Source organism: Osmerus eperlanus, chromosome 8 (assembly GCF_963692335.1).
Source record: "Osmerus eperlanus chromosome 8, fOsmEpe2.1, whole genome shotgun sequence".
NCBI lineage: Eukaryota > Metazoa > Chordata > Actinopteri > Osmeriformes > Osmeridae > Osmerus > Osmerus eperlanus.
Genome location: NC_085025.1, coordinates 6746260 through 6816326, shown reverse-complemented (window position 1 = coordinate 6816326; position 70067 = coordinate 6746260). Strand labels below are relative to the sequence as shown.

Sequence of the window (70067 nt, the reverse complement as noted above, 5' to 3'; positions counted from 1 at the left end):
TTTAACTCCATTAAAAGTCTTGTCTGCTGTATGTGTGTGTTTGCGTTGTGTTGTTTGTTCGTGTGTGTGTGTGTGTGTGAGACTATGGGAGGTTGGTAATGGGCACTGGAGATGTGTCCTCACTTCTGGCTGTCTATCTCTCCACATTAAAACAGGGGCTCTAATCGATCGGCAGGACTTTATGGGGGATTAGAGATTGTTTCTGCCCATTCATTACTGGGAGATGTAACAGGGCTGGGTCTGCCCTTCCTGCATTCATTACTGCTCTCCCCTCAGAGCTAGAAGCGGATATCAACTGGAAGGTTGGAAAAGGATAGATCAAGAGCTGATCGATTGCAGGGCAGAAGCCACTGTGTACAATTACAGCACTCACCAGGCCTGCTGGAAACTATTCCCTGTGCATCCAACTTATGGGAAACTTTGCTGGCGGTTCGGTATTCTTTACTAGCCTTAACGATAAGCAGAATTCCCCAGGTGGATATATTCTGAATAGTGAGCTAGATTCGCAATTACTATGAGATCGATCCCCCTGCCAAATGGCCTAGTTCAGCTATTTAGTCAAAATCTGGTGAGGATTGGCGCAGTTCGAGACAAAAATGAACGGATGGACAACTGCATTGATTTATTGGCTTCTTCATCAAATGGGCATGCCCTTATAGAAGGATGGACTTGGTAAACAAGAAGCACAAGGCCACCAAGTGGCTGTTCAGCTGTCATCATCCAAACGAACAAATCCAGGGAAAGGCGCCTGTTTCAGGGCCTCACTGGGTCTGGGTCTGTCTATCTGTCTGTCTGTCTGTCTGCCCACCTGCCTGTCTGCCCACCTGCCTGTCTGCCTGCCTGCCTTGTGGTTGGCTGACGCGCTGGCTGCTCTGCCTGCCTGGCGGTGGGCAGGATGGCTTGCCGGCTGAATGCATGCTGGTTGGGTCTGGCTGCTCAGGGGGAGAGCAGGGGCTCTGAGGATTCCACCCTCATTAGGCAGCAGATGTTGTCCAGCGAGGCTGAGACCGTCACTCCTCTGACCCGGCCCCACAGGACCACGCTTGTTTACATGGCTGCCTCTCTCTCCTTCTCTCCCCACCTGCCACCTCTCCCCCCCTCTTTCTCTCCCTCCGTCCCCACCTGCTGCCTCACACCATCTCCTCTGTCTCTCGCTCTCTCTCTCTCTCTCTTTCTCCTAACCTCACCCCTCTCTCTCTTCTCGCCTGCTGCCTCACTGCTCGCCCCCCCCCTCTCCTCACCTGCCACCCCTCCCCCTCCCTCCACCATTTACCCCCCTTTTATCTCTGTTCATGACATCCTGTCTTTCTATGGGGTCGCAGCGAGGAAAATTGTTTCAATTCAGCATCTAGTAAGTAATTAACACAGGGAATATTAAAGTCCTGGCAGAATTTTCTCAGCTGATCTTGTCAAGCTGAGAGTAACTAGAGAGGGTACAATTTCTGGGGAAATTGTAGGGTGTGCTTGCTTGCATCGGTTGCACAGGGGTCCGTATTTCTGTATATTTTATATAAAAATGCATACTTATTATTTATAAAGATTACATAGATTTAAAAGCATATATTTGTTGCTGCTCATTTACAACTCAAAATACGAGTGAAGTGTAGAATGAAATAGATGTCTTCTCATTTCCCCTGCAAGAGGCAGCCTCATAGCTGAATCAAAACGAAGAAATTTGGCAGAGCGGTGTAAAAATTGACCTAATCTCTATGATTTAAACGTCCTTTTAAGTTTTACCTTCTCGTGATATTTTCAGGCATTTAGCCTACTCATTGCATTCATTCATTAATAAAGAACCCCCTTTGAAGATTATTCTACGACGTTACCGGCAGTAGAAGATGGAATCGCGATTCAAACAGTACCATCTGCTAACTGAAAATATGCCCCCAAAAACGTAAATAAGCTTGACATTTATTTAGTGGAAAATCGCTCATTGATAAAAATCTCACTGGTAGCGATCATTGTCAGTAACAACGCAAAATGCGATATAGCCCTGTGTGGAGAAGCTGCCCCGGTAAATTCTACTACGGTACAGTACTAGACTACTGCTGTGTTCGTCTTGGTACTGTAGCGTTTGCGTTGGTTGAATTGGATGTAACGTTCCGTTGTACGGTTTAGGCTGAAATTAATTATTTTCATGAACAGATTGACAACGTTTAGGCTGTGGCAATGAAGTTCAGGTTAGTAGTTAGATAGACTTTTGATTTAAGTAAGGGGAGTGCCGAACATGTTCTGTCGCCGTTTGACTTCCTAAACAGCTGTGTAAGTTAGATGTTTTTGTCGTGTGTCTCGCGTAAGCTACAGCGTTGCAGTGAGCTACACTGGTTTGAAACCACAGGTAATGGTAATTTCACCAACAAATCGTTTACTAATGTCAGAATAAATCCTACAACGAAAATGTATATGTGAGGAATGTTTATTTTAACGATTGAAAACAGATAACGCTACATCATAGACCACTGTAGTATGTGTTGCCCGGGCAACACAGGCTAATGTCATGATGCTAATACTTCAGTGAAATAGTAGACTACTGTTTCCGAAAGTAGATGTACTTCCTTAATAATATCAGCTTATACTGTACATTACACATCACAATTGTGTGTCATATCACAAAGTAAAATGAGTAAATAGTTATCACCCTGGCCTCTTTGCTTGTGGCGTTTCTGCAGCTGCCTTGCAGTAAAGCTATAGTTAGCCTAGCTATCCCCCAAGTTAACAGATGCGAAACGAATGTTCTGCCAAAGGTAGTCACGCGTGTTTTCGTGACGTTAGTGACGTAGTGACGTTAGTAACGTCAGTGACTGTGGCTAGCAAATTAGCCACCGTTAGCTTCACTTTTCGCCACAAAAACTTAACTTCAGCCTAAACCATGCAACGGAACGTAAATTCCAATAGAAGCAACTCAATCGCTACCAAGACGAAACTTTTGACACCTACGTTGTCTATGTAGGCCAAATATTGACTGAGTTTTAGGGGGGCAAAAAGAAATAAAAATAATAATAATATATATGTGAGAGAACAAAGGTTGTGCTCTCGCCGAAGGCTTGATCACACCCAATTACAGAGAGATCTATTTCTGTTGCACTATTTTTCCAGCACATTTTCCAGCACATTCCCTGTACATTTGACATTTCAGCTCTAACAGATACATACGGTATATATTCAGTATTATCTTCTATCAGTTATTAGAGTACCATTATCATAAGAGTGCTCTCTATTGAACACACACCACACCACAAGCCTTCAAAGACAACTGGAAATTAATATACAATGATTTACCCATGCAGATAACCATCAAATGGCTATTAGCATGAGGTAATCAAGGACGGCCGTACAGGGAGCCTTATGGAGCACTCAAGTCAAGGCACATTACAACATGTGCCGGCACATGCACCCTCCGAGTCCAGCATAAGAGTTTGGCACAAAGTAGACCCTAGGTAGGTGAGAGCGTAGTGAAAGGTCATGGAGGAGAACGTGATGGATTTGGCTGGTTGAGCACCCTGGGTCTGTGTGTCTGCGTGGGGCCCACTCCGGCTGCTGCCCCCCTGCAGAGGTGATGGATGGAGGAGCTCTCACACCTGTAATAAGGCCAGTGCTCTGTAGGAGCCCCCCTAGCCCCCCTCTGCCCCCCCCCCCCCCCCCCCCCCCGGGCCAGACATGTTCTCTCCCAGCAAAGAACACTCCAGCACCATCTCCTCTAATGACAGAGAGAAAGGTCATTCTGTCAGCTCGGCGAGGGCCGATATTCAGACACACTCGCTCTGTCCCTCCCCATGCTCAGCCCACACACGCACACATGCCTCACACAGCCCACCCCACACACACACACCATCCTACACACACCTTGCACACACCCAACATATATACTCCAGCCCCCGCACACACATTACCCCCCCCCCCAACACACACACTTAAGACACTTACAACATCCATACCCTGGGCTGGTTCACACACCGATGCTGGCTGAGGAGAAATCTATAAAACAAAGACTTTCATCATGCTGTTTCAGGAACAGCCTGGACCAGAGGCAGACTAGAGTTACAGCAGTGTGCCAATACAGTTAGAACTTGGCATGTGTGCTAGCATTCTGCTCACCACAACAATCTAATGACCACAAAGGATAGTTTATGCTGCACAAGGTAGTGCAAGGAGCCTTAGTAATGAACTTCCTGGAGATAGTTGCTTGTTTTACCCACTAGCCGACCTTGCATGCATGCTACATGTGTGTGTGTATAAGCTGTAGAAATGTCCCCAGGTGAGCTTTCTTATGTTTGTGTGTGATGCCTCTCCTCCTGCCTCTCCTCCTACCTCCCTCCCTCCCACTCTCCCTCCCTCTCTCTCTCCCCCCTCGCTTCATCTCTCCTCCTCTCCCGCCCCCCCCCCTCTCCCTCCGTCCTCTCTCTCTGCGTGTCTCTCCTTCTCTCCTCCTTAGCCGTTCCTTTCCCACCGCCAGCATGCCGAGGCTCATGTTTCATGCTGTGAGTGCTCTCTTTCATCACTCCCCCTGGTGTTTAGTCTCCTCTCATTCAGCATGGCTCTGCGCCAGCATACCGGCGCACCTGGTCGGCAAACACAGCCTCAGCATTTATCAGGTCCGGGGCAGCCTCCGTAGCAGTGGAAGAACCAAGAGCGGGAGCAGACAAAAGGCAGCATATCAAGTTGTCCGCCTGTGACTGTGACAGAGCGGAGGGAGGGAGCGGGAGCGTCACTTCCACTCTGCTCCCGAAAGGAATGAGAAGTTGAGCAGGAGCCTCTGCTTCTCATGATATCAGCTTGTCCTGTACTCTGAGCGGTGAGCTGGTTCCCAGAGAGCTGGTGACTAACTGGTGGTATCAAACAAGGATGATATAGGCTTTATCTGCCCTCTAAAACACAGCCCTGACCTATCACCAACACAGGGCTGTATCTGAGGTGTCAAATAAAGGAGCTCACTCCTACGTGCAGCCGAGTGACTCACCTCCTGTATGTTTGAGAATGGAGCTTTTCCCACATAACAGAGCTGCAGCTTTTCATTTCACAGTGCTGAACCCAGTCCTCCTGTACTGTACTTTTCGGTGGCAGCTGTTGGAGCCACACACACCAGGTGTAGCGGCATGAACGCCACGGCGGAGAGCCCCGAAAAAAGTGGCAGAAAATTCCAGAGACAGGAGACAACTCCAGAAGATGAGCATCTGTGAAATATGACACTCGGCATTGTACAGTAGCACTTCAAACGCTCTACAGCCATGGGGCGCCGCGGCTTATGAATGCATTTTTAATTACCCAGAAACGGATACCCCGCTGGGGCGTGGAGTTCACGGAAGTTCATCCCCGGCGCCCCCGCCGTTTGATGTTTCCCATCAGGAGTGAGGTTCCCTCTGCCGCCCCCCCCCCCCCCCCCGCCCCCCTCCCTCCCCACCCAGCCACATCAGGCTCATTGAGATGTCAGGCCAAGTCAGACTTCCTGCTCTGCCCGGCTGTGTGCTGGGAATCCACAGCAGAAACAGACACAGAAATATCAATATTAATCATAAGGAATGTGCCGTTAGAGCTGCAATATGGAGGGGCTAATACTGCAGAGTACCACCCACACTAAGTCCTAATCCCTGTGAGTTACACTAGGAACACACCATCCTGTACTTGCCATCAAGTCAAAGCAGGCATCACTTTACCAGTGTGACATTGCTTTAACGGGATACTTCCTTTGGAGATTTTCAATGCATTTCTTGTTTTGGAGCAGTACAAGTTACATCTGAACTACAAGCTTAGACTTAATGAAGACTGTTACGTAATTGCGCAGTTTTATTCTGCCCATCTTTAAGGCTCCACTAAAGCAAGCTGCAGGGTGCACGCACCGCTGAGCAGGGAGAGGGGTGTGGGGAGGGGACTAACCACTGCACCATGTAACCAGTCAACTTTGCTCTGTCAAATCAAAGTAGTGAGAGCAGTGCAGCATGGCCAACACTCTTCTCTCTCTCTCTCTCTCTCTCTCTCTCTCTCTCTCTCTCTCTCTCTCTCTCTCTCTCTCTCTCTCTCTCTCTCTCTCTCTCTCTCTCTCTCTCTCTCTCTCTCTCTCTCACATATCGATATGCAGGGACATCTGTGAGTGGAGAGACACATTTAATATGAGTCTGTCTTCTCCATTTGCAGTGTAAAGTTTAATGAGCACCTCTAGGGCTGGCACCACATGAATAATGTATACATTATTCTATTTTAAAGCCAACAAGAGGCATCTATCTTGTGGATGGACCTGAACCAATGTGATGGACTGGTTGGAAATTAGATGCCTGGGGCGGACATACAGCCAAGGCATTGCAAAACACATTACCCGGTGCGCGTGTCATCCCTCCAGTCCCCTCTATGGTAGATCCCCATGGCACACGCCCCTGACACAGATAGGGTTTCATCCTTGACCAGGCTCACCTGGGGAGACTCAGGTGAAGGAGCAATCGCTCAGCTAAGGCTCACTGTGGAGGGGAAGGTGTGCTTGGCGATAATGCAGGTTTCAATGACAGAATTGGTCAATATCCACCAGGTAATTGCTTGCGAAATGAGTCCATTTCTGTTTTGAAAAGCTGATTTTCCATGACGACCCAGAGCTGCCTGGGTGCTGTGGAGTGGGGAGTGTGTGTAACCTCTAAACACGTGCCGCATCTCTCTCTGCTCCTTGGGGAAACTAAGCTATCCATGTGTGAGGGACGGGGGGAGTGCCCATGGGGGTGATGTCCTCTGGGACAGATGGACCCTCCACCCCATCCCCCACCCGCCTCAGCCTGACTGCCTGGCTCTTGAATACATCTAGTAATGTGGTTGTGCAAGGACCTGCTATACTTCCACAGGCTTACTGCAGCTACTTATACCACACATTGCAGTAGACTCAACATATTGAAAAAGCCAGGTCTCACACAACATTTGCAGAACATGCTCACACACATACACACACACACACACACACACACACACACACAGAAACAGGAATGGTTCTGTCTGTGTGAAGATTCTATTAGACTGGAAGAACAGGTCCTCACGGTGACAGTCTCATTCTATTCTCAGACGTTTTAACTCAGCCACTCACATTTTCCTCTCTTTTCATTCCCAGTTAGAACATGGTCACCCATTACCCCACAGAGAGCCTTACCAGTGACCTTTAACCCTGGGCTGAAAGGCCTCAGCACCATTATAGGGACCATCTATTTCAGGCTTCTTCACTCAGTAGACATGTTAATGAGGAATGCTCGGATGCTAAGGTCAAGGACTATGTGACACGAACACATTCTGGGTCTCCACGCCAACCTCACCCCCCCCCCTCCCTTATCCCCAATGTACTCGCCAAAACACCCCAGGTCTCCATAGCGACTCCTCTTCCAAACCCCCCGCTCGGAACTCAATAGACCCCCTGTGGCTCATCCATTGTGGGTGTAAAGGCCCTCTCAGATTCTCTATTAGTCAATCAATTCTTTTGGATCAATAGGAAAGCCATTGGCCCCCACACACACCTTTCATTACATTACTGGCCAAGGCTGGGGCTGAGAATTGTAATTCTCAGATTTGCTGAAGTGAAAAATGACATCGTTTTGGGGGGAGTGTGGGACGCTAATGACTCGACTGAGTGTGTGATCTATAGTGTCAGGGCCGTGTTGGTTTGGATGAGACTGGGGGAGGGGAACAGTCTGTTTCGGACAGAATACCCTGAAAGCTTCGAGATAGAGATGTCTCTCTAGAAGGATTCTTTCTATAGTGGCTATTATCTCACATAAAATCCTCCTTCATGTGAGTATGACACATATAGACATGCTCCCGGGAGAGTGATGACATCCATGTTCACACAGTAAAACAGCGGTTACTCATAGTACATGTGCTCATTGTAGTACTACCACAGAATTCCTTCATATCATTACCACCATGGTAATCCTTCGGTCTGCACTTTCATTCAAAATACTATATAATTATTACTAATATTTTCATATCACATCTGATATCAATACTCTTTGGCATATTAACTCAGATTGTAAATACAAATGGTCCACATCTGGGTAGTTTTCAAATTAGACATCCCTTAAAATATTTTGCATTCTGGATAGCTCTGCTTTAGCACATGACTACAGCTGAGTCAGTAATTCAGACTGCATACCAGTGCAACAGTTAAATATGTAACCTTTTATTTTATTTTACACAGTTCTAAATTACCCTCCATATATTTATAGAGATGATGTAATTTGCTAAACATGCTAGGACAATCTTTATGGCTGGGATTCTACTGTTATATTCGATGTTAAATTTGAGGGCTGTGGCCAGCTAGCCAGTTATCATTTACTATATACTGCATCTACTAACCATGGTAACACCTAAAGCTTACTTCTACTGTTAATGAAAACAATAGAAACTGCAACAAAAATCCATGAAATTAAAACGATGGATAGATTAGATGTTACTTGCTTTGTTCCTTGCAGAGTACCAAGCCTCGGGGTGTATAAGTCAAGTTTTTGAAAAGAAAAACTGACATTTATTGGGACCACACAGTAATTTCCTTTAATTCTTCCAAACTTTTTAAGCACTGGAGCACTGTTGGTGCGTTTGTTCTCCAAGTGAGTCTCTCTCTGTGGGGTCAAAGGGCAAGGTGGAGGGAGGTCCCGTGTGGGTCAGGGAAGCCAAACTCTCTCAGTGAGGCAGCACATGGAGCAGGAGGAGGAGACTGAGAGAGAAGAAGGAGAAGGATGGGTAGTAAGGGAGGGAGAAGGAGGAGAAGCAGGAGGAGGATGGGTAGTAAGGGAGGGAGAAGGAGGAGAAGCAGGAGGAGGATGGGTAGTAAGGGAGGGAGAAGGAGGAGAAGCAGGAGGAGGATGGGTAGTAAGGGAGGGAGAAGGAGGAGAAGCAGGAGGAGGATGGGTAGTAAGGGAGGGAGAAGGAGGAGAAGCAGGAGGAGGATGGGTAGTAAGGGAGGGAGAAGGAGGAGAAGCAGGAGGAGGATGGGTAGTAAGGGAGGGAGAAGGAGGAGAAGCAGGAGGAGGATGGGTAGTAAGGGAGGGAGAAGGAGGAGAAGCAGGAGGAGGATGGGTAGTAAGGGAGGGAGAAGGAGGAGAAGCAGGAGGAGGATGGGTAGTAAGGGAGGGAGAAGGAGGAGAAGCAGGAGGAGGATGGGTAGTAAGGGAGGGAGAAGGAGGAGAAACAGGAGGAGGATGGGTAGTAAGGGAGGGAGAAGGAGGAGAAGCAGGAGGAGGATGGGTAGTAAGGGAGGGAGAAGGAGGAGAAGCAGGAGGAGGATGAGTAGTAAGGGAGGGAGAAGGAGGAGAAGCAGGAGGAGGATGGGTAGTAAGGGAGGGAGAAGGAGGAGAAGCAGGAGGAGGATGGGTAGTAAGGGAGGGAGAAGGAGGAGAAGCAGGAGGAGGATGGGTAGTAAGGGAGGGAGAAGGAGGAGAAGCAGGAGGAGGATGGAGGAGAAAGCAGGAAGAAGAGGAAGCAGGGGCTTGGGCTGACAAAGACATTGTTTGTTGCAGAGTTATTGGGGAGATGAACATAGGGAGATTGTTGTTGTCCTCGTGTTGTCCTCATGACCACTGTGTCTCTGGGGGCAGGAGAGGTGTTCTAGCAGAGCACTCTGACCTCGCTGGAACACAGGAAGTATTTGTGAATCACGACCCTGACTCTCTGCGGTCAGGGAGACATAATGTGACCGTGACCACACTTGGCCACACATGCTACCACTGGTTTTCAACCAAGCTGAGGCTCACATCCATAGAAGCCTGCACTCACCAACATAACCCTGCCTCGAAATGACACAGCCTCGCTGGAAAAACAAACCCTTTTACAGTAAACAAAACACATTTTAAAACACCCTAAACCCTCACCCCATGACAGAGCTTAGAGCCCACAGGTCAGTGTAATCTTTTCACTACTGTACACATAAACATACCCTCTGTGAAGCTGACACATATTACACACACCTTCCTCTTTTTCCTTCAGGCAAACACATAAAACTAACATGCCAAGAGAAAGGTCATACACACACACACACACACACGGACTCAAATCGAATGCATTGTCAGGCCAGCGCCCACGGCTGGGAGCTCGTCCTGCTACCCCGTTTTGCATTCAATTCCGAAACATCAAACAGGAGATTAAATCACAGCACTTACTCATGCTGACCAAAAGGTAGGGAGAGCGGGCCGCACCAATGAGATTAGGTGAGTCTGCGGTTCTAAATCATTGAAGCTAATGCACAGTGTCAATACGGCCACACCGCTTCCCGTCGCATTTTATCTCATGGAAGCCCATCAAACATTTAACAAATGAGAAAGGGGAGGAAACCGCGAAGAACTTTTGCCCTTCTGCCATTTAACCAAACACGAGTGATCAATTTTACATGGCCTTGCTGAATTTTTTAAATGGCAGTCACCCTCTAAGTCAGATGGAATGGGTCAGATTGAATCCATCAGAAAGTCAATTATGAAGACAAATCCAGAGGCGTGAGTCAGGCAGATGTTGGCTCATTCTGGACATGATCACCTGGTCATGAAATAACATTCACACTGCTTCAGCTGTTGGTTGATACCGTCTCGTCGCTCTCCCGCTCGCTGGAAGATGGATCTGTGTCACGGATGGGGAGGTGGGAAGGAGTGTCTGTTTCCTCCTACCTGCCCAGAGCAGGGGGGTGGGTTGCTGCATCTCAGTGTCTTCTGAGGTGGGAAACAGCCGCGGCTCGGAGCGGATCATGGGGGGGGAGCACAGGGACCACAGCCCCATGATGACAGCACTCATAGCTGTGGGAGCACACCTGTTATGACATCTGACAGAAGAAGGGCAGAAAGAGGGAAAGAGAGAGAGAGGGAAAGAATGAGTGAGTGAGTGAGAAAGACAGAGAGAGCAAGTGAGAAAGAGAGAGATAGAGAGAGAGAGAGAGAGAGAGAGAGAGAGAGAGAGAGAGAGAGAGAGAGAGAGAGAGAGAGAGAGAGGGGAAAGGAAAGGAGGAACAGTAGGTAGAGGAGAAAAATAAAGCTTTCAGAGAGCAGGGACTTGAGTGCTCCTTGCTGTTGACAGCAGCCTGCATTATATAAATGTAGAGTGGTTTCATATTAGCCTATTGACTTGCAACAAATGAATTGATGGAATAGAGAGGAGAAAAAAATGAAGGGAAAACGCCTTAGAAGAAAATGTATCTATGGGGGTTATTGGCCTTGGTTCTCAGAAGGTTTGACCCCCCCCCCCCCCACACACACACACCGACCTCCAGTCTGAGACGTGACCATCACAGCTGCCATGCAATATTAAAGTGTTCCCCAGTTCCCAATGGGCTTTCAGTCAATATTTCTACAGATTTCCCATTGCACCTGCATCTTATAGGGGGTGTTCAATAGCAGAAGGCTTGCAGCAGCACTTTTCTGAGTCGTGGTGTGCCAGTCCTTCTACCTCCACTGTATCGAGAAAGAAGAACCCAGAAACAGACCAGAGAAAAAATAGAGTAGACTAGAGTGCCACTTTATTGATCCTACGGGTGAAACTGCACTGTTACAGTAGCTAAGGTAACAACACAACACTGAATGAAATGTACAATATACCCAAGCACGCCTAGACAGTGCAAACGTGGAAAACACTAGTGTGAGCTCTGCCAGTTAGTGTTGAAGGGCAAATACATGAAAAACAACATCCTGACAAACATCCTCAGCTTGATGATAAACATCCAACAGCATCCATACAGTGAGGCATAATGGAAGCATGGTGAGAGTAACACATATTGTAAACACTGAGCAAATACCCAGCTTTGAGCAACATTACCCCCCTTCCTCGCCCCCCAAACTGAAACATTACACCCAAAACAATCCCTGAATTATTGCTGATCTTTCTCCTATCCCAGCCCTGCACCCCCCCTCCCCTCCCCTAAATGTTCCAGTGCCCTCATTTGGCTCCAAGGTTAGCACGAGCCCCCCGGAGCTGCAATCTGTTCGCTCTGCCGTTGCCGCCGGCCTGCCCAAGGTCTCTCCCGGCCCCCGCCCACCGTAGCGGAACAGGTTGTCCTGTTTGACCAGATGTTTGGTGCAGTACCCCCCTCTTCCTCCTCTTTCACTTCCAGGAGCCAGTCTCGGGTCTCTGCGGTCCGTCCATCTGCACAGCCGTCCTAGGGAAGCCATTAATTTAGCCCCAGGCCTCTGGGCCAGACGGTTCCCAGAGCATGTGGACAGTCATAATTGTGGCCAGTGAACTGACACTGTGAGTTATCCTCCTGACAGTGCCCCACCCACCCTTGCCCATCATGTTCTAGAGGTCGAATGCAGATCGAGGTCACGATGCTGAACAGGAGAGCAGCGTTGACATGGCCCACGTGTCTTAACATGACATGCATCTCATCTATATCCAACAGCACCTCTTTGCTATGTGTCCTCCATCAGAGTTTTAATTTCCGCTCTCCCAGACCTGGGATCGATCGGGTGAGTGTGTGCCCTTCTGTGCTGTACCCCTTACAAGGGTCTGACAACTTCTGAGGTAATCAGTTTGTTGACATTATTATTGGAAAGTAAGCCCATGGATCAACACAAACCGTTACAGACATATAGTAGAAGCTCCAGTCCCTCTATTTTAGAGAAGAGCTAGCTATGGAATACTTCGACAAGGGATTGTTTACGTCCACGCGGAAGCAGAGGAGAAGCAAGACCTCAGGGAGAGAGGGAGGGAGAGGGGGGGGAGGGCTGAGGTGAAAGAACAAGCCGCTAAATTTATATTTCAAAGAGAGCATTTAAACTGTGAGAACCTTTGAGTGAGTGTTTGCACCCCGGCGCTCATGCAAAGTTAATGTCTCAGACGCACTCGGCATAGACCCACAAGGGACCTCCGCAATCAACAGAGAAAATATCTTTCACTTGGCCTGGTTATTACACTCAACCAATCTGTATGCAGAACATACCCCTCACACTGTCGCTCCCTTTCTTCCTCTCTCTCTCTTTCCAACCACCCCCTCTCATCTCTCTTCCTTTCTTACTCTCTCACTCTTTCCCTCTACTCTCTCATCTCTCTGCGTCCTCCGTCTCACTCTACCCCCATCTCTCTTTCTCATTATCTCTCTCTCTTTCCAGTACTCGGAAACTCAGAAAGAGTTTTTTTCCCCAGACGTTCTGCAGATATGGTCATCAAGAGAGTGTGAAATTGCTCTTTGACACACACGGTGGAAAGGGCCAGTGGCAACAGCGGCGACCAGTTAATGCGACTGACATTTTTAAAGAAATGACGACATGTCTGCGTATTGATTCACCCCCTGCGACTTCACACAAAGAAACAGGGGAGGAGAGGCAGTGAGAAAGAGAGAGAGGGAAGAGGTAGGGTGAGGGAGAGAGCAGTCTGTTTACCATCCCCCCCTCCCTCCCTCCCTCCCACACACACTCTCTCTTTCTTTAAGCATCACTCGACACAAAGTACACCTTTCACGCACAACTGTGTGATTTGTGTGTACTCGATAGCCAAGATGCAACAGGGAAAATCAAGCGGGGGGGTGAGGATAACAGGAGGGAACGCGACGGAGGTGTCATTGAGTGGTGAGCATGGACGCCGGTCTGATGTCATTTGTTGGTGTTGTGAGAGCCGCCTACCTGTGCCGGCGAGGAGAGCGCAGCCCCCCAGAGGTCAGACTGGACACCTGGGAGACATGATTTATGGGCAGGCAGCGGTGGCAGCGCTACAGTACAGCTGTCATTCATTAGAGCTGTCAGGGATATCATCGGCTGAGACGTCGGTGTGATTGGCCTCTTATTTAATCTTGATTAAATCCAGACAGATTCTCCTCTCTTCCAGCCCCGTGGCTGCATACCAAACACATCAGGGTCGGGATTATTATTTTAAGAATACAAACTGTCGAAGTGCGTAGACAAACACACACGCACAGAGACGCCTGCACACACAAACACACTCCAATCCGTTCAGTACAGTTGGGGACAGACGGCTGTGAGGCACTCGTCAGCCCTGCCAGGCTGGCTGCTGGGACCTCTGTCGGTGTTAGGAAGCTACTGCAGCACTGTCCTTCAATCCCAGGTGTGACTCTATGATTGGCAGGTGAGGATAACCAATGCGACAAAACGACACAGCCATGCTATGTACCTGGAGCCACGCCTCACCTTAACGCATGAAAGGACAAACATTTCATGACAAGAAAGAGAAAGAGTGAGAGAAACAAAGAGGGAGAGAGAGAGTGGGAGGGAAAGAGCTTGGCGTGGGAAAGTGCTCTCTCCAATTTACAATGCCAGGAGGCTATCTTATCAAAACAATAGTCACTTAGCAAAGATTGGCCAAGTTAAGGAAATAGCGCTGGACTTCTGACCGGAATGCAGGATTGATCTCTGGACAACACCAGCTACAGGCAACTTTCATATTCTCTGTTAACAAACCCAGATTCAACGGGCAAAAAAATCTGCTTAAAATGCGCCTCAATCTCTGCAGATAATCACAGAGGCGTTAAAACACATCCGAGAAGACTTGTGATCTAGGCTCATCATTTTGTCATGGAAACAGGGAGCAGAGAGTGATAGCCCCATCTGTCCCATGAAGAGGGGCTGTAAATCTCCAACCAGCTTCTTCTCACCATGGGGACTCACAATGTATGGCTGGGGGAGTGGATGTCTTGTGGGCTCGGGAGGTCTGTGGGGCTGCATTCCCACTAAGCCTAATGCCAGGGAGGTCAGGTCAGAGTTTAACCATAAAACATGGTTTGTTTATGTTAGGGCTTATTCAGGCCTTCAGGGAACACACACAGACATGTTGGCACACACACACACACACACACACACACTGGCACACACACAAAACTATGACACACACAACGACACATATACATTTCATAAGTGGTGTCATTCACGTCCTTCTGGTGTTCATCTCCACACTACAGTGTGATGCATTGCCATCTTTATCTCATCATGCTAATCAGGTGTGTGAGCACTGACCTTTCTGCAAAAGGTGAGAATCTCGACTGGTACCTCAAGCATACTTCACTGGTAATGACTGCTTTCCTGTGTGACAGGCAGTAAGAGGTCATGATGAGGGCAGAACGTGTAACCCTAAGCTTCGAGGGTCCAATCTTACAACAGCTTCCACTGTTGTCATTTCGCCTCTTGACAGGGCCTACTATGGGCACCGTGCTTTCTGACAGGGGTCAGAGGTTGGTGCTTCAGTGCAAATGAGAGAATGAGTTTCAACCTGCAGCGCCCCAGTTAAAACCTCGGCTTGGCTCGAGGGGTGATGAATAAGTCTCTGATGAAGCTCTTGATCCCACGTCCTTTCTTCCCATCCTCCTTTTCCCTCTTCCTACACCTCTTCCTCCACCTCTTCCTACACCTCTTCCTCCACCTCTTCCTCGACCTGTTCCTCCACCTCTTCCTACACCTCTTCCTCCACCTCTTCCTCCACCTCTTCCTACACCTCTTCCTCGACCTGTTCCTCCACCTCTTCCTCCACCTCTTCCTCCACCTCTTCCTCCACCTCTTCCTCGACCTGTTCCTCCACCTCTTCCTCCACCTTTTCCTACACCTCTTCCTCCACCTCTTCCTACACCTCTTCCTCCACCTCTTCCTCCACCTCTTCCACCACCTCTTCCACCACCTCTTCCTCCACCTCTTCCTCCACCTCTTCCTCGACCTGTTCCTCCACCTCTTCCTCCACCTTTTCCTACACCTCTTCCTCCACCTCTTCCTCCACCTCTTCCTCCACCTCTTCCACCACCTCTTCCACCACCTCTTCCTCCACCTCTTCCTCAACCTGTTCCTCCACCTGTTCCTCCACCTCTTCCTCCACCTCTTCCTCCACCTCTTCCTCCTCCTCCGAGCCCTGTCCTGTTCCCACATCAACGATCATTAAAACATCTCTGATTTGTATGGCCATGGGGAAGGAGCTCTCTCGTGGGCGGAGAAGATTCAGACCGAATAATTTCCCTCACACACACGCACACACTCACCCCCACACACACACAGCCCTGCAAGTATTATGCTTAGCACTGTCAGAGGCCATGACATGTTAAGCACTGTCAGACAAGACTTAAACAGAGGACCTTAGGCAGGTGCAAGAACTACACACACACACACAAACACACACAAACACACACAGACACGAATGGAGCTCTGGGACATCTGTGCCCATAGGCCCCACACAATAGGGTTTCAGGGGGGAGAGAGAGTTCCCCCCAGTCCAAACATAAGAGGGGCCTCATCCAAACACACTGGGGCTGGAATCACACACCCCTAATTTAAAAGCTTCAGCACAACTCAGCATTAGCAATTCAGAGTGTGCAGCTGCTAAGGCCTACAAGGTATAGACAGGGAGGTTAGCATGTGAGCTGTTTAGCAGTCCTTCATATGATCGTTCACCTTTAGTCTGTCCCAGGGCATTGTGGCTGGGCTTGGAGGCCTCGAAACAGCTCAACAAAAGCAGTGAGCGCACACACACAAACACACACACAGTCTCTTTCTTTAAGAGGCTGCAAAAACAAGGAGATGGAGAATGCTAATGATGGGGAAGGTTTTGATATGGTAAACTCTGGGCTTATTGGTGTGCACTCACACACACACACAAGTGCTGCCAAAAACACATGAAACAACTTTATGAATATTTATTTTTCATTTACTTAACCCCCACCCCTCCCACAAAAAAAGGAAAAACATGCCATGTACACACACACACACAGAAATGAGAACGATAGCATTGCGCGTCAAAGCTGCTATGGGGTACTGTTAATGGATGCTGAAAGCTGAGATCTGCCATTGCTTCAAACGCAAGTGTTTGTGGAGGAAGAGCGTGGAGGAGCTTGGGAAGGAGGCTCCCTAAAGGCTGGAGATCATTTATTAACGTGTAGAGGCTGGATCTTAGTCCTGTTAAATATTCCTCCTATTCCATCAGAGCAGAAAGAGATGGAGGCTTGGGTGCACTGCATTATATATGATAAATCACTTTGCTGGGTTATTAGTTGTGACATCTCAGAAATCTGTCCCGCACTATCTGTCATCATTTAAAGAAGGTAATGAAAAGGGATTACTGATATCAATATTTATCATATGGCAATTATTTTGGTTGTTTTTGTTTTACGGCCAAAGTGGGTTGTGCAGATTACTCTTTCATGCTGTTTCTCAGTTGTACATAAGTTGTAAATAGCAACTGGAATCATGGGCTACACTTAGAAAACATACTTCCCGTAGACTACTTACTCTTTGAAAACATACACTTAGAAAACATTCACGCCTTATAATTCTGTAACTGGGTTGTATACATGCCAATATTTGACATCAAAGCCAGTTTGAAATTCCAACACCAGCAACACAACATCCCAGCTAAACTTGAAACTACAGAACAGATTTTCAAATCTTCTTCCCATCAAACACAATAAAAACACTGACTGACATTCTGCAATTCCACCAGCCGGTAAGTGACAGAAACATCCTCTATGGAAACGCCAGGGAGTCTAGGTGGGCGATTCACTGTTTGAAATTCATGTAGTGCCCTTTATCAAATCAAATTACTCGTTTATGTCAGTACGTGTGATTGTATGATTGGGGAGCCAATGGTGGCTCCTTTCCGCCCTCTCAGGCTGGGAAATATGAAAATGCCACATATTAAATCCTTCTCTTGTAGCGAGCTCAACTATTACAGTGGACACGAGCCATGAAATCTGACACTTGGCTATTATCTGTAGTCTCCATGCAAATGAGGACACCCAAATTACCCCATGCATGAAAAGACACAATCAATAATTATCAACTGGCTTATTCACAGGTGACACATATTCTGCATATTGGGCATGAGTTATGAATAAATGCAAGAGAAGGAGGGGTGTGTAATGCTCTAAAATTGGCGGATATTGTTGCTCTGAATCACGGTGTGTGCGGCCCCCCCCCCGTGGGGGCGGCATGCCTGTAAGATGAGGTTTCTCGCCCGTCAATTGCCGATTTCGACATTGAGATTCAATAAGAGATTGTTAAGCATCACCCACAGTGTGAAATGCATTCTGTGGAGACAAAACACACCCAGAAATGTATCTAAGTTCTAATAGAAAAACAGAACATAAAAGCGCTTCTGAGACAGTGATGGCATTCTTGTGCTTGGAACACCAAGGACACGGACTCTGGTTCTAGAAGGGAGAGCGAGGACGGACGTCTGCCCCTCTACCTCTGATGCCCAAGGTTGCTGCAGAGAGAGAGAGAGAGAGAGAGAGAGAGAGAGAGAGAGAGAGAGAGAGAGAGAGAGAGAGAGAGAGAGAGAGAGAGAGAGAGAGAGAGAGAGGATGTGAGCATCTAGCTTCCAGCAGGGACACTCGATAGCATGAACAGGGGGTTATTTCAGCAGATGGATGCGGATCAGCCCGTCTCCGTGGCAGATCACGTATGACTCCTGTCAGACCTCAGTCGCTGCTGCTGACCTGCCAGTGACTCGAGCCCACCAAACATAACCACGAGAGCACTGAGCTGTGTGTGGAGAGGAGGTATGCCTGAACACATGTTCCTGTGCGTCTGGATGTATGCAAATGCATTTTGGCGAGAGTGTGCGAGTAACGAGTCTCGGTTTGCGAGTACGCGATTGTGTGTGCGCATTGGCCACGTGTCTCTGTCGCTGTGCGTGTGAGTGTGTGTGGATCAATCCGTCTCTGCTGTGTGCCTGTGTGTGCATCGCCCGCTCTAAAGAGCACAACAGGCCCACCCGGGTTATCTCTCACACACAGTGAGTAATCTCAGAACAGAGACGGCCGACCCCACCGCAGCTCCTGACAGCTCAAGGTTAAAGACAGCCCCCTGCATTATCTTGAGCAGAACATCCTACATAATGTATAAAGCCCACTGGCTTACAGTACACACTTACAAGCCAGCAGGGGCAGGGAACACGTGCTTGGAAACACAAACCAAATGTCAGGTTGATGTTTTTGGACCTTCAATGCTGTATGGCCGGTGAGGTGAAGTTCTACTTCTCGGAGTTCTGCTCGCTCTCTCGTGGCGTGAGTAAATTCACAAATTGACAAGGGAGCAAAAGTGAATGAGGTTTCTGATTGAGGTTGATTGAGAGGGCTTATTTTGTCAAACTCTCATCACCCCCACCCCCCCCAAAAAAAAAAACGAGCGTGTGAAATCTGTCACGTTATGACCAATTACTGTGTAAGGCACTTGTAAGGCACATCACTCCATTGATTTTTGTGTGTGTGTGATTTTGACGACGGTTGAGTGCTGTTGAAGATGAATCACTTTCCCTGCTTCACTTGACATCCCCAAGCTAGTTGGGTCAAAGTCTCATGCTTGCAGAGTGTCATTCATTGGAGCTTACTCTCAGTCTAGTCTCACTTAGGCTACTTGCAATTGTTACCAGAAATAAACAACACAAAGGTCATAAAGAAAAGCAGAAATAAAGTGGCTGAGTATTAGGAATCTTGTTATAGTTTTGAGGACATTGTATATACTCCAATAAGCCTTTCATTTCAGCTCTGTGGACCCAAAACACCACGTCAAATCCTTGAAGACAGAACAGAGAACACCACCAATGAGACATTCACTTCCACTAAGCTTCCTGAGGTTTCTAATCAAGCACTTTACAAACAACTGTCTCTGACATTGTGTGTGAGTGTGTATTTGTGTGTGTGTGTGTGTGTGTGCGCGCGTTGTTTTTCCCACTAAAAAGTTTTTTGACTTTTGTTTGTCTTACTGTAACCCCCCCTCTCCCCCAAGCGCTAATGCTCTCAAAGTCAGCCTGCAAAGCCTCTCTGACCTGGTATTATGTGCAATTGTCTGCACATAAGTATTAACCACGATAATAGTTGTCGCTCAAATGACTACAATAAGTGTCAGTCGGTAGCCCTAGCTACTCTCAAGCTGTCATCCGGAAACAGGATTTTGGGTCAGGGTTTAATGTGCTCATCCTGATTCAGCCATACACCCCAGCGGGCATCCTCACCATTAGGAGTGACCTCTGGTGACCTGGTGACCTTTGTGGTGCTGGGTGCAGCTGGGGTGTGCGAGGAGCTGTTCTAACTTATCAAAGTTAATGCAGCAGAGAAATGAACATATATAATTGGAACAACACAAGCCAGCGCCACATGGCTGCTTCAGAGACAGCCCCAGACCCCCCCAGGCAATCACAGGGGGGGGCGTGGCCCAGTCATGACGGTCCAATCACGGGGCAGGGCAGACCCCCACACCAGCCTCTCTCAGAGCTGCACACAACCAGACGTCTGGACCAGCACCCCCAATCCATTTCAATCAAGGAGATATATATTTTATTTATCACTACTCCGATGTCTGGGAGAGAGCACAACTGTTAGCTTCTTAGATCAATGTGTTTTTATTGTCTGTCCTGCCACCCCCATCCCCCGCTCCTCACGTAGCACACACATCACACATCTCCTCATCTGGAGCAGCTTGTCTGTCACCCGGCTGAAAGCAGATCACACTGGAAGGACAGTGATCAGGACTTCCTAGGGCAGCAGGGGAAAGGAAAGGAGAGAAGTGGAGAGGAGAGGAGGGAAGTCCGGAGTGGAGACCGGTGAGAGGAGAGCAGGGAAGGAAAGAGATTAGAAGAGAAAAGGAGAGGAGAGAAGGAAAGGAAAGGGAAGAGGAGACAGGAGAGAGGAGAGGGAAGAAATGAGGAGAGAAGGAAAGGGAAGAGGCGAGACGAGGAGAAACAATTAGAGCTGCAGAGCCAGAGGGAGTCAAGGGGATGAATTGGGAGAGATGTCACATGGAGCGCCCAAGGAGAGCTGGGCAGCTAGACGAGGCAGAGCCCCCTTCCAGCTCTGTCCCTCCCCGCTGCATTGCCACTTCCCTTTATCTCCCAGAATTACAGCCATTTATCAGTCTGTGAACAAAAACTGTCTGCCTCCCATTACTGCCCACTCCCCCCACACTATCCAGACCCCCTAGCACACAAACACAAACGCGCACACATGATGCACACACAAGTGCACGCACGTGCGCAATGCACACAAACACAAGCAGCCACACACACACGCACACACACACACACACAGGGCTCCCCATCAGACACACTTTAATGGCTTCAGAATGAGCCCAGACTGAAGGTCATAGAGGACATTCATTAAAACACTGTAACTTGGCTAATTGAAGCTTACTCAACGCTTGGCATGGATGAGTGGCCATCAATAGCACAAAGAAGCCCCATTGTGGCATTGAGTTGAGGTAAACAGCGCAGACGCACGTCCAAGGGATGAATGGGACGTGCGGGGGGGGGGGGGGGGGCAACAATCATGAGTCTGACACACACTAGCTAACGTTAAAGCCATTATCTGTAAGTGCCGTGGCAGCCTCTCGTTACTATGGAGCCGTGCGTCAAGTCGGATCAGCGCAGGCCACGTTCGCCTCCACTCATCCCTGGTCCTACAAGCCCCTCGTGTTGTTGTGTTTAGTTTTTTTATATTTGTGACGATCTGTGCCAGATAATATAACAATGAAAATTCAATTCGCAAGAACATAATCCCGGCTTTGAATGGATGATGTGAATGAATGGACATGTTTTTGTTTGGTCTTGATTTCATGCTTGTTTATAAGGACTAATTACAACTCAATTTAGTGTATCGCGTTGGTGAATAATTAGCATTTGGCGCTACATGTAATTAGCTCTTGATAGATTCATTGGGAAGAACGGAGGCATAAAATGAATTGTAATAGACTTAAAGAGCTGTATGGATCCTGCTCAAACCCTTTTTTTGTCCCAAACGTCTCTGGTTCAGAAATCACTAGCTCAGGCAGAAGCAATTGAAACCTTATGGATCCACCTGCATCAATTGATTAACCTTTTTTTTTGCCGTCACTAGGAAACACAGCAAATTCCCTTCATAGTCTGTATGCCTGCATATAACCTATACAGGGTGCTTCCCTTAATAGTTCCTAAACAGTGTTTGACTTCTCCGCTTGAATCCTTTTAATTGAGTTCATGTCACAATTAACCTTGGTTGGTGAGTCAAACCATCTCTTCCTCAAGAGTATTGATCTGATCACATGTTCACCAGTCTGTTCTCTGCAGTCCCTCTGAAGGCCGCTCTGTACCACACGTGTCAAAAAGAACTGTTTACACATCAAAGGTCTGGAATATCCAGTGTAGAGCAATGAGCACAAAATCAAATTTAAGGTATGCTTCAGATATTTACTGGGATTCTGCTTTGTGGGTTGGTCTGCACCAGAGAATCAGATCCCCCAGGATGACAATAGCTTTCTTCACTGTTTTGGAGACCTTCATTCAAGACGGGCCTCAATGCCTCATCCTTCTACAAGCTGGGGTTCGCTGTGACTGCAGCTGATGGGAACGAGCTGGAGGACAGACACCTGGGAGCCCCGATGCCTGTCTGCCTGGGTCCTCAGCAGATGGGCTCCAGGAGTTACCCAACCCTCTGGCCCAGCTCAGGTCTCCACAGCCAGCCTCCAGGGCTGGAGAAGAGAGGGAGAAAGAGGGGGACACGGGCTGGTCTGTGATTCGTTCCAGAGGCCCTGCCCTGAGAGGGATGTGGCTGGGGGTAGGGCTGGTCTGTGATTCGTTTGAGAGGCCCTGCCCTGAGAGGGATGTGGCTGGGGGTAGGGCTGGTCTGTGATTCGTTTGAGAGGCCCTGCCCTGAGAGGGATACAGCTGGGGGTAGGGCTGGTCTGTGATTCGTTTGAGAGGCCCTGCCCTGAGAGGGATGTGGCTGGGGGTAGGGCTGGTCTGTGATTCGTTTGAGAGGCCCTGCCCTGAGAGGGATGTGGCTGGGGGTAGGGCTGGTCTGTGATTCGTTTGAGAGGCCCTGCCCTGAGAGGGATACAGCTGGGGGTAGGGCTGGTCTGTGATTCGTTTGAGAGGCCCTGCCCTGAGAGGGATACAGCTGGGGGTAGGGCTGGGCAGAGATTGGGGGTCGGGGCCATACAGGTTAGATTTGCCACTAGATACGGTGTGACAGCGGGCTTATTGCTCTGGCGCACAGGAGGAAGTGAGATTGGATCTGTGATATGAACAGCCGGGCTTCAATCCATCTCCCAAGGCTCTGGTAGCAGATTGGCCTGGTCTGTAGGCTACAGCTCTATATCAACTTCTCAACCACTCTCCTCTCAACTGGACAACACGCACAACCAAATACACAGGCTTTCACAAGCCAATCTTAACAATAAAGCAAATTGAAATCACATCACAGGAGACCTTAGATTCAAAAACAGTATGATCCAAGAGTGAAACAACAACCACTTGGTGTCAGGGTCAGGTGTTACAGTTATTGGACATGCTTATGATAAATGAGAACGTGCAAACAGGTCCTCTGGAGATGCATAGGATGTGGACTACATTGTTCTGTAGATCATTAAGAGCCATGAAATGCCTGCATCCACCCTATTTTTGCTTCTGAAATACATACTTAATGCCTGTTTCCCAAGCAAATTAAGAGTCATACTTCACAAAATGACAGTTATGAATAATACACGTTCAGTGGCTGAGACAGAGTATTGGACACTGGAGGTTAGAAAACAATAAAAAATTCATAAACATGGACTGTTTATATTGATTCCTTCCTCATGATTGCATTTTTTGATTGCTGGGCCATTTTGTCTGGACAAAACAGGAATAATGAGGATGGATACAATGCGTATTGCATCTGTTTTGCTGACTTGTACTTTTTGAACCTAATTTGTTATGTTGTAACTCCAGCCTTAGCAATTTATGCTTGTCGCCTATTATGCCATTTCTCCAATTTGACTGAAATCAATACCAATTGCTGAACACTGAGAGGAAACAGATGGCACGGACGTAAACGTTGACCTTTCGTCAGTAATGAGATGCATATCTGGAAATGAGCGCACTCAGGTGATAGCTTGGATCCTGTGTTTGTTCCAAGAGCTGAGAGCAACACACTGCAGCGACATGAATATGTTTGCCAAATTGAACCGGTTTCAAGATTCAGATGAAGAACGTGCTCTTATAAATCCTTGGTTTACTCGTCTGTGATATACTTCCCAAAAGAAACCCAGCTCTCCCCTGCTCATCATCTCATCATCTCTCCAGATCTCTGTCATCTTCAAACCTGACCATGATTGAGGCAGCGAGGCGTCGACCAACGCTAAAGAAACACTGGGTATATGTAAGTAATTATCAGACCAGGATAATACGTGCGAAAGAACAAACATCTCAATCGGGGCTCGTCTACGCAATGGGTCGGCGCTCATGCCTTCCTCCCTGCCATCTATGCGGGCTAGCACCGGCGAGAGAGACTATCTGCAGTCGAGCTGTGTTAGCAGGTACCTGTCTGCTGGAGCTAATTAGGCTTCACTTCCTGTCACTTCCTGTGACGGACTCCCTTTTCAGGACACACATTGGTGCACCTGCCAGGCAAGGAGAGGATATGGAGGGAGGAGGGGAGAGGAGAGGGAGAAAGAGAGAGAGAGAGAGAGAGAGAGAGAGAGAGAGAGAGAGAGAGAGAGAGAGAGAGAGAGAGAGAGAGAGAGAGAGAGAGAGAGAGAGAGAGAGAGAGAGAGAGAGAGAGAGAGAGAGAGAGAGAGGAAAAGAAATAAATAAATACTGAAAGAAATGAGGAAAAAAAGCCAGCTGAAGGCATAAAGTCGGCGTGTGGAGAGGTAGGGAGTGTGTCCAAGCCAGATGGTGAGGCAGTAGAAAGTGCTTTGGTTCGCTTAAAAGGAAACTACAAAGACGGAAGACTGGCTTATATATTCACAAGGAGAAAGGGGGATGGGGGGCTGCGCTGGTGCCGCTTGCATTGATCATGACTTTCAGAGAAGAGTGTTTTCTGCTCCCCCACCCTCTGTGACAGAGGCTGACCCCTGCAGCGCTCAGACAAGGACTTCTGTAATGAACAACATTCAGACTTGATGAGTTTGTATCACACCAACATAATATTACAAGTCTTCTAAGGCTACTCAGACATATGCTCTCTTGTCAGGGCAACATGTTATCGCTGCAGGCACTTCTTCAGCTGCTTGCGAAATGTTTATTGATGAATAAAACATTGTGGAGCCCAATTTCAAGAACCCCAGAGGCGCTATGTGGCTATGTCCACTTAAGCCACACCAAAAACTGTGCGTTTGTTTGTGCATCTATATCATCTTTATAATCCAGGAGAACAGATTGAAACAAAAGAAAAAACACGGTGTCTGTATGTTGTTGCTCCCTTGAGGAAGTGCGTACTTTAGGCCTGATAGCGATATTCTGTTTGAACAGAACCTCAACATTGTCAACGCTCCCGGCAAGGTTGTGTTTTTACCATGCCCATGGATGCAACACTTCAGACACCATGTCTAATTAAAGCTCAATGAGGCCACTGTGGTTTCACAGCCTGGCTGCGATGTATTTGTGTTTCTCCTCTGATGTATTACTGCCCAGTGTCTATCCAGCCAGCCAGCCTGCCAGCCAGCCTGCAAGCCTTCGAGCCAGCCAACCGTTCAGCCAGTTGACCAGCCAGCCAGCTACCCAGGCTGTCAACCAGCGAGTCAACCAGTCAGCCAGCCAGTTAGTCAGCTGACCAGCCAGCCAGCCTACAAGCCATCTAGCCAACCAACCAGTCAGCCAATCGACCAGCCAGCCAGCCAGTCAACCAGCGTTCCACCTACCAGTCAGCCAGCCAGCTAGGCCCAGGCCTAGACACAGGCCATCCCCTGGGAAGACAGGTCCAGCTAATGAGCACTGTAGCAGGGGGGAGGGAGCCCAGAGAGGAGAACCTTATCTCTACGGTGTACCATTGGACTTCATTAACTGATAACGCACGGCGGCACAGACTCACAAGTGTTCCTGAGCCGTCATCTGACTAGCTGTGAGTTCTGGCCCCACCTAATCAACGCACGGCGCCCACTGCTGATATCCTGTCTACTCCACAACAGCACAGATTTCCGTCTGGAATGAGCCGCCTACTGTTTGATTTCAGATTAAAATGAAGGAACCGCGTGAAGCCTTTGAGGTAAAATAAATCTTTGAGTGACTCATGCAATGAAGTAACACACGTTTGGTTTTCCTGGCTGTGCAAGACCCAAACAGCAGTAGCTTTTTACTCAAGGGGACTACAGTTTATCCCAGCAAACGCTTTATGAGTATAAATTACGCAAGCAGTACTCTTTTTCACCTGATTCTACACACTGACTGACCTTCACTCAGCAGAAATCGTTTCTTGGCATCTTCTCAGGAGATCATACAAATGTAACTTTGTGGTTTATGGATATGTTTGGATAGGTTAGATGACAGGCACTTAGGAAGTAGAGGTCTGGGTGGAGTTTTAGTAATATAATGCTGGATATGTCCATAAAGCTTTGAGGATGGTTTTAGCTGCTCTGGCTGATGATGTAATCAACATACAATTTGCTAATAGCACACGGACATATTTCACTGATAGATCGTTTATTAGGACTGACAAGGTGTGTGACAGTGTTCACTGCACACACATACACACTTCCAGAGAAAGCTGTTTGTCAAAGCTGATTCAGGGCATGTCCCTCTGTGGTTATATTGCACTGAATGCAGTCGCATATTGGCACTCCATTGCCATAGCTGACCCATGTATGCCCCACATTTACAGAGATATGAGGAACACACACTCAGCAGGTTCGCACACTATGAATGCTGCTGCCCCCCCCCCCCTCCCCTCAGCCCAGACCTCTGGAAATGAAAAGAAAGTCCATCTGCTTCCAGAGAACAGTGTAAGAGGTGGTGTCTGATGGGGTAACCAGTTATATCACAGGGGCCATACTTGAAATAACCAAAGTGGATAGAGATCTGTGCTCAGCTTAATTCTCCCCCTAAGGGCTGAGAGCTATAAAAAGACAAAAGCAGAGGGATTACATTCAGACTTTTTATGGGCCGACTCAAAGTTGCACATCTTTAAAGGCTGTGAGAGAAGAAGCCGTTTAAAAACATGGGCAATAAAACACCTTCTTAGGATCCCATTTGCTTTTTGTCCCTCCTGGCCATATCAACAATCACCGTCACAACATTACACTCAAAAATGTTATCTGATGCCACTGAATTCATCTTTTAGAAAAAAAGCTTCATTTGGGGTTGACATGCTGCCCCATTTCCAGAAATTTCTACAGAAATGTCTCACTTCGGAACAGCGTAACCTCGTCCAGTTATAGTTCTCCACATGTTAATTGCTCTTCCAATTTCAAATGGCTCTGTAAATTGTCCTCCTGAACACGACACCTGACCTATTGTAAATTTCCTAGTGATTTATGGGCCTTGTCAGCGCCCGTTTATTCCCATAACTTCTCTGATCTGGCCAGGAGCCCCATGAATTTTTCATTGGCCCAATTAAATAGTGCCTGACCCACAGGAGAAGAGACAAGAGGAGATATATTTATATGATTGCATATACAGAAAAGGACAGAGGAACTGGGTTTAAAGAGCACAGCAGACAAAGTTCCCATCTATGGGAGAACACACACACACAAACATAACCACATAGCTACTAGGCATTCCAATCATAAGTCATATTGCTAGAAAAATGCATGAACCCCTGAGAACATTGGGCCTCATTATCGAACATTTTCTGAAGTTTCTTCTGAAATGTTTCTTACGGGCTTCGGAAAAACAACGTAAGAAAAATACATCCGCCAAATTCATGAACGCTTGAAAATGTGTTCCTACGCAGCAGAAGTTTTCTGAGCTGTGCTCCCTCGAAAGAGTTTTCTTAAGTTGAAAGCGCGTCCTCGTGCTCCTGAATTTGCATACATACACGCCCCGACAGCTCCTTATAAGGGCACGCAACAGCAGTGACGTATGCAGTCAGAATCGAGGAAAAGTTAGGAAAGCAACAGGAACGCACGTTATGTCCAAGCGAAAATATTGTATGCCTAGGGTGCACATTCGTCCCTTTAAATAGGTCGAGTGATCAGTGAAAATTGGATGGCCTTGTTGAATTTATATGATGTTCAAGTCCAAGTGCAATTTAAAGGTTTTATTTGTCACATACAACATCATACCAGTAAGATGAGCAGTGGAATTGTTCTCCACTGGATCTAACAGTGTGCACACTAAGCAAGGTAAATTATTATAATTATTTTAATCCGAGGATGTCTTCAGAGTTGATGTGAACGCAATCACCAACGATTTCTCACAAATTCATTAACACTTCTAACACGGAGAGTTTTCTTAAATGCAATTCCCCTTGTGGTTTTTTAAGGAATCGCATTTGAGACAACTGGCCGATTTACGACTGCTATTTCGAGTTCGGAAAGTCTTCTGAAGTTCAGAACAAATCCCAGATGAGAAACCTTTCATGAATGCCAAATGTTTTCCTATATCCAATTCAGAAGAAATTCCTTCATAAATTCTTCTTAACTGCGTTCGAGAATGAGGCCCAATGATGTCTATCCTGTCGATCGTAGCAGCTGAAAGTGGAGAGTGACTCCGAAGGGAAGTTAATCTCCCATTCTGGAGAGATGACTGGAATTCTATTCCATCAGAATTCTATCCTACATGTGACAACAATGGAAAACTGGGATCAAGCACTTCATTGAATGGGACAGTATAATGCACATTCTGCCTGAGCCCCAGCCATCAATCTAGTGTAAGTGTATCACTGATAGAAACCAGTCACCTGTCTATATGGGAGAGATTGGTAGAGGCCTCTAATTTCAAACCAGCCAGGCTTTTGAATGAAGGCATAGGAAAGGTGATGGCAGTAATGTGTGTTTGTGTGTGTGTGTGTGTGTGTTGTGGTTGATAATAACCCAGAGCATATGTCTAGACTGACAGATTCCCCACCCCATCCCACCCAGCACCTCCCTCCCTCCTCCTCATCTTCATCATTATTCTCTCTCGCCCTGAAGTGATCCTACTCAGGAAGGGTGTGAGATTGGTCCGTGGAGGTCGGAGGTCGTGGGGTCTCTAAAAGAGGTTCTGCACAGCAGTGGCAGGCTGGAGGACGGGGGCTATAACACAGCCTCCTGGCCTGCCACCCCTATTCTAGATTTGCTCTGCATTATGCTGATGAGTACCCTCCTAGTGGAGATGGGGGGCAGGGGGATGTAACCCTACGGGGGCTGACGGGGTTAGGGTTTGACCGAATTTCTCTTTTGAGGATTGCTGGAAATTTGATTCAGCAGTCCCTGGGGAAATAAGAGTTTCCCGGAGCCTGGGCTGCTGTGGAGGTTACCCTGATAGGGGAGGGTTTGCCCGTCAGGCAAAGCAATATACTCGGCCTGTTAGGCGAGGCAATAATCTCCACAGGCCCAGACTCAGGAGGGGGGTGAGGGGGTTGGTGGGCAGCAGGGATCCAGGACATGGCCTGCACAGAGACCAGACACAGAGGAGGAAGAAGCTGCTGTATTTTATTAGGGCTATTGTCATGGACTGCTCACATGCACACAGAGTAAATGTCCATTGTGCGGTTCCAACGCAAAATGGACTCCCTCTCCCCTCCAGGCATGTTTAAGGAGTCGGCAGCCGCGTGTCTGGCAACCCTGGGGAAGTGCTGTGGACAGTAAATGCTCCCTCATCATAGGAGATGCAGTTAAAGTTGCCAGATAGAGTGATGGGACTTCCCAGAAGAGGGGGATTTAAATGTGGTTTTGTGGCGGTGGCGGCCTGCAATCGCAGATAATCAGACGTATGGTCTCATAAGCTTGGGGAATGGGATGGGAGAAACGGACTGCAGACCTGTAGATCCTGACTGGAGATGTCCCACACAGCAGATGACATTACCTCACTGCGAGAGGGCAGAACGACAGCGACAAGGTTTGTACAGTCCAGCCTTTTACCTACTATTTCTCCACATACTGTATTCTAGTGGAGAAAAAATTCACATTCCACTAATTCTAGCTGGATTTATAGGAGGTGTGGCAAAAGTCTCAGATGATAAACACAATACCTGGCAAGCCCGAGACATTAAGCATCCCTGGGACGTTTCCAGAGAACTTCAGGTAGCCTGTGAATTTCACGGTCCATCTGCTGAGAAGCTATCGCTTGTTCAGATTGATGGCCAGTGATAAAAGAAACTGGGACTTTGTTAGTGCGCCTCATTGATATTCATGTGACATCACAACACCGTTGGGCAGCCACAGGATTTACAGTGGCAGTGTACGCTGATGTGGGTCTGTCCTTTCTTTCCGTTCCTCAGTCCGTCCCGTCCCAAGGGAACCATGCTCTGTGTGTCTCCCTTGCTAGTTGTATTTCACTCCTAGGTGCAGGGCCATGTGGCGGGCCGAGGCAGCAAAGCATTGTGGGCCTTGTGTGGCTGCCCGAGTGGAAGGCCTTCCTTACATAAGCACTCACAGCTCAGTAACCTGCAGTGATGCAGGGCTGGGAGACAAAACACTGCTTTGTGTATATCCTGCTCATTCAGACAGATGGATACTATGGCTTGGAATATACATACCTGTCGGATCCCTGTGTGTGTGTGTGTGTGTGTGTGTGTGTGTGTGTGTGTGTGTGTGTGTGTGTGTGTGTGTGTGTGTGTGTGTGTGTGTGTGTGTGTGTGTGTGAGAGAGAGAGAGAGCGAGAGAGAGAGAAAGAGAGGTAGGGGAAGAGATAAGAGTGAGTTGGGTGGAAAAAGGGGGGAAAGGGAGGGAAAGAGAAAAGAATGGGACAGGGAACCAGAGAGAGAAAGAGCGAGAGAGAGGATAGGCAACAGAAAGATTGGGTAGGGAGGGGCGAGAGGAGAGGTAAGTGAGAGGCGGCAGAGGAAAGAGAACACAGTGTACCTTGGCTTCCAAGGGATCCCTCTACCAGTCTATACCATATGACAGCTCATACACAGAACATAACAATGTCTCCCATAAGGGCAGCCATGTCAGGACTCTGCAAGAGTCTCACTCCAGAGACAAGTTGGACCCTTGTAATCCTTTGATCAGGATTCCTATTAAGTTTAAAAGGTTTTTTTCTTTCTTCTTCCAATCTCCATGGTTTCCTTCCCTGCAGGAAGTGGACTGCATTAGATGATAGGCAAGAGAATAAGGCACATAAAGAACTCCCATCAGGAGATGATCATGAAGCCTGGCCTTATACAATCCAATGCTAATTTATATAGTGTCCCATGTCCTGCTCTATACATTAACTTTAACCCTGTCCAGTCTGAATAGTGGACGGTTCCAGTCCCTCCCTCTGTTCTCCTCTACTGTATAGCTACTGCCCCCTTGTGGACGGCCACGGAACAGCCTGGTCTCCCTCACATGCTAGCAGTAAGAGTGCAACTGCATTCACAACAGGGCATGGGATTCCTGTAAGTGAAAGCCAGGTTAGTTGCGATCCATCTTGAAGCTGTGCCTCTCTCTCTCTCTCTCTCTCTCTCTCTCTCTCTCTCTCTCTCTCTCTCTCTCTCTCTCTCTCTCTCTCTCTCTCTCTCTCTCTCTCTCTCTCTCTCTCTCTCTCTCTCTCTCTCTCTCTCTCTCTCACACACACACACACACACACACACACACACACACACACACACACACACACACACACACACACACACACACACACACACACACACACTAGGAAAGCAGATTTATCCTGCCACACCAATTCCTGGACACTGTCTCATCAATAATGGAGAGTCTAGCAGGTTCTAGGAATGTCTCCACCGGAGGACATGTGCTGTGGAGCTGTGCAACACCTGTGCATGCGACAGAAAGTCCATGGTTCACTGCACAAAAACAATTTGGAACACACACGTGAACATGTCCACACAGACTCTGAGTTCAAGGCATAAATGAAAACAGAGAGAGGGGTCATTGAGATGAAGAAGAGGAGAAGATATGTGAAGACAAAAAAGGGAGAGATATCTTGAGAAAGAGAGCAATAGAGCACAGAAGTAAGGTAGAGAGGAAGCTAGGGGGATAGGGAGAGGGAGGTGGAGAGAGGGAAGGAGAGTGAGCGTGCGAGTAAGAACGAGAGAGAGATAGGATTAGAGAGAGGGAGAGAGGATGTGAGAGGGAAGCCAGAGAGGACACCCAGTGTGGCCCTGATTTAGCTCCGGTTGGAATATTCCGCTGGCGTTGTGGGTTAAAGACCAAAGTGTGATGGATAAGATCTCATTACAATAGGAAAGTGAGGGTTTAATTTCCTCTACACGTTCCATCTTTATTAATGTCAGGACCAGCAGGTAGTCAATTGCATTAGGGTTTCGATCACTGGCAGGCTCCCTGCCACCCCCCACCCCCACAATGACAAACATAAAGCCAGGGCATTAAGGTAGATGAGATAATGGCAGATTCTACACCAGCAAATTAGGTTACATCACACTAACTGTCTTATTTACATTTTCATAATCATTACCAAATAGCTAGAGGCAAAACAAAAAAATGGTTCTCCTAAAACTGATTTCTCTTTCCCTCCAGAGGCTCTAATTCTCTTGTTGCCAGATGTATCTGAGCAGTTCAACCTGGGCCTCGTTTTCTGAATCTAGTTCGAGTACAGCACGGTCAGGTCCAGGGGTGACAGGAGAAAATGCTTGCATGGATGAAATGATCCTTCAGGAGTGGGGGAGACTGTTTATATTGAGATGTACAGCAGGGCCGCCTGTAAGTCTTCCTGCTGTTAAAGCGTGGCATGTTTTATGACGGTTGTCAGTTCAATTGATGGCCTCATATTCATTTTACAGGTGTTCAGAGGGATGGAGGTGGTTTCAACGCATGAATTTCACTCCAGTGTTCAATAGCTGGGTCACGTGATCAACGATGGTAACGAACGTCACTGTATTGCAGGGGGTAAAGTCAGGCAATATGTGATGTTAAGAGGTGGTCCCAAAAAGGTGGGCTCAACAACATTTTGTTTCGATACTATTATGGAAAATCAACTGTACAGTACAGAAACCAACTCGAATGCTGGAGTTGATGCAGTTACCAGTTAGTCCAGCAAATTATTACAATGTTCTACATGCAGCCTTCGGATACAATCAATTTGATTTGTGTTATGATTTTACAAGGTTGTTGCCATGGTCTTCACGTGAGATAAATCTCTCAATGCATCATTACATGCTAGAAAGATACCTTGTGAATGTGAACAGGATGGATATTATTACCAGCTTACAACGGGTATAAATACATTTTCCCCTTGTGTTTTTTTGTATCCTGCTATAGTTTGTCAGTCCCACATCCCAGCGTTTGCGATTAACATGTCTAATAAAGTTTTACAAACATACAAGCTGAGAGAGAGAGGTAAGAGGGCCACACAGGAAGGATAATTGCTGTAATTTAGCTGCCTGGGTTTAAATGGCCAACGGGTTGACATGCAAGCCCGGCTGTCCACTGAGGCTTTGCAGACAAGGTCAGAAGTCAGGTCCAAGAGCAGCATTGTGACGGGCTGGATGACCGTGGGCGGGGCTGAGCTTGCACAGCTGTCTGGCAGGGTCAAGTCTGAAACCTAGACCTTTGGTTGTTTATAGCAGAGACTGAAGCTCAAACATGTGAAGTTCTGTCCTCAACGGGTCACTGCTGCCAAGGCATGCCTTGTGAAACTTATCTCAAGGTTTTGGAAAAATAAAAAAAGGCAGTTGCATTGTGAGAATTACAATCTAGATGTAACCTGGAAGTGGGAACACAAACATATAAAGGGAGTACATCCCTGACATAGGGAGTCAGGTGGCTGAGCGGTGAGGGAATCGGGCTAGTAATCCGAAGGTTGCCAGTTCGATTCCCGGCCGTGCAAACTGACGTTGTGTCCTTGGGTAAGGCACTTCAACCTACTTGCCTCGGGGGAATGTCCCTGTACTTACTGTAAGTCGCTCTGGATAAGAGCGTCTGCTAAATGACTAAATGTAAATGTAAATAAATGTAGTCAAACAAAACAGCAGAGTTTAGGTATACAGTATATACATATATAGTATATACAATTCTGATTCTTTTTTTTAAATTATTATTGAAGCAAAAGGCATTGTTCCATTCCAATGCTCGGACTTAACTAGAGAAAGATCAAGACTTCACAACAAATCTAAGACAAACGGGTTTAAAAATCAAATCAAATTGGCAGGTGGAACCAATGATTCATCAAAACTCAGGAGAAGCAGAGCATGGCAGGCTGCTCCAAGAGTCTAGGTGTGACAGGAAGCTTGTTTATAACTGGAACAGGTGACATCTTTACTTCAGAATGACACAATTATGAGGGACCACTAAGAGACAGGGCCATGTCTAGGGATGCAACACCTTAGGTCCTTCTGATCTCATTGTGCCAATGGATTCCCTCAGTCTGGATGGTCTTGCTGCCATCTAGCATCCCTTTGCTGTGACAAAGGTTCCTCAATGCGTTTCATTTAATCAGGTTTTGAGTCGGGATGGATATTTCCAAAGAGAAGAAATATCTGAGTAAATCTCACAGATTTAAATGGCTGGAGGACTTTGAATAAATGTCATTGCAGATAGAGGCTGTGATAGGATTTCACACTGTGAGTCCTGAAGCCAAATCCCATTTTCCTTCAAGATGTCAGGCAAGTCAGTCAACGCAAATGCTGATCGAGTGCCAATAAGGAATGCAAAGCAGGCCCCTACGGTCCACGTTGAGGTGAAGAGAGGGGCTTAGGGTGGTTTATGGGGGAGCCATTGATATGGCAACAATGCCCAGCCCTGGACTCCCTCACTGTCCTGTAAATGGGGCAGGGCCGGAGGTGCTGGGGGCCACGGAGGGGGGTCTCAGAGCCGCTGCTGTGTTTGGACACCTGCTTGCATTTGCGAAGCTCCACGGAGAAAGAGAGAGTGCTATTGTGGCCGACCACCCACATGGCTCAAGTGTGAGACTGACTGCCCTGCGCTGGGCGGTGCTGTGCCGGGCCGGCCTGAGAGGGGATACAGCGTTAAGCCATATCTATGTAGGCCATCTGCTACAGGGAGAGCTAGTCCACCCCCAACCGCACACACAGTCGAGGGGTGCAGGGTCAGTGAAAAAGAATTCCTGCTAAAGCCCTGCTCTGAGATTGTTAAGACCTCTTTTGGATGGAGGGTTTAAGAGCCACTGATATAGGCAGAGAGGGAGAGAGGGAGGGAGTTGAAACAAGAGATGATGCAAAGTCTGGCCATAACTTTCCAAGGATAGCAAAGCTACTGCTCCAATATGCTGGGAGAACTAGAAAAAAAAACAAAAAACAAGGAATAAAAGACTAAGATCAATGTAAGTCTCCAGTGAAATGGAGGGATAATTAGTCCTGACGGGCAATATATGGAAGGTCTCCTGTTGTGTTGACCCTACATGTAACACCGACAGCACGCCTCCCAAAGGGAAAGCTTATCTGGGGCTGATGTGAGTGGCTGAGACGAAGGGTCGGAAAAGTCTTCGTCACTCCGCTGTCCCCCAAGACGCCTCCCTTTGCTGCCCGCCTCCCCCTAGCTCGCTGCAGCGAGCTGAGAGGACATGATATCACTAAGTGCCACCCCGCCCTCCCCCCTCCAAATGTTTTTATTTTGGGAGTGCTTGTCTCTGAGGTGGGGCCCCCTCAGCCCCGCGACATCACAGACACTCTCTAGCTCATGTCTTATCACGGTGACTGAGGCAGAGCCACCACGGGCCTCCCATCTAGGAAACACACACACTTCATATGGAGCCTCCCATCATGTCAGCAGCGCCGTCCCTCAGACTCCCCAATGTTTCCTTTCGGATTCAGTCATCTGTTCTCACAGTTCTTTGTCGCAGACCTTCACCCTACCACATACTTGTGCATCTAGACTAAAAGCCCAGGCAGTATTTCAGTGTCCAATGGTACCGTGACATCTTGTAGCGTCAGTGAATCTTACTGGAAAAAAAAAAAAAAAACCTTGCACACCTTCTGAAAGACGTGTTTCCACGGGAACAAACAAGGGAAGTCGATATCAAGATTACCCGACAGCAGCATTCAACAGCTAGTCTGTTTGGATCAAACAGCACAGCCTCAACCACTAGGGACTCTCATGTTGTCTACCCTCACCCCCCCCCCCCCCCCCCTTTTTTCTCTCCTCATTTTTCTCTCTAACAACCAGCCCTGGAGCTCTTTATCCCCAGTGGAGCTGCAATGAAGTCAGCCTAATCTCCAGGCAGGTCTGCATTGTCCTCACGTCCAACCCTCATTCACTGTCACCAGCAGGTGGACTCTGCTCCACATGTACTGTGCAGTCTGTCAGGGAGGAGGATGAGGCTGACGCCAGACATATGCAAGTGTTGGGCACGGGATTGTAGGCAGGCTTTCCATAACCCTGACAATATCAGCCCCCCAGGGATTGGCTACTTCATGTGGATAACTGTTAGGGTTACCACTGTGAAGACATGTATCAGGAGCAGGTGAAGTGCTGTCAGACAAGCCAAGCCACGTGCAGTCTATGGCCTTAACCAATTGTGCCATGTACTATATACATGTACTGTAATACTGCACCACCTGCAGTATGATAACCATGTTTGTAACGTAGTCCCGGCACTTCATCTGTATTCTTCCCGGCTTTGAAAGAATAAACCACCAATTTTTCCTGTCAGAAAATCCTTTCAAATGAATACATATTTGATTATGTGTCACCCTCCGATGGGATTGCAATTCTACACCAATTAGGTCACTTCGTTCTTGATGAAAAGAGAAACATTAATTGCTGACCATTAAAGTATTCTGAACAGATTGTCTTAATTGACAGGAAAACAACTTAGGGAATATGGTGTGATTATCTAACAATACCCACAGGCACACATCGACACACACACACACATCTACACACACACACACACTCTGTCTCTCGCAGGAAACACAACAGAGACTGCTACCGTAATTAGTTCAGTTGAAAGGTAATTAGTTTAGAAAGACTGGTCTTTCATTTTCATAGCATCATAAAAAAATGAACAAATCAATTGTATTTTTCATGTTTAAACTTATGGCTTTAGGTTTAACCATTTTACAGCGTAACATAGGGAGGCAAGCAAGTTATATTGCCTCAATGACATTTTTAATGATCTGACGTCAAATTTGAGTGCTCTCTACTCGTCATTTTCATGTCCCTATGAAAATAATGTTAATTCCAAAACTGAATTCAGCAGCTGTAGTAATTGACTCAACTGAAAGGTTTCCTTCTAGTGGGTGTACAGTACAAGGTACAGGGTTACTCTGAGCAACTACATAATCCATTGAAGGTTTGGATCTGATGACAGCATCATAATGTCTTTTAAGATGATTGATATAAACAGTTTTTTGTCATGTTGTGACAATTACAGGAAATGTGTTCTTTGTGTAATCATAGAAAATATGAAAAAAAATTGCCAATGTAAAAAGAAATTATACATTCACTAGAATCTATAGTATTGTATTGTGTCCCCTTTTGATATGACCACCTTATTGAGACTCTTGGTGTTGATCTGAAGCAGAGTTCCAGTAAAGAGCCACAAGTGGCTCTGACAGACCTTCACCTCGTCCACACAGTCTACAGTCCCACTGCTGGCTTGTCTTTCATTGACATTACATTTACATTTAGTCATTTAGCAGACGCTCTTATCCAGAGCGACTTACAGTAAGTACAGGGACATTCTCCCCGAGGCAAGTAGGGTGAAGCCCAAGGACACAACGTCATTTGGCACAGCCGGGGAATCGAACTGGCAACCTTCAGATTACTAGCCCGCTTCCCTAACCGCTCAGCCACCTGACTCCCTCAGGGTTAGGGTTAGCCTCCCTTTCTCAGTTATGTGGGGCGATGCCGGTGAAGAAACATAGCCTTGGGGCACGAACATTAACAAACCTTCATTTTATGCACCATTAAGCCTTATGTTATTTTATAAAAATGTATATCCATAAATGTGTACGGAGTGCGTTTAATATTTTTTTGTACACCGTTAAATATCATTAGGTTATTAGATGACTCGATTCACTTTGAATCAATGAGGTGATTCATTTCCAGAGAAGAGGGTGGGGCCTCGCCATATCCACACTTACCCACAATCCCCCCTGCTGTTGATTCAGGCATTAGGAGAAATAACAGAGCCATTTATCTAAACCGTGCAGGGAGAATTCATCAGGAAAAGCCAGAGAGAGAGAGCCCCCTAGGCGACTAATTTCCTGTATGCTGTAATCACACGCACTCCCATTCATGTAGAACGGGTATGAATTATAAACAACAACAACAACAATATCAAGCACATAGTGTCGAGCACCCAGGAAGCAGGTGTACCGACCAGGGAGGGCTTTGATTGGAGGCTACGTCAAGTTAAGATTAGGGGCTGGCGTCTGCCTCCTGCATTGGCTGTCACCAACACAGTGGGAGGTTCCTTTACAGTCTAGAGGACGAGAAGAGGGCGACAGAGACCAGAAGCATTACTGTAGAGGCCGCGGGAAGAGGGTCCCATGCTGTGCATGACAGGAGTCCTGACTCCACAGGCATACGTGGGAGCGCCGGGTTGATCTTGGGGGAAGGTGAGGTTGCATCTGACAGATGAGGGTGAATGTGTGCGTGGGTGGAGAAGTGTGGGTGGGGGTAGGGGGATGGGGGGGTAGAGTGGGGCCGGGCAGTCTGAGATGCACTCTGTGATAAATTATAGATTAAGTTAATCTCAGCGTGTCTAGTCGTGGCCCTTGACAGTTGGGTGCCTGGAGGAGAAAGGGAGCAGGATGAGGCTGCACGTAGACAAGCCCGGCCAGGGCTCAACCCCCTCCCTCTTCTACATTCTGTCTGAATGTGCAGCTCAAACGAAGGAAGGGATCTAACCATAGAAAGTGGGATCTGATGATTTTTGTGTTGTACCAGGAAGAGGAGAGACTCAGCAGGGGCCCTTTGGTCAGCTAGTCAGCTCTATTCTAGCGATATATTTCCTCTCTATTTCTCTCTCCCCCTCATCGCAGCAGGCACAACAGGGGCTTACTTGTGCCTCTCTGAAACGCCTGACTTCTGAAAGCAGATTTTCCTCTGAAGAACTATTGCATTGCCCGAAATAAGGAAAAAGAACGAGACAACACAAATGTGACAAAATGTCTCTGAGTGGCTTTAGTGAAACAGATCAAATCAAGCCTTCTCTCCAGTGACATTTCATGCTTTGGGATGATAATCGAGATGCAAATGCGGCAGGAGGATGGTTTAGGAACACGTCATTGTGTCTTTGAATCATCTCTCAACCTCTCAACACAGACAAACAAAGCTGTGTATGTCTTTGTTCACCAGTAAAGTAGCTATTCATGCACCACAATAAAACCACAACTAAGGAGGAGAGGGAGAGCGAGAGCGTCAGTGAAAGTAGAGAGAATGAGTAAAAGAGGAGAGTGAGAGAAAGAATAAGACCAGTCCTTTCCATCACTGGTTGACAAACTTGCATTAACACACACGATTTACACCACATAGTGAAATTCCAATAAGTGTGAAGGGAATCATCAGGAAGTCACTCCTGCCTGTGCCTGTGATGAACTGTACACTCGAGTGCCAGCTAGCACAGAGCTGGGTCACTCACACACAGCCACGGCACAGAAGTATGGATGAGTGTACACGTGCGTGTGTGTGAGTATGTGTAATAACGTGGGTGAATTACGACATGCCACGCTACTTGAACACACCTTTTTTGCCTTCAATCAATCCTAGTGCTTTATTACAAACAGCAGGCTGCGGTGTCACTGTAAATCGCTGGGTCATTGCTCACGTAGCCAACAGCTTTCTGAAGGAGAGGGGGGCGGGGTCAGCCAGGAGGAACTACAAGAGGTAATGTGTCAATGGGTCTGAGGAGTAGATGACATCATTCTGGTGCAGGCCTGTGCCATCCTGAGGGAAAGGGATTGGCTACCTGCAGTGTGACTATGTTTGTGCGTCTTTGTGTGTGCAAAGGAGGGAGTTAGGTGGCTAAACGGTTAGGGAATCGGGCTAGTAATCTGAAGGTTGCCAGTTCGATTCCCAGCCGTGCAAAATTACGTTGTGTCCTTGGGCAAGGCACTTCACCCTACTTGCCTCGGGGGAATGTCCCTGTACTTACTGTAAGTCGCTCTGGATAAGAGCGTCTGCTAAATGACTAAATGTAAATGTGTGCATGAGAGTGTGTGTGTGTGTGTGTTTGTCCAGATGTGTGTTTGTCCAGATGTGTGTTGGGCCTCATATTTTAAAAAGCTCTGAGGAACAGGGTTTCATCGCATGCCTTTCGTCACTGCTTATCTCTGGGCACTTGAGGATGTTACAGTGGCGTGGAACAACAGAGAACACTGTAGACCCTGACTGACCGCCTTGATCGGCTGCTCCATGACTGTTAGTTGCCATGGACCAGGGCCGGCACAATAGGGCTCTCACAGTTGAGTAATGAGTGTCCAGAGTCTGACGAACAGTGGGGGTGATAATTCTGGTCTGGACCCAGGGGGGCAGTGGGTTCCGCCATCAACCTGCAGAGTGGCTCCCCACCTGAGGGCTGCAGCCAGCGGTGACAGTGCCTGAGCTTGATTAAAGTTGACCTTGAGAATGGATGTGTGTGGGGGGGGGCAGTGTGAGAGCGCCTAACCAAGGCTGGCGGAATAGGCACCAGAAAACACAGAGAGACGGATCTGAAGTAATTGCGTCAGAAAAGACTAAAGGAAATCAATGACGATGGGGAGGGATCGATAGGAGTTTTTTTTTATCGCTAATTTCTGAAGAGGATCGACTGGGAGGGCGGGCGGGGGAGGGGGGTGGGGGGGGTTCGGTCAATTGATCCAGTATCTCCTTTTCTGTATTGGCATATCTCACATTATTAATTAAGAAGAAATGCTCAGCCGACTGATGGATAAATTAGGCAGTATCATTAAATCAACATTAATGATTGTAATGAGGAGAAAATTGGTGCTTCAGTTAGCCTTGGTCTTCACGACAGACAGACAGACAGACAGACAGACAGACAGAGCAGGCTATAGAGCTGCTGGTCACAGCTAAAAATGGTCAGAGCCAGGTGTACAGACAGGAGACTGTGTATTGACAGTGATCTGGGGACTGCTGCTACTCTACATAGCATCCATGTACCGCCTTGGTCCTCGCAGGGTCCTTCTGGGGAATCTGCTGGGCTGGGGTTGTCGTGACTTGGCCCAACTCCATAGGCTGCTATGGGTACCCGTGGAAGGACACCAACAAGAGGTTTGTGTGACATCAGAGAAAGAGAGAGAGAGAGAGAGGAAAAGTCAGCCATCAACAAGGACGCTACGACAGCACTTAATATCGAAGCAAGCTAGTGTTTGTGCAGAAGCAGTGGACTGTGTTCAGAAGCACGTGCCATAGGAGTCACTGAAAGCATCCAAACTTGGGAGGAGAAAGGAGGAAAAAGTCAAAGAGTCACAGTATGGGGCAAGGAACTGAGCAGCAGACCATACCCTTTCCTTAACCACCCCTGGGAAATACAGCTATGGCTGGCACTATGTGTTGTGGCAAGTCATAAATCTCTCTGGTGGAGCTCCCCGAGTGTGCGGGCTAGCTGGCCACACGGCGGGCCACCTTGGGAGGGCTCTGGACGCCACACTGACCTTCCTGAAGCGGACCGAGGAGGCCCTGCCAGAGCTGTGGGAGGCGTCACACTGTTCCTCCTCCACGACCTTCGCTTCAACCTAGGAGTGCACACACACACACACACAACAATGACACAGCAACATATTGACACAGATACGTGCATGCACACAGACATACACACACACACAGACATACACCTCCAGACGAGCAGACACATTGACACAGACACAAAGCCAGGCACGAACAGACAAATGCTCGGACACGCTGGCTTATGGAACTCGTGTGGAAACAGTACCACACACTCCCGCGTGTGTGATTGTGTCCCAGACGGCTCTGGTTCACTAAGGATGTGTGGAGGTATGACTGGTGCACAAGCCCTCTAGTCCGGGTCATCTCATTTGATGTGTGTTGTGTGTGTTTGGCTGGTTCCCCCGGGGCCGGAGGAGCCGCGTTACCTGATCGACTGGCAGGTCCACTTGGATTTGCTCGTCCTCTGGTATCTCTGCGGCACCTGCGGTCTCCCTCCTCCTGGCTTTGGCTCTGAACATACTGCCCTCTGAGGACAGCCATTAATCACTATTACTGCTCATGCTGACAGCCAGTCAGCTGACCAGTCAGTCAGTCACTGAGCCAGCCAGGCATTTGGTCAAGCAGCCAGTCAGTCACCTGGCCAACTCTGTGGTCCCCCTCTCTGCTTCTTCCTTATTTTTCCTTTAACTGTGACCTAATCAATGAGGCTGTCAGTCAGTGTTAGTGTTCTGTCTGCTTCCACTGTCAGGCCATGCTCTCCAGCCCTAGGAGCTGCTGGGGCATGACCAGGCCCACTGCTCAGAGCCCTGAACTCTGCTAGCACCACTCAGGGAACAATGCCAGCTAGAGGCCCACACAAGCCAGCTATTGTATGCATTGATTGTGAGGATAGTCACCTGGGATGTCATGTTGCCGATATACATATACAATGTTTGAAAAATGTGTGAAACAGGTAACAGAGAAAACAGCATTGCTAGCAAAGAAAGAATGCCCCCCGAGTCTTGTATAAATGTGCCCACAGAGCAAAAGAATACAATAATAATGAAAAAAAGCAGCAGTTATAAAAATGCAAAGTGCTATCCCAAAACAATCTCCCGTCAGATGAAATAGTAATGAAATGAATGATTGATGGTGGTCCTGACTTCCTTTGTGCCCAAAAAGAGAGAGAGAGAGACAGAGAGAGAGAGAGAGACACACAGAGAGAGAGAGAGACACACAGAGAGAGAGAGAGAGAGAGAGAGAGAGAGAGAGAGAGAGAGAGAGAGAGAGAGAGAGAGAGAGAGAGAGAGAGAGAGAGAGAGATAGGGAGATAGGGAGATAGGGAGATAGGGAGAGGGAGACAGCCGTCCCTGGCAAGGTTGAGAAGACTCCCTGCTTGGCGCTGAATTAATTTATGATCCTATTTGAGGCAGAGCTGGGTAAAATATTCACCTCGTAGCCGTGCTCTCTCTAGGCTGCTGTGGCGCCTTGCCATGATTTAACGGGGGGCTCTCCAGTGTCTTCACACCGGGTGCCCACACGTATACACACGTTTGCATGCAGGGACATACACAATCAAATAAGATGGCTGTGCGTGAGATAGAGAGAGGAAGAGGGGAACATGTCTGGCAATTGATAGTGTGTGCTGAGTGCAATGAGGATTCAGTGCAAGTGTGCGTGCCTGTGTGTGTGTGTGTGTGTGTGTGTCTGTGTGTGTCTGTGTGTGTGTGTGTGTGTGTGTGTACATACCCCCTGATGAGAGGAGAGGGGTTTGAGAGACATGCTTCTGTTGCTTGGCTCTCTCAGGCTTGGCATAGAACAGAGAGTCTGCCTTGAGTCTGTGATCTGTAAACTACAGCACATGAAACAAAGCATGTGGGTTGGTGAACACAGATAGTGAGAGACGGGGCACATCTTTATGCATGAGGTTGTTGTTCCTCTACAGAACACCACCACGTCATCTCTGTATGAGCTGAACTTCTTCAAGTTGCTGTACCCGGGGCACGCCAGCTTCAGAACAAAACCTCCCGTTGGTATATTTTATCTTTACTGATCACTGAGAATAAGGGGTGGGTTTCTGTTCAATTAATTTCTGGTTTTGGACAGGAACTATTGGACATTTTGATTATAAAACCCCATCAACATTCTATATGATGACTGGTTCTTTACATGTGGGAATGTGTTGAAAATGATACTGTTACATGTGATGTCCTAGCCTATACTTCTATTGAAATAAATGACAGGTACAGGAAAGGATTGTGGAAAACAACATTAATATTAAACTAAGCTGTGAGGCCCTTAGTTGAATAAATATGAGGGATGGAATGTATATAGTCTTTTGATATAAAGAGGGTGTCAGTGGGTTTTTTAATGTATTTTCTCTTTCAGTCCTTTTATTCTAACATTGCTCCAAGTTGTCCAGGCACTGATAAGCTTTGCGGGTCCCCAGTGACTGTGCTGGCATTGAATGAGTCTGGTTCCAATACATCTCATGCACAGCCAATCAATCACTGGCAAGCACTGCCAACTAATCATTTATTGATAGAAAGGAGCAGCCATGAATTTCTAATAGCATTCGTCTTATTTAACAGTCCAGATCAAACAGAGAAAATCCAAACACGCTTGGAGGGGGGAAAAATCCTGGGAATATCTTTCTTTTTGGCAGCCAACAGGCAGTTATTGATGGGAATGCCTACAATATGAGAGTTGTGATGAAAAAATAGAGGAAAAAGAGAGAGAGAAACAGAAATACAGAAAGAGAGAAAAAAGAGGAGAGTGGTTGTTGGGTATGAGGGTAACAAATCAGAATTTCACATGCGTTACATATCAACACCCGGCATCTGGGTGAGATATTCACTCCTTGGAGGACAAGGAATGGGAATGTTCAAATGTTTTATTAAATGTCTTTCTCCCCATCATGGTTGTTTTCAGTCGGCTCTCTCAGGGCTTGGGGGCATGGGGGAAGTGAACCGATCCCTTTGTGTGTCTTTCTGAAGCCTACACCGCAGGCACTGGGTGTTTGTTAGCGCACTAACACTGCATCGTGGGACATGATGGATGTTTATTAGGCGGCCTTCTCAAAACGCAGGCAGAGGCCAAAGGTTTACTGATCACTCCTACTTTCAATTCCCAGTGCCCTCAGTGAGAGGTGAGACATCTAGAATTCAGACCGCAGGCCTTCTATTGACAGAGGCTGGGCCGGCAGACAGGGCACAGCTCAAACAACTCGCTCAGTGCCACTGACCCTCATAAGGATCATTTGTTCAGCTTCTCCTTATTACACCTGCCCTGGTTCTGCGGGGAAGGCGCCCTGGGTTTCTGTTCAATATTTAGAGGTCTTTGTTTCATACAACCAACCCTGTGGCAAGAACAAGCTGCTTCTGGCCTACTTGAACTTTGAGAGGGTTATCAAATTCCTCCATCCTCTATGATGTTAGACATCAAAACAGCGGAGCAGAAATATGAAAAACACATGAAAACTACCCCCCAACTGTACTCTGGACAAACTTAAACATGCAGAATACGGAGGGTCCAGCGAACAAGGATGGGCGATTGACACAACCTTATTCAAAATAAGATGTAATCCCAGTATGTCTGAAGCTTAGGCATGTCAAACAGTCCAGCCGCCATACGGCAATCAGAGTGCCTCAGAAAATGGTAAGGGGATAAAAATGTCAGAAAGAAATGTCAAACGATGACAGATGGGTTAAGGCATTGAGGCCTGCACTTAAAAACTACCATCAAACTTAGTGTTGGAGTGATGGACAAGGCTGATGACCCTGCCACAGGCCCTCCTAAAACAGCTTTATAACAGACCCTGCAATAGACATTAAAGTTAGATAGAATGCCATGGAGCTTCCCAGAAGCAGGCACCACCTCAATCATGATTCATAGAAGACTCAGGCTTCAGCCACAGCTACAGATGAAAAGTGTACGGGACAGAAAGAGACAAGGAGAGAGAGAGGGGGAGAGAGAGAGCGAGAGCGAGTGAGAGAGCGAGTGAGAGCCAGAGAGCGAGCGAAAGCGAGAGAGCGAGAGAAGATGTATGCTCTAGCAGTGATACTGTAGCTGTTGCTCATGTACTTTAAGGTCTGATGAACAAATAGCTGGGTCACTGTCGCCTCCCTCTGGTTAGCACTGGGAAGGCAATGCAGAATTTTCCAACAGCAAGGCCAAAAACACATTCCATGAAATAACTGGGACTTGGAAAAGTGTGTTTGAAAGTCAAACAGATTCATGTTTGCCGATGCCAAACGCTTCATGTTCAAATGAAAAAAGAGACAGTGATTCCCTTCTGCCCCACAAAAGGAGTTGGCGCACATCCACTTGAAGCAATATCGTTACGATGGTGGAGCACTTAAGGTCATTAACACAGCAAGAGAGCAGTAGATAGATCAGCACTATTAAACGTGTGTGTAATGGTGATTGAATTGGACAGTCATTGCGCCTAAGTCTTACACAGCTCATACAGTTTGCCCTTCTAATCAGATCCTTTGTTTGCATCTTAGCGGCTTCAAAATGTAGATGAGTTAATGAAGTGTGATCAAGTCATCGGACGAGCAACACGAGAGGAGAGATGACTGCCTCTCTAACTCCGGCACATGACTTATTGTTGAGAGCTAAGCTGTAATTTTTCATGGTAATAAAGAGACATCAGATATTTCACGTTGACCTTTTCTGAAACCAAAGAGCTGAGTCTGCAATCCCCTCCTCCTCACTCACTGAGCCTCAGTATGTGAGACACTTATCTTCATCCCCACCAGGCTGGAATAGTGACAACACGTGTGTGCGTGTGTGGGTGTGTGTACATACCATTGCATGAGTGAGCATCATACATTGTAATTAATCACAATAGAGATGGTTTGACTCAGGAGAAATGAAGGATGTCTGGTGTGCTGTGTGTTTCCTCACGGTCAATCTGTTCAAGGGCGTCCAGCGCCACAGAATTCTGAGAAGCTCATTAATATTTGTTGTGGTTTGACATTAAAGCCACTTAATGTTCTCTAATTGGATGCCTCAAGCAAGGAGACATTCTTAGTTAATTGGTGATTAAATACCTACAATAGTTAGGCTAATAGTTACTTTAGACTACCTGGTATGGTATTGCTTATGTTGCCTTTTAAGAGTTGTTGAAAAACAGTACTTCCAGTAAAGCACACAATATTTCTAAATTACTTTTTGTATCAACAGATTAAAACAAACTATTTTCAAATGATTGTGTGCTGCGTAGTTTCCAAACACTTCATGATGTAATCACAGGAAGCACTTACCAAAGGTCTCGTATGCTTTTCTTTCCTTATCACTCGTGAAGCAAAATCGAGATGGACTCTAGGTTAAAAAAATATATGAAAAATATTACAAAGAGTGTCAACTATTTATTCTCCTGTGACCACACCACATATCAAACTAAAACATATTGCCTCTGTTGATTTTCTTTTTTCCTGTGGGGAAAAAAAAACATTCAGCATATCGCTAAAGTACATTATTTTTTTCATACCCCAGCCTCAGTTCTGAAGACAGATAGCCAAGCAGAGTGCAGAAGCCACTCACCCCAGGCTACATTCCTGAAAGATGCCCTTCCTCTGGACCCAGTGGAAGTACGGCAGCAGTCTGAACCGCTCCATCCCTGTCGCTACATAGTAATGGTTGTTCTCCAGCTCCACTGAGCTGGATAATGGGGTCCCATCTAATGTGCACAATCTGTGCGGGAAAAATACAGAAAAAGAACCCGCAGACTGGTGCAAAGAAAACAGACAGTGTGAAGCTCGCTTACATGCTAAAATATTTAATGTACATCAGTTGAAATGCCATAACGAATCATGCCACAGAGATGGGGTACGACTATAGTGTTACGCGGTGTATGTCTTTGGTGTGAATTGTCACAGGAAACTGTTCTATTGTCCTTGAAAAGTCTTTTTTAAATACCTACGCACGGCTCCAGTGCGAAGACGCACTTTCTCTGTTATCATAGCCAGGACTATCTCCCAGTTTCTCAGAGTGTATTTTGGAATCAGGAGCCGAACTGGAGGAACAAAGTAGCTTCCATTGGTAAAAACACTGCAAAACAAAACATCTATGAGTACCTTTCCATCAGTCAAAACATTGGTACTTCAACAGAAGTGAAGTTATGATCAGTACAAGGTCATTTTGTTCTGATTCCAATGGTAAATGTGCAAGCATTGGTGATTGTGTTTTACTGGTTGAACTCTGTGTCTTAAATACAAATGGCTTTGCAATTCGGATCCAATCTCAATTGAATCAGTTAAATGAGGCATGGGTGCACTGTTCTATTAGCTCGACTCATGATGGAATCTCTCACTAATGGAATGTTTTTGAGTGTGCCATTAGTATAGGACAACTGGGAAATCGGTACTGACTTGATAGTGCATGACTCATGCAGAATCTTCCCCCATCTAGCTGGAACAATTATTCTGCTGTGGACCACTGGCTTTATCTGTAAGGAGAAATGAAAACACCCAATCATAACTTTGTCATGGTTTCTGTCCATCTCTTATCTGGCAATAGCTTGCCTTGCAGCATCTAACCCTTTAAATAATGAATTCTCAGTGTGGTTTTCAATATCAATAAAACAGGCTTATTTTCTTGGAGATTTTTGGTGTGAAAAGACTCAAGTAAATTAAGCGGAATTATGTCGGAATTAAACTTCCTCATTTCAGTATTCCTTAATATACAATAAGGGATAATCTTGTTACATAGGACAAGAGAAGCTGGTGGATTTCCTTCATCACTGCTAATATAAATGCCGTTTTGCAACTAGCCTCCTGGCAGCGCTAAGAAATTGGACAATACAGGCCTACTTATAGAGCGGGCCGTATAGGAAAAAAAATTAGACTGTCCTTACACAAACACATATGAAACACACACATTTACATATGAAACGTTCACCCACATTCATATTACTGAAAACCTAAATATAGCCTACATACACATGAAATGCTCGCTTGTGAAACACATTCACACACTCATATATGAAACGCTCAAGTCTTATAAGGATGAGTAAGAAGCTTTGAGAATGTAAGTGTGAGAAAATTTTCACTATCCGGAATGCATTTCTGTATATCCGGAAGTCAGCTCAATAGTTTAGAAATTTTACAATTTGACCTCATATACTTACAACTTCGCTCTTCTTCCGCTGGGGCTTTACTGTGGTAATGTTAAAGTAACTACGGGGGAGGTAAATAAATTAGAACATGGGGTGGTGGGCTATTCACTCTTTTATAATGATAACATAGAGACTCAATGTATAGGCCAAAGGTTTAACGACGTGGAATATTGCTACATTTGAAGAGACTTCTAGTATCATAATACAGATGCATAGGCCTACTCAAGTTTTTTGAAGCGCTCTGTGCCAGCAGCGACGTATTTTTCACCGTGCTGCAAAATCTCCAAACTCAGTATTCTGTGTCCTTGTCGAGGCGTGTAAATGTTCCTCACGGCTCCAAAATGGGCTTCCACTCCCCGAGTTACATTATTCAGAAAACTATCAAACGATGGCACCTGGCGCGGATTGATAACAATCCTTCTCCCAGGATAAAAAGCATCGCCGTTTCGATAAACCACTACGGTTTTGGTAGGTGATGGGTGAGCACCAGACACCCTGCCAGGAATTTCAGTCATTAGTGTAGCGAGGCAGGTGGATGCAGGGTAGCGAACCGTTAACGTAGAGAATGAGCTGAGGCCAAGTGTCACACGTTATTAAATTAGCAAGTAGTTAATTGATACCGTGGTGCATCTATAATCAAGGCTACAGTATGCACTCGACTGAGCATTTTTATCAGTTATCCTTGACATTAACTACAGCCATATTGGTTTGCAAAGGCCGCCTTCTTTGATTGTGACACATTATGGTTGCGGTTTATTCCACTGTCATGGAAACCAATCTGTTTCAGTAATAGGCTGTTTATGATGTAGCTAATATTATGTGGGTGAATACTCGATTCTGATTGGCTGCAGTGGTGTCCGTTATGTAAGCGATAATGTCCGACGAGGTGTGCAATTTCATACAATAATGGACGATGTATCCCTTACATAACCTTTCCATTTCAGATGTAGGATTATTTTACAATAAATCTAACCCATAAATGTAAAACCCCACCACCACCCCTCAAAAAAACAAACAAACAATCAAGAGAATAGTCCAGCAACTGGCTTGTATTGGACATTTACATTTTACATTTAGTCATTTAGCAGACGCTCTTATCCAGAGCGACTTACAGTAAGTACAGGGACATTCCCCCCGAGGCAAGTAGGGTGAAGTGCCTTTCCCAAGGACACAACGTCATTTGGCACGGCTGGGAATCGAACTGGCAACCTTCAGATTACTAGCCCGACTCCCTCACCGCTCAGCCACCTGACTCCCGGACATGTGAACCACGTCAAAAGCAGATGAATCACATGCACCAGAAAACCTGTATCCACATATTTTTGACACACTGGTAGCCTTCTTCAAAGGCAATGTAAATATGCTTCAAACCAGCCCACCGATTCACTGAATGTGATTCGATGAAGTGACTTGGCATATTACCAGCTCTGTGTCACAGTTTAGAGGCTGGTGTCAGAGGCTTGGTTGAGGACATGGAGGCTGGATGACCCCATAGCCTCAGCCTGCTGACACCTCCATCTGGGGCGATGCTCAGACGCACATGACTGACAGGGCCAATCAGCGCCAGGGAATCACCTGAGTAGAAATGCCTGTGGTGAGACTGGAGCTAGAGCAGAAAGAGACAAAGACTTCTCAACTCAAATGCTTTTTATCAACTTTACAGATTGTAGTAGTTCATATAGTTTTGAAGTTTACGGAGGATTAAACACGATGTGCACTCAGGAGGGGTTAAAGCAGGCTGGACTGTTGGCATGTCTAGATGTCTTGGCCAACATCCAGGTTGGCAGACGTTCCCTTCTCTTACAGAAACTTGGGTGCGTTTCAAATATATTAGAGAGAGAAGTGTTAAGCACCAAACCTCTCCGATAAGATAGATACCCATTTGTTTGCCAAGATCCAATTTGATTTATTCATCATACACATTCAGTGTTGTTTAACTAACTAAATGGCTTCCATAAACACCATTTGCATTGCCATCTGTCTGGAATATGGACTTTTAAATATTGAATTAATTAAACTGTTGAATAAGAACTGACATTTCACATAGCTATTTCCAGATATCTGGGGATTTAATTAAAGGTGTAAAAAATAAATAACCTACTTTCCGAGGGGCCAGAAGCACCTGCCACTTGTCCGTGCTCCACTTGCTAATCATGCAATGTCCCTCCTCTTCAGGGGTCAAATAGCAGGCTACTATCTTACAGGAGTCAGGAAAGTTTCCTGTTGACATCACAATGATACACAGTAACAGTAAAGTTGTGTCTAGTTAGCGGCATGCCATGCGCCTGAAGTTTGAGACAGAGGCACTAGGTTAACCTGGGACCTCATCTGTAAACCTGTGATAACTTGTACCTGGAAATGTAACATTTTAACCTAGCACGGCTACAGCAGTTCAAGTTAGTTCAACAACACATGTTTACACAGAACAATTACTTTCTCAGGCCCTTAATGATAGCACACAGAAAAAGGATAGACAATAATAATTCATATGATAATAGTAGCAAGATCAAAATGAATATCCCAATATAAGACATGGGGAGAAACGAGTAAACACTGAATCGTGTAAAGAAAGCTGTGGATGAGAACCAGGTGGCCAATTCTACCTTTGAAGTGGTTGGTGTCTATCTCCACTTTGCTGATGACTCCAGGGTGGCCCAGTCTGAACACTGCCCACTCAAAGCCTGGTACCTGCAGAATGCCCCTCTCATCCACCTGGCACAAGGCATTGTAAGATTCATAGGTTTTAGGTTTATTCTCATGTAGTATTAGGATGTATTAAGAAATACACATGTTGGACGAACACAGAACTTTGGTTGGACTGATAGTAAATTGTCGAGAGGAACCAGACAAATAATTTATTTGTACCTGTACCTTATCGCAAGTGCCAAATTAAACTTGAAACTTGTATCATCACAGCATACAGAACACACAATTTCTCAGCTGAATAAAAGCAAAAGTGTATGCTGGGTAACCTTTAGCTCTCTGGGTCTGTCCAGTCGACGTGCTGTCTCCCAACCATCCCCCATGTTAGCAGCTCTGCCCAGACCTTTGGAGATACAAACTCATGTCAGTACACTGACAGGGAAATGGGACACGTACAAGCCCATGGATGCATATTCATAATTACGTTTCCCCTCAATATAATTCTCCAGGTAGGATACCTAGTCCATATTGAGCATGACAAATTCACATCTCATTGTTGTGGCACGGAATTGACAGTGAGATAGTGGACCGCTGCCAGTTTACAGCAGACTTGATGGAAACCACAGAGGCATGCACCTGTCAGTGAGGTATGAACTTCATTAATCAATGTTCAGTTATTTAATGAAAGGGACACAGCTGGCTAAATCTAATCCTGGTTGAGATGTGTATTGACTGTACCACAGGTAAACAATATTTCTATCCCCTATATTAACCCATAACTATATTTTTTGTATAATGCTTGAGTGGAACTTTGTCGGCAATGCTCACAAGCTGGCGTGGTGGCATACCTATCATGTTACGAGGGTGACCAAAGTGGGCATCACTGTACCCCAGACAGACCCCCCCATTAACCAAGGCTATCAGGTCCACCTGGTTGTCTGTCGGCACTGTTGACCAGTCTTTCTGACCCACACCGTACACCCTCAGTCTGGCAATACCCCCGTCTGTAAACCACACAGACAAACAAGCACAGGGCCTTTAGTCCAGATACAATTAACCATATGGATATGCACTGGATAGAGCGCTGTGGCAGAGGGGTGGGAGGGGTAACCTGGGTACATGTTGAGCCGTAGATGCGTGACCCTGCCAGGGAAGGCTATTGGGAAGTAGTTATGACACGTGTCAGAGTATCCAGGCTTCAGCTCTGTCACAGGAAGAAGTTCCTCCCACAAGTCTGAATTCAGCTGTCAAAACACAACATCTGTTTGATCCCTTGCAAGCATGTTATAGTGAACCACATAGAAGAAGCTATGCCATAGAAGCAACATGGGAGATAATCAATACCTTTGCAACTGCTGCAAACTGGCTCTGGGAAGCAGCCATGCCTGTGCGGTTGCCATCAAGGGTCAGTGGTGGGAGATTGTCTGTGTCTACACAGGTAGACAGGGACAAGTCGAGTGCAAGGTCAGTTCTCCAGCATCTCAGCATATCCCATGCATGGCAAATTATTGCGTTATGTTGGAGCAGAACTTGATTAATCTCCAGGGGGAAATGGGAAGTGTTCTTACCCAGACATGCAGCCTGAACAGAGCACGATGGGGCATAGTTCCCAGTGAAGAAGGAAGTGTCCACATCCAAGCCATAGAGGATCCCTGGCACACCCAGCTGAATGATGCACCAGTCATGACCTTACAGACATGATGTTGGCCAATAACATGACACACCAGTCTTACCATTAGCATATTTATATAACATCACCGATTTTACAAGAATTACTGTGAACTGATCTAACCTCGTTCAAAGCCGTGTACTGTAAATAAGGGACTCATACCGGGTATTCTTTTTCTTCTGGTTTCCCAGCCGTCCATCCATTTTCCATATTCAGTGAATGCAGAAGCTATGAACTCAGGTGTCTCTCTCTTCCAATCACATACAGCAGTTAAATATGTAACTGACAAATTACCAACATAATGAAATGTGCATTGTCCCTGACACAAATACATGAAATCAAGTTATCACATTGTACCTTCAGAAGATTTATAGCTGGAGCAAACCATTCATCGGTGGCAAAAAGAACCTTGTGGGGAGGATGTGGCTGTAAGTGTGGGGCTCAGGAACTAACAGCAACTAGTCCAGAAATATATTGTGTAGGTTTGCGCTAGTGTGACCATCTCAGTTGAAATGTTACGATCATGACTGTGACTCACCTTCCCACCAGCTGTCTCACAGGCCAAGTTATTGAACTGCAGAAAGCCTGGTTGCTCTGAGGCCAACTCCACTGCTTTGTGTTCTGCCATGTTTGCAGTCGCCAAAAAAAAGGCAGTCGAAGCCTGTTTAATGCTATACTTAATACATGAAGCCTTGGGAACCTGCTATGCAGCTAAGCTTTCTAAATGGAGTCTCTCCTTTAACTGGCTTACATATGAAAGTTGAGCAGGTCAAAGTACAGCAGCAGTGCTGTCAGTGACTGCGGTGTCATGTTTACTGTTGACCATGGGGCCACTAAGTTAGTAATGTTTAAAATGGTCTGCTTGTCATCAAAACCCCATTTCCAACAAGCCTGTGAACCAATTATCTTGATCTTAAGTCAAACCAAAGGAGAGCATGTTTGAGTGGTGTGATGTCAGTGGGTTACACTAGGAAAAGGTCACATGCTTTAAGAAACTACAGGCTTTACTTAACATGTTGCATGATAGATATTTTGGACGCTGCCCATGGTTGATTAATTATTTGTGTAAAGACTCCAACATCAGTCAGATCTACACTCACTGGCACCACCTATCGAAATCCAGCATGTTGTTCTACAGAACATGTGTTTAACAGTTATCTTGTCATTCAGCACACATCACTAACCTAGTTTAAAAGACAGTACACATCATTGACAGTAAACAAATTTATTTTGTCATCTGCACTTTACAGTTGGAATTCTGGGAACTCAAAAACGACATCTTTGCCTGTGAGCTTCTTGTAGACACCGGAGAAGGTCTCAACCTGAAAAGAGACATGCACATTACTATTAGTTTTGTACTGCAAAGTTAAGCTAACAAAGCTACAGGCCAGATCATTTGCATACAATTGCAAGGCAAGATACAATCATATCCATCAAATGAACATTTAAAAAGTTGTGCTCTGCATGGTTTAGCCCCCCAGTCACAGCCCAAAGAGCTCTGGGAAGATGTAGGAATATACAGGACGCCCGTCCTCACCAGCCCGAGGGCCAGGGACAAAGCTTGCTCTCCAACGTCGTGGAACGGGACTATACGTCACAGCACGGTTAGGTGCTACGCTCCCATACGCCACAAGGACAGAGCCATGAGAGAGTAACCTCACAGGGTATCCACGTTGGGGGTTCGCGATAGGTAAGAAACCTTTTCTACTGACACTCACTTTGTGTTCAACATTGTTTTGTTGTGCCTTGTCAAGGTGAACCTTGATGAGCCGACTGCTGTCAAGTTTCACACGAATCCTCTTGCCAACAATCTCACTGGGGAAAACGAGGTCCTCGAGGATGGCATCGTGCACGGCAGTCAGAGTACGGCTGAAGAGATTAAGCAAACATTAGCCATTTATCAAACTGAGAACACCCACTCCCCTTTCCCCAGTTTACATCCTCGTCATACACCCTCATACAAGACTCATTCAAAATGTAAGACTACATTAAGACATATATAAATAGCTCAGTATACTTTATGAAGGATAATACAACTCACTGGAGACAAACATGGTCATGTAAATTCTAAATGGATTCACCACATTTTATTCAGTCACCCATCCTTTTAGCAGAAAATCAGGTGAAGATGTACTCTGCATGGTTTAGCCCCCCAGTCACAGCCCAAAGAGCTCTGGGAAGATGTAGGAATATACAGGACGCCCGTCCTCACCAGCCCGAGGGTTGGGGACAAAGCTTGCTCTCCAACGTCGTGGAACGGGACTATACGTCACAGCACGGTATGGTGCTACGCTCCCATACGCCACAAGGACAGAGCCATGAGAGAGTAACCTCACAGGATATCCACGTTGGTTTCAGATGCAACACAAGAGGCAAGTACAGACGTTAGGAGAAATAACACCTCCTGGGACGCTTCTGCTTATTCTTGATGCGGCTTTTCCTGGTTGGTTTGGGCAGGATTCTCCTCTGTAAGACACAAAACACATCAAGGTTAGATTGACATGGAAACTTGGTGTGGGGGAAACCCCCCCCCATTAAAATACAATGTGCTCTGCATGGTTTAGCCCCCCAGTCACAGCCCAAAGAGCTCTGGGAAGATGTAGGAATATACAGGACGCCCGTCCTCACCAGCCCGAGGGTTGGGGACAAAGCTTGCTCTCCAACATCGTGGAACGGGACTATACGTCACAGCACGGTTAGGTGCTACGCTCCCATACGCCACAAGGACAGAGCCATGAGAGAGTAACCTCACAGGGTATCCACGTTGGTTTTTAGCCACTGATACTGCAGCTTAAGCAAAACAAATCATGAAAAGGTCTGACATTACCCATCCAAGCATAAAACATTTACTAATGTTGAAGTGATAGCACAATTATTTGCCTCTTCGGCTCCCAGTTCAATGCTTTCCCACATATCAAAACAGGCGGTTTCTCACCTGTGCAATGAACACAACGTGCTTGCCGCTGAACTTCTTCTCCAGCTCCCTCACGAGCCGCACCTGAATCTTTTGGAAGGACTTCAGCTGGGGCACAGGAACAAAGATGATGATGGCTTTCCTGCTGCCACCAACCTCGATTTCCTGAATGCAAGAATACAATTTGAGGTCACTTCATATGCCCATCTATTGTCACAGAATAAATTAAGCATATCCAAATAAGGTTTTTGGGAGAGTGATGTGCTCTGCATGGTTTAGCCCCCCAGTCACAGCCCAAAGAGCTCTGGGAAGATGTAGGAATATACAGGACGCCCGTCCTCACCAGCCCGAGGGCCAGGGACAAAGCTTGCTCTCCAACGTTGTGGAACGGGACTATACGTCATAACACATCAGTGCTACGCTCCCATACGCCACAAGGACAGAGCCATGAGAGAGTAACCTCACAGGGTGTCCACGTTGTTCACAGTTCACACAACAACAAAAATCATCCTTATGCTCACCAATCTAATCTTATGGTATGGGTTGCTCTTACTTTAGCTGCAGTGATGTTGAGCTCCCTCAGCTGGGCTTTCAAGTCTGAGTTCATCTCCAGCTCAAGAAGAGCCTAAAAAAGATAAAATGTTAGTAAATCATGTGACAAATTCTTAGCGTCACTAATGAATCTTAAGGTAGCACATTCACCTGTATGATAATGCCCATCTTACCTGGGAAATCCCAGACTCAAACTCGTCTGGCTTTTCGCCATTGGGCTTCACGATTTTGGCGCTGGTACTGAACATGGCCTGTGTCTCTGAAATTTTTAACGTAGCTATTTAAGATACAGCATAAATAACAATGCATTACGTACACTGACTTTAGATCACAAAAAGCCATTGGCTACGTTAGCCTAGCTATACCGCTAGTTTGATACAAGAAGTCTTGGCCAAAGAGTTTGGGGGTACTGGCGTCCCCAAATGAATGGCACACATGAGTAGTCTCCAACCTAACTGTCCAGCATAGGGTGTACTTTAAGTACACTTTCAAAGTAAGACAAATGAATAGTTCCACAGAAGAAAAAAAAACTACTCGTGGCTTGAAACTTAGCCTAGCTTCACGTCTATGAAGCTAACCTACTGAGGCTACGGTTTCTAGTAGCCTTAACGCTATACTAGCACTAGCAAATGGAAAAACGAGTTGCCACTAAACAGCGGCAACCCAATTCTAGACAACAGGCAAGCAATAGACAATATTACATTTGCAATCGGATTAAAGGCGATTTTTACGTTACACCACTGGTACACTATAGGAACACATGGGCCTCAAGACCGCTATACTGCTAACATTGCCTTTCCCTTCCAGATTACTCACACGGCTAGGCTATCAAGAAAGGCATCATAATGTATTGTAAAACAGCCATCCAAAAAATATTATGAAATAATCTAAGCCATCGATGGTTTTACATGACCTGTATTGCAAATACTTAACCATTCAACCCACTATTTTAACATAAAAGGATGAAATTCTGATCACTGTAAAATCTGTCAAGACCTACCTCGATCAACGACGGCCAGGGAAGAGACAGTAGCATCGCGAGAAGTGCATTAAAGAGCGTTTGTGAAGGAGAATCATGGGAGTACGGAAGTACTGATCTTTTACGTGACTGATAAGAGTTCCTGTTGTTGTTGCTTTCTATTTTAAAGCGGAACGAGGTGATTTATGCTACCAGTAGTGTGAAATTATAACACCGTTTTTGATGTTTATGTAAACGGTTGCATCTTTCTTTATACTTAATTGTCTGTTGAGTGAGGCTAAGTGGTAAGGCTAAGTAGTTAGCCAGTGCTCTAGTAACTTGGGTAGCGACAGTCAGTGTTTTGTAAGGTGTCTTCCTGGTAAACACCCTAGATTTGATTGAAAATGGCATCTGTCTGACTTCATTTCTCCCCGTTTCAATCAAGATTGCACAATAATGGGTGCCTCCACTTAACAGTAATTGTTAACTTAAGGGATGTTCAGATTGACTGGTCTTTATAGCATAGCTCGAAGGGCAGTGTGCATTGGTACAGAAGACATGGCTAAAGGAAAGTTCTTCTACGCAGTGGGAAAGGGGAAAAAACCTGGAGTTTATAAGACTTGGTGAGTTAACAAGCTAGAGTTAACTGGCTAACTACTGCGATTTTTTTATTTTTATTATTATCTTGAATGTATTACATTATAAAATGTTTTTTTTTAACTTTTCAGGGATGAATGTAAGAGTCAAGTTGAAAAGTTCCCACATGCCAGTTTTAAGAAGTTTGCTTCAGAAAAGGAAGCCTGGGCTTTTGTCAGAGGTGAAATTGCATCAAAAGTGCCTGATGTGACAGACGGTAGGACATTTTTATACAGTTTCCATAAGAATGTGCATCTACAAAGAGATTGTGCCATGACTTAATAGGAAATTGTCAATTGTGAGCATATACACCTGCCCAAGAGATGTTTTGTATTGATTGGAAGGGAGGTCTTTGGTACAGTGGGAGCAATTTGCTGGGAAACGGACAAAGGGCCTCAATGAAGTGTTGAATCTGTTAGGAGGAGCGAGCCAGGGGACAGTAAGCCTCCCTAAAAGAGGCCCAGAGGCACTTGAGTACATTCCACTGGGTAAGAAGAGGCCCTGTGCTGAGGTGGAAGAGGAGACTCCCACCAAACGAGTCAAACTGTCAGAAGAGGGATCCCAGGGCAGCGCTTCATCCTCTGGGACGAAGGATGGCTTCACATACATGGGTAACAATCTCCTGTTTTTATAAATGTTGTGCTTCAAGGTACACAGACGACAACAATGGGAACCATGCCTGTTAAGCACTCATGCATGACTATCATTTAACGATGCCTAATGGACTGCATCTGTATTCATACTCTGGACCATCAGGTGATGCGGTGGTGGTCTATACAGATGGCTGTTGTTCAGGCAATGGGAGAATTGGAGCCCGGGCTGGCATTGGCGTGTATTGGGGACGTGACCATCCTCTGTGAGTGGACCATGATGTCTTATGAGTGGAGGCCACACACTATTCATGTTCAAGGTCTCACAAATATATTTTTGATCTGTACTGTAGAAATGTAGCTGAGCCGCTAGATGGAAGACAGACCAACCAGAGAGCAGAATTACAGGTAAATATTATAATAATAATAATAAGACTTATATAGCACATTTCATACAAGAATTGCAGCTCAAAGTGCTTTACATAAAATCAATAAAAACAATATTGTAAGTAATAAAACCCTTCTGAAAACAGGCCGCCGTCTTTGCGGTAATCCAGAACACACAAGCCGCAGTGTTTGCGGTATCTCGAGCCACAGTATTTGTGGTTTCCCAATATAAATAAAATGTAACAATCAGTAAAAACAATAATACAAGTCAAACACAATATTAGAATTTCTTTGCATACTGTAGTCATTTCCCTTGTGTTTAAACCCCACTTTGTTTTCTGTGACACAGGCAGCCTGTAAAGCCTTGGAACAGGCCAAGGAAATGAACATCAAAAAGTTGGTTCTCTACACAGACAGCAAGTTTACCATTAATGGTATGTTTTGAATTTATAAAAAAAAAAAAAAAAAAAAAAAAAACAGTTAAACAGCTGCGAGTCATAGAAAGAACCGGTGTGCAGATAACCTTATTGGATTTAATTATAACATTGTAACCATTTGCTGATCAGGTAAAAATTTGCATGGATTCATGGTGTTTTTCTGAGAACATGTTTATAGACACCATTGCTATTACTAGCGTTGCAACTTTCAAGTGGAAGTATCCAAGAAACTGTCATTTTGACGACTGTCCCTCAGGTGTCACCAGCTGGGTGAAGAACTGGAAGCTGAACGGCTGGAGGTTAAACTCTGGGGGTCATGTCATTAACAAAGAGGACTTTCAAAAGCTTGACAAGTTAAACGGCGAGGTGGAGGTTGTTTGGGTAAATATATGCAATTATTCTACTACTTAATAAAACATCGGATTGTCTTCTCAAATGGTTCTTTTGGTTTGAAATGACCAAGTGTTCAAATAAATAGCAACAGTCCTTCTCTCTTCCCATCCCATAATGTTGCTCTTTTTCTAGTTGCATGTCCCAGGCCATGCTGGATACCTAGGAAATGAAGAGGCGGACAGGCTGTCCAGAGTGGGAGCATCAAAGCGATTACAGTCCCCAAAGGAAAATAATGGAACATAAACATTTACCATCTACTTGGTGTACCTTGCTTTGCCATGTTTGCAGCAAATTCAGTTAAAAAGGATATATATTTGACGTTCAAATGGTAAATGGCAGTTTGTATATTGTTTCAGCAATATGATGGCTGCCACGGGATTAGTTCATTTCAGTTGGAAATTCTGTTGAAAGTATGTATTTTACTTATTTGTTTCTGTAAATAAAATCTTGATGTATTCTTGCATGACCATCGGTGAAGTTTCTGAAAACTTAGGCGTGTTGTGTGCTGGAAATGTAATATCCTTCTCAGACAGTAGGTGGAGCTCTTGTTCATTCAGTACAGAGAGTGGTAGCTTTGAGTGGAATTGCATTTTTGAACCAGATCATACTTTCTCAAAATGACATGAATATTACCCCTGAGTGATAACTCTTACTCAAATGGTCCCCACTAAATGCCAAGGTGGTTCCCAACCCTAAATGTGATTTTATGACCTTTCTGTGTGCAAATGATCTATTCATGAATGTCTTGTCATGCATGAGAACATCTCTCTCTAGTTCTCTATAACATTTAAAAGTAGGCTCCAAGATTCTGTCTTCTACTCTTGAGTACCCGTGGGCAGATGCCTTTTTAGGTTTCCATTGCTGTGCCACCGGTCAGTAATCTGCTGTCTATACAGCAGAACTACGTGTTTGAGAGTATAATGACAGCTCCCCTCAAGGAGTGAGAATGAGAAAAAGGAGCCCCACAAGGCTTCTCCCTCTGTGGTGCTAAGGCTGGTGCAAACCAGAGCACTGGGACTAACTAGGCATGTCTCTGACCTTCACTGTTAGCTCCTAGCAGCCAGTCTGGAGGCGGGCAACCCTGCCTGGGGGGAGGAGTGGGAAAGATGCTCTCCGCTCCAGGCAGAGGTCAGCGTGAGAGGCGGGGAGCAAGGGTCAAGAGAGCTGTGCCCTGCTGTGGGTGAGACGCTCGCTGTGGGTGAGACGCTTGTTAAGGCTTCACATGGCCACGTTTGCCTCCTCAGCAGACCGAGGCGTTCTTCTGTCCTGAGGCGTTCCTCTGTCCTGCATGTACCCCAGCCTAACAAGCTCCTGGCCCCCACTGGTCATGTTTGAGGCAGGGTGGACTCAAAACATTCTTCCTGTTGTCAATTATATTATATCTAGTGTTGCGTTTCTGTGTCCTAATACTGTACATGGGTTTGGAGAGTGTTTTGCATTAGAAACGGAACCGAAAAGAACAGAGTGAAAAACAGTCTATGGCCAGTGTAGAGATCTGTGGCGTTTTGTACATGTGATTCACTGAAGTACACAGAACCCCTCCCAGTCATTACTGCACATCTGGCCAAGACTCTGCTCGGAGACTGCCAGCAGCTGACTCTCGTCTCACGCATTAGAAGATGCGATGGGAAATTATTCTCCCAACCAATCCAACAGTCACATGAGCTACCCTGGGCCCCTTTGTGGTGGAACATCAAGGAGAAGCGCACTTGGTGCAGGCAGAGGGAGTCACAATCAAAGCACATTGGCAGTCGCTTCTATGGAGCAAAGTGGCACCTCCTAACAGAACTGACATCTGTTTCCATGACAGCTGTCTGGATCAGCCTAACTAACTCCCCGCCTCAGAACTAATACCACCGTTTGATATGAAGAGGGGAAAAAAGACACATTCTGTCAGGAATGTGCACTAGCTATTGTTTGGTTTGTGTATCCAATGGAAGTAGAACAACAAGTTTGTTTTTCTCATCTCAGCAGGCTAAGGTAATGTCTTTCAACCTGCTGTCATCATCGGACATTAATTGGAGGTGAGGAGACGAAGGGGTCAACGTGAGGAGAATTGAAAGTAAACATCATGGAGACAGAGGGGAACTTCATTCACTGGAGAAGAAAGGGATTGTGGAAGAAAAGATTGGACATGGAAGGAAGCGGGGCTAGAACAAAACCCATTGAAGAGTGCGAGCAACGGAGAATCTTCTGTGCCACATGAGGTTACTTCATCAGGCTCATTAGTGAATCTCGTTTCCTCCCTCGCTCACGTTCTGTCCCCACACCTTTCACATGCCTTCCTTCTACCTGGAGTTTTCCTTCCCTTTCTTCTGCTCCCCCCCCCTCTGTCCCTCCCACTGTTCTGTTTTCCTCTCCTCATCTCCCTCTCTCAGTCTTCCTACATCTTCCAACCTTTCAGCACGTCACCTCCACCCCCTCCTATTCCTTATGCTCGTCTTTCTCCAACCCTCCTCCGCCCTTACTCCCCCCTCCCTCCCTCCTTATCCTGGCCAGGATCCTGTAAGCAGGCAGCCAGGCTGCCCTGGCACAGTGCCTCTGGAGGCTCGTCTGCCTCTGGGCTGTGGGCTGTGGTCATGCCCAGTGTGGGGCACCTCCAAGCCTGACAGCTCACTCCCAGAAATGTGCCTCTAGCAGAGGGGGGAGGGCAGCCTGCTGTCTGCGTGTGTGTGCGTGCGTGCATGTCTGTGCCTTGCCCGCAGAGGGGGGCATGACAAGGTGAGTGCTGGCTGGCACTGCGGTACTCTGCAGCTCCTCCTCTCCTCTCCTTGCCTGCCTCCCCCCCCCCCCCCCCCCCAAATCACACCTGCTCAGGATCATGCTCATCCTCATACTGCCTGGAGCTCCCCTGGAACTGTGGTTGTCAGGAAGGGGAGTGGGGGGGATTCTGCTCAGTGAAATAGATGATTTACCCAGTTTCACTAAATAAACAGATCGGGTTATTTAGGCATTCCCTCACATTTTCCCCCACCTGTTTACACAGAAAGCAATAGTGGTTGATTTATGATAGTCACAGTGGGTTGATTTTCAAAAATACCTATGGCTATACTTTGCCAAAATGCGTTCCATTATCTGTTTAAAAGCTAAGCATGTTAGTTCCAATGGTAAATTGAGACAGACTGTCTGAGGAAGCATTTTCAATGGAATTAAATGCCTCATATCCTGAGGGGGAAAAATGGCCTCGAAGTTTTACTGCCCCCTCCTGGAAGTTATAAAAGCATACCCTAGGGTGCATCCCAATACCCATACTAGCATACTATTTACCATGCCAGAACAGCACAACAAACTGCAATGGATGCCTGAACAAGAGGATCAAAGTTCAATGATGATGCAGTCTCAATTGTATGCATACTGTGTGCAACAGTATGTACTTAATAAGGGCAGCTGCTATACATATTTAAAGTAAAAAGAAAAAGTATGTAATTTGGGACACAGGGCATGTTATCTCAAACAGGAAATTAGATTTATAGCTGTTGGATTTAATTTTAAATAATAATTTCAGGTAAATGTATGCCTATATCATAACAGTTGCATGAATCTCATTTTCTTAAGCATTATGACATATTCATGAAAAAGCATTGAAATGTTTGCTGGAACTGGGAATCCAAGGGGCTCTGATAAAGATGATAATGAAGACAATTGTGTACAGTAGAGAGTAACCCTCTAGCACAACCTTGGAAATGAATTAATCCCACAAAGTTTGGAAGTCTGTTTTCTATCTGTTTTTCTGTTTGCTTGTCTGTCAGTTATTCTGTGTGACTGTCTGTTTGTCTGTCAGTTATTCTGTGTGTCTGTCTGTCTGTCTGTCAGTTATTCTGTCTGTCTGTCTGTCTTTTCATCCGTCCACCTGTACTGTATGTGGATCAGCTGATGGCCTGCTGGCCCACTCTCCTGTCCTGTCTGTACAGTACCCTTGACCGGAGCCCCTGGGCCCTGGGCTTTCAGGGAGAGAGAGAGCGTGTGAGAGAGAGAGAGAGAGAGAGAGGGAGGGAGACAGAGAGAGAGAGAGAGAGAGAGAGAGAAAGAGAGAGAGAGAGAGAGAGAGAGAGAGAGAGAGAGAGAGAGAGAGAGAGAGAGAGAGAGAGAGAGAGAGAGAGAGAGAGAGAGAGAAAGAAAGAAAGAAAGAAAGGAAGAGAAAAGAAAAGTAAAGAGGAGAGAGTGGGTGTGAGCGAGCGAGACCGAGAAAGAGGCAGAAAAGACAGGAGGAGAGAGTGAGATAGAAAGAGAGAGATAGGTGTGGGAGAGAGGCATGTGTGTGTGTGTGTAAGGGGGGGGGGGGGGACAAATGGTCCCATTAAAGCCAGCAGCTGCTTGCTCGCCCGCGAGCCGGTCCAGTCAGCCCTGCCGTCCGTAATGATGCCAAGGTCAGACGGGGCGCGCGGCGCGCCGCTGCAGTGCCATCCATCACCCGCCAGGGCTCTAATTATGCAGCAGATTCCTAACCAAGCGTGAGATGTCATTACGCAGATGGGAGCTCCTCTCTCTGGCCATGGTGGGACGTCTCTCTCTCTCTCTTTGTGGTGTGTGTGTGTGGGTGTAAGTGTGTGTGTGTGTGTGTGTGTGAGCAAGCGAGACAGACAGGGGAGGAGGACAGGGCTGTCACCCAGTTCTCAGTGGATTCAGTGCCTCTGAATTGTCATTAGGAGAGGCAATGTAGCTCGAAATAGCAAAACAAAAAGCTACAGCTCTCCAAATACACAGATTCAATCTTTTCTGTACCGCAATACTTGTAGCTGATATGGACAAGCTTAGCTAGAGAAGCAGAGGATCCACATGATTGTATCGCATTCCTGGCTCCTCTTTTCAAACCATTTCTCGGTCTCGCTCCATCTCTCGCTGCAGGAATCTCTCTTCATAGTGACTGGAAAAACAATTTGTTGCTGTGAAAACATCACATTGAATTAAACATAAAAATCATGGTTCCACTTATTTCTTCCCACCAGTGGGGCTAAGAAACCGGTTTAATTGCCGCTATCAGCTTTTGAACCTAGGTTACCCTCACGCCCATGGCTTTCCCTGAGCAGCACCAGGAGCACATGTTTAATCGTAATGAGAGGTGAACCGAGGGAAGGAACTGCAGGGTGCAGGAACCCGCTGAGCTGCTCCGTGTTCGGAAGGGGGGAAGTAAGAAGAGGGAGAGGGGGAACACGGCGGAAGGGAGGGAGATGTGAGAGACAGGCGAGTCAGAGAGAGGAAGAAGAGGGAGAAGAAGTGATAAGAAATTGGAGGGAAGGCGGGCGAACGGGGGGGGGTGGGGGGCTGGGGGGTGGACGCGAGGGGAGGGAGACGAGGAAAGAAAGAGGAGACGAGCGATAGAATTGAACGCATGAGGAGCGACCGAACACAGAGCCGTGATGAGTGTGGAATAGCGAGGTGGAGGGAGTGGAAGGGGAAGATGAACTCCTGGTGAGGAGAGAGGTGTTGCCGGAGACAAGTTGAGGTGAGAGTGGTGAAAGGAGGAAGTGAGAGGAGATGGAGCGATGTGTGTGGAGGGTGAGGACGGAAGGAGTGCTGTAGGTCATAAGAAAAAGCACTGGGAGGAGAGGGGAGCATGGTGTTCGTGACGGGAGAGGTCAGGGGGAGAGGAGACAGGTTTGTATTTCAAACTCCAGGCTGCAGCCGTATTTCAGAGCTGGAGCTCTCCCACATAGTATGGTGTATGGCGAAATGAAGCTGCTACACACACACACACACACACACACACACACACTATCTCGATCTGGGGTGTTAGAATGCTGGTCAGGCATAGCAGACACAGGAGGTCTCCCAGCAAGGGAGCAGGTCCAGACAGAAAGAGAGCCTCCCTCTGCATCACAAACCAGGGATTCAAACTGCAGAACTAGCAGGGCCCATCATAGTGCTTATCCTTTTGTTCTCATAGTATTTAGAGTTGTTTTACTGATTTTAGTTTGCGTGGGGGATTCAAAAACCCTTGCTGATAATGTTTTTCCAATACTTTCAAGTGGGATGCTATGTTGAAAATTGCGTCCTAGTCTATCTGCAGGTCAATAGCCAAATAGGAAGTTTGTTGCTAAACAGGCATCAGTTCATTCACCGTCTTTGTTCTGTCAAGGCACATTCTAACACTATGCAGGCATTTTCACTGCCGCATGTGGGGGACTGGTGATGCGAAACCCCTCCAGATCGTGCAGAGCGGTTTGTGAGGAGGACACAGAACCATCGTGGGCTCCTGCTTCCTCGGCAGCTCGTCAGCCAACGGTAGGGGCCCGCTGTCAAGTTAATTAGGTCCCAGAGAGATTCCAATCTGACGGCGCCAGGCCGAGCTAGCATGCGTCACGCAGCGAGAGCCCCGCTCCACCCGCTTGCTTCTGAGCTCAGCCCGGCAGATCTGGGAGTCGGGAGGGGGGGGGGGGGGGGGGGTGGGGGGGGTTGGGGTAGGGGAGAAGGCGGAGGCGAGGGGGGATAGTGGGGGGCGAAGCCTGGTGGTTCTGCCTTGGGTTTGCTGGGAGGATAGAAAAGAGGGAGCCCCCTACCGTTTCTTTGGGATGGCATTGTTTCAGATCCCAGAGCACGCCCACACTCCAACACAAACACACACACACACTCCTATTTGTTCGGAAACACGCGCCGTGGCAGAAGCGCATACTGTGCACGACACGCTCTCCTGTGCACAGGTGTACAGAGACACAGACGTCTGGCTATACACACATTCGAAGACGCACAAACGCAAGCTTGCATACACACACACACACGCGCGCGCAAACACACCTACGCCGGCACACAGACAGACGGCGGAGGAACGGAGCCTACGTCTGGCCCGGCCTCAGTGGGGAAACTCAATCTGGGAGGATTTGCTTCAGTCTGTGTGTCTGACTGCCTGCGTTCAGAGATGAGTCAGAGTAAAGGGGTTTGTTATTGTGCCTTGAGTCTCTTTCTCACTGAAGTAATGATGGCCTCCACAGGAAACGCTCTGAAAGGCTACCAACACAACGCAGTTGTGAAAAGAAAAGGCAAATGAAAACCTTCCATGTGAATAGAGGTTAAAGACAAGATGGTGTAGGGACAAGCAGTGAGCTAGTTGGTATTACAGTGTGCTAACTCCAAACTGAGTGAAAGGGGTGGGATTTGTGTGTGGCATCTGTTTTGACGCCTCATCAATCTCTCTTAGTTGTATGTGTTTGCGGGCATGTGTGTGTGTGTGCGTGTGAATCCTCATTAAACATCCTCTAACGCTCAGGGACATGGCTGGGATGTGTTAGAGGAGGTGTATCTGGTAAGAGTCTGGTCACACAATGCAGTATGCGACAGCATGACTCACATACAGTCGAATCCACCCCCTCACCTGTGGACATGAACCGCAAAAACACACACACGCATAGTACACACACGTAAGCACCACCAACTAACATTGATCCCCCCCACCCCCAACACTCAGAGACCCCCCCCCCCTCTTATCCCCCTCACCAAAAACTTGCAGCTCCCACTCACAGAACGCCCGCTCAGCACGTCTCAGGCGTTTCATCTTCTGAGAGAAGCGCCTCAAACCACCTATGGGTGCCAGGGCTGGTGCCAAGCTGAGCAGATGGCGTGAGCACGTTGCGGAAGTGTGTGTCACATCAGTTTGCTCTCTCTCTCTCTCTCTCTCTCTCTCTCACTTTTCTCTCACTCTCTGTCTCTCCTCTCTCTCTCTCTCTCTCTCTCTCTCTCCCTCTCTCTCTCTCTCTCTCTCTCTCTCTCTTTCCAACTTTCGACTACTTTCGCTCTTGCACTCTGACCTCGCTCTCTCTCCCTCTGTCTCTCTTTGTGCGGTCCTCTATCTTTATCCTGAACATATATGTAAGGCGTGAGTGCCGTGGTAAAAAAAGAAGTCTGGAGGAGAGAAAAGAGCTTGTGGGGAGTTTGACCCCCCAGATGCTCAAAAGCAGCCTTCTTTTTTCAAGATTAGTAAAATGTGTCAAAAGTGGCATCATGTTTACTATTTAACTTTTTTCTCAGTAAATATGGATTGAAATACTTATAAAATCTCAGTTGAGGTCTGTCTTGCTGTGCCAGTCCATAAGGAGACTTTCTCTGCCTGTCTAGCCCAGTGCTCCTGGGGATGAATGGGGGTCGCTGTGGTGGGAGGGATGGAAAGATTGAGGAATGGAATAAGGGATGGAGGGAGAGCGAGAGGGATGGAGGAAGGAGGGGGAGAAGGAGGCAAGGGTGGAGGGGAGGATGGAGGGGTGGTGTTGGGGAGCTCTAGCCAGCTAACTGGAGCCCTGCTGGAGCTTGCCCACAGCAGAGCAGGCTAGGGGGATCAGTGGGTCGTTCACCCTCCACCGATTCATCACACAGCCCACAGAGCTCCTAGCTCCTCTGTCACCTTGACAACACAGCCCACAGCCCACAGCAACATGCCCTGGCTAGAACCTCACTATTGATTTCAAGCTGGCGCTGCTTGCATACCCTCTCTCCTCCTATTCTCTGCTGGCATTTTGTTTCTCTCTCTTTCTTTCTCTCTTTTTTCTCTATCTTTGCTCTCATGCAAAATTATATTTTCTATACTATAAATGTACATGTAAATGTGTAATGAATGTGTGTATTTTTACCTGTTTACCAGTGTGGGTATATCCTTTGTCAAGCTTCTGTATTTTGCATTAGTACCCCTATGCAGATGTATGCATGTGTACGGCTCATACAAGCCCTACACTGACATTTAAGACCATTCAACAACTTTGGCCCTGCTCTGACACATCAGGGAGTCTCCAGGGCAGAGCATGGCTGATGCAGACAGGGTCTGGCTGTCTGGCTCCGCGTCTCAGAGGAGGCTGAGGTGGAGCGCGGATCTGGCGTTCCTCCAGCTGGGGAGGCAGCCTGGCACGGCAGGCGGGGGCCATGGAGTGGCACTGCCAACTGAGGGCACTGCGGCATTTCAAATGGTGTGCCGGTTGGTGGAGGGGAGGAGAGGCTCCCGTTACAATAATGTCCTTCTCTGTGTTTGGGGGGATGGGGTGGAGGTGGGTGGGTGGGGGTGACACATGCACACACAAACACACACGAGAACAGTCATACCACGCAGACACACACATGCACACTATCACACACACGCCAAACCACACACCATTTTTGATATACATTAGTCTCCCTCCCCTACTGCTCCAACAGACATAAGCACAAAGTACTCTGAGACAGGGCTTAAAAGCCACTTATTAGCATAATTGAATTTCACCCACAATGAAGCCTACCTGGGCTGCCCTTTTCACTTTCCATTTCTCTCGCTCCTTCTTTCTCTCAGTCTTCCTCCCTCTCTCTCTCCGTCCCTCACTCCTCGCTTGTAAAGGTATAATCAGATTATCATATGATACCCATCCTCCAAAAGATCCTCATTACATGTTTGGCTTCAGTCCTCGTCTGCTGTTCCTACTGTAAGGCAACCCTTATTACTCAGTTAAAGGGAGGCATCCCTGAATTCGTAACCTTCCTAACGCTCCCTGTTGTTTCATTAACGCAGGTGTGGGCTCACCACTTGACTGGAAGTGCTCGGTATTGTGGAGTACCTTCAATGTGATCCGCAGAAGAAGGCACGAAGGCAGGTGTGGAAATGTGCAGATCAATAGTAGCGCTATAAAGAATTAAACAGTTTCCCTCGCTTCGCATGTGATGAGCGCTTGTTTTGTCAAAGGTCAATGAAGGTCCGTTTCTTCCTTGGCCCTATCGATTTTATCGGTTCACACTGGCGAAAAAAAATATATTTATGGATAAATGGTAATTCTTGTCTATTGACGTGGACCCCGCGGTTCGAGGGTGTGAGTTATGGTGGTCTGCGGGGGGTAGCGGTAGCGGATGTAAGCTAATCTTTGCCCTTGAGTTACGACCTTTTCGTTTTTATTTAGCATTCGCAGTGCGTCTCCAAAACGCCAGCCATACCAGCTCCAGCCGTCTGGGCGTTCTCTCTCTCCCCAGTGACTGAGTGGAGTTCATGGATCTTTATTAAATGTTAATCAACCTCCTACGGTCTCAGACTCTTTCTGCCCTGTGTTTTCCCCCTCCCGTTTTTCTAATTGAACTCGCTTTCCGAACTTCGAATTCACTCGACAAGTCTGCATAGGCCTATTCATACAACAAAGTCATGGAGAGTAGGCCTACGGGTAGGTACAGTAGCCCTGGACCAAAACTTCTATGAAGCATAGCTTCAACAGACAGCAGTTTTTCAATTATTTGGTACTGTAGGCTGTTATTTCTAATTATTTAGTTATTTTTTATACGTGCTTGCTTATCTAAAATAGAAATGCCTGATCATTCTGGAACCTTACACTATTTCTGCCACAGTGTTATATGGTTGTGATGTTGACTTTATTTAAAATGTAGATACGACTTGGAATCAGGACTGGCTTCTGTCTCAGTCCCCCAGACTGCGTCCCTCCTCAGTACTGAGTCAAAGCCTAGCTGGGTCTTTGTCCCTGTCTTTCTCTGTGTCTGTCTGTTTGTCTCTGTGTCTATGTTCCTCCCAGTCACTCTCAGTGTCTGTCCTTCACTCTGTCCCTTCCTCTGTGTCTCATTCCGTGTCTGTGTCTTTAAA

At 46.8% G+C, this 70067-nt stretch overlaps 4 protein-coding genes and 4 non-coding genes across 9 annotated transcripts; 1 reads left to right on the top strand and 7 right to left on the bottom strand.

Moving 5' to 3' along the window:
- Positions 1-40513: 40513 nt before the first annotated feature.
- LOC134025015 (doublecortin domain-containing protein 2C-like) lies at positions 40514-49088 on the bottom strand. Its single transcript, XM_062467803.1, has 10 exons — positions 48586-49088; positions 48376-48424; positions 47618-47694; positions 47166-47297; positions 46791-46940; positions 46511-46568; positions 42990-43092; positions 41687-41787; positions 41249-41329; positions 40514-40832 (listed from the first exon to the last, which is right to left on the bottom strand). Exons 1-10 carry the CDS (start codon positions 48876-48878, stop codon positions 40731-40733), a joined length of 1146 nt encoding a protein of 381 aa, XP_062323787.1. The 5' UTR covers positions 48879-49088; the 3' UTR covers positions 40514-40730.
- A 538-nt stretch (positions 49089-49626) lies between these two features.
- Positions 49627-53399, bottom strand: allc (allantoicase). Of its 2 annotated transcripts, none has more exons than XM_062467585.1 (11): positions 53214-53399; positions 53033-53083; positions 52838-52925; positions 52575-52694; positions 52351-52436; positions 52118-52250; positions 51855-52010; positions 51336-51409; positions 50967-51075; positions 50465-50583; positions 49627-49969 (listed from the first exon to the last, which is right to left on the bottom strand). In XM_062467585.1, exons 1-11 carry the CDS (start codon positions 53301-53303, stop codon positions 49796-49798), a joined length of 1200 nt encoding a protein of 399 aa, XP_062323569.1. In that variant the 5' UTR covers positions 53304-53399; the 3' UTR covers positions 49627-49795. The 2 variants fall into 2 exon arrangements, with proteins under 2 accessions (XP_062323569.1, XP_062323570.1); XM_062467586.1 differs by having other exon boundaries at positions 52351-52430.
- A 485-nt stretch (positions 53400-53884) lies between these two features.
- rps7 (ribosomal protein S7) lies at positions 53885-57271 on the bottom strand. Its single transcript, XM_062467231.1, has 7 exons — positions 57142-57271; positions 56315-56400; positions 56143-56214; positions 55611-55754; positions 55077-55141; positions 54394-54544; positions 53885-53997 (listed from the first exon to the last, which is right to left on the bottom strand). Exons 2-7 carry the CDS (start codon positions 56387-56389, stop codon positions 53920-53922), a joined length of 585 nt encoding a protein of 194 aa, XP_062323215.1. The 5' UTR covers positions 56390-56400; positions 57142-57271; the 3' UTR covers positions 53885-53919.
- LOC134025785 (small nucleolar RNA SNORA73 family) lies at positions 54127-54352 on the bottom strand. Its single transcript, XR_009931293.1, has one exon. It is a non-coding gene; the product is annotated as a small nucleolar RNA SNORA73 family (small nucleolar RNA).
- Positions 54802-55027, bottom strand: LOC134025786 (small nucleolar RNA SNORA73 family). Its single transcript, XR_009931294.1, has one exon. It is a non-coding gene; the product is annotated as a small nucleolar RNA SNORA73 family (small nucleolar RNA).
- On the bottom strand, positions 55218-55443 carry LOC134025789 (small nucleolar RNA SNORA73 family). The gene has a single exon (XR_009931296.1). It is a non-coding gene; the product is annotated as a small nucleolar RNA SNORA73 family (small nucleolar RNA).
- Positions 55847-56070, bottom strand: LOC134025788 (small nucleolar RNA SNORA73 family). Its single transcript, XR_009931295.1, has one exon. It is a non-coding gene; the product is annotated as a small nucleolar RNA SNORA73 family (small nucleolar RNA).
- On the top strand, positions 57238-60003 carry rnaseh1 (ribonuclease H1). The gene is made up of 8 exons (XM_062467230.1): positions 57238-57722; positions 57828-57952; positions 58155-58346; positions 58492-58591; positions 58679-58733; positions 59062-59146; positions 59406-59530; positions 59675-60003. Exons 1-8 carry the CDS (start codon positions 57595-57597, stop codon positions 59783-59785), a joined length of 921 nt encoding a protein of 306 aa, XP_062323214.1. The 5' UTR covers positions 57238-57594; the 3' UTR covers positions 59786-60003.
- Positions 60004-70067: the final 10064 nt, after the last annotated feature.

Coding starts and splice junctions, on each gene's coding strand:
- LOC134025015 (XM_062467803.1), bottom strand. CDS start 48,878: ATGACTGAAATTCCTGGCAGGGTGTCTGGTGCTCACCCATCACCTACC. Junction 47,695..48,375: donor AGCGGAAGAAGAGCGAAGTT/GTAAGTATATGA, acceptor TTCTCCTTACAG/ATAAAGCCAGTGGTCCACAG. Junction 40,833..41,248: donor CCTCGGTCCGCTTCAGGAAG/GTCAGTGTGGCG, acceptor GGGTACCCATAG/CAGCCTATGGAGTTGGGCCA.
- allc (XM_062467585.1), bottom strand. CDS start 53,303: ATGGCAGAACACAAAGCAGTGGAGTTGGCCTCAGAGCAACCAGGCTTT. Junction 51,410..51,854: donor TCACCCTCGTAACATGATAG/GTATGCCACCAC, acceptor GTATCTCCAAAG/GTCTGGGCAGAGCTGCTAAC. Junction 51,076..51,335: donor ACAGACCCAGAGAGCTAAAG/GTTACCCAGCAT, acceptor GCCTTGTGCCAG/GTGGATGAGAGGGGCATTCT.
- rps7 (XM_062467231.1), bottom strand. CDS start 56,389: ATGTTCAGTACCAGCGCCAAAATCGTGAAGCCCAATGGCGAAAAGCCA. Junction 56,215..56,314: donor TTGAGTCTGGGATTTCCCAG/GTAAGATGGGCA, acceptor TATCTTTTTTAG/GCTCTTCTTGAGCTGGAGAT. Junction 54,545..55,076: donor AAGCAGAAGCGTCCCAGGAG/GTGTTATTTCTC, acceptor TAATCTCTTCAG/CCGTACTCTGACTGCCGTGC.
- rnaseh1 (XM_062467230.1), top strand. CDS start 57,595: ATGTTCAGATTGACTGGTCTTTATAGCATAGCTCGAAGGGCAGTGTGC. Junction 58,734..59,061: donor ACCAGAGAGCAGAATTACAG/GTAAATATTATA, acceptor TCTGTGACACAG/GCAGCCTGTAAAGCCTTGGA. Junction 59,531..59,674: donor GCGAGGTGGAGGTTGTTTGG/GTAAATATATGC, acceptor CTCTTTTTCTAG/TTGCATGTCCCAGGCCATGC.